Source organism: Malania oleifera, chromosome 6 (genome assembly GCF_029873635.1).
Source record: "Malania oleifera isolate guangnan ecotype guangnan chromosome 6, ASM2987363v1, whole genome shotgun sequence".
Lineage (NCBI taxonomy): Eukaryota > Viridiplantae > Streptophyta > Magnoliopsida > Santalales > Ximeniaceae > Malania > Malania oleifera.
In genome coordinates, this window is record NC_080422.1 from 44846982 (window position 1) to 44919070 (window position 72089).

The window sequence follows — 72089 nt, forward strand, 5'->3', positions numbered from 1 at the left end:
TGAGCATACGGTGCATTAGAAAAGGGAGAAGTACAACATATTAGCAGGCATGAATGCTACTCTAGCAATTTCACAGCCTGTTATTTAACCTCTAGAGACAAATCCCCCACTAGGACCACCCAACCTTCCCTCTGCATCAAATAAGAATTTCCTGTTTTTCCAATATCATACAAGGAAAGTGATTCCGGAACCTCCCAAGTATGGACCAATGTACAAATTTGAACATATAAAGCATAGGTGATGTTTAGTTCTATTTTGAAATCTTAAGAAAGGATTATGTCAGCTAAATGATTATTAATAACTGAGACTAAACTATCTTGGAGGTACTGTTGCATCTTTGGAGCACATTTTCCTGTAGTTAAGAACAGTCTCACCCACATACATTTCGATTGGACCACATGACTTTCACTGCCCAACCTAAATTCCACATATCATGCATCAAGTGAAATTCAGATTAAAGAAATATTGAACACAAAACGCTTTAATCCTATTGAACACAAAAATCTCTTTCCAATTGCCCATAATCAATGCTTGTGATGACGTAGCTTATTGATCCATGCAAAGCTTAACAAAACTCCCGTCAACAAGAGCCCCTTCATGGAAGGAAATGCTCAAGGAGCAGATCGTACAGGGAAGAAAAAAAAAAGATAAAAACAAAAGGAGGAGATTTACATTTTCATATTTAACTATCATGACAAGTACGAAAGAAAATAATAATAAAAAAATTAAATCAATAAATAAATATTTGATTTATAAATCTTTTATAAATCCATGTACTGTCTTTATACGCCGCTGCATCAGTAGCCAAGTTGGGGAGGTGGGAGGAGAGAACAAGAAAAGTCTGCAGGGGCAGAGATAGTTAAGTTGAGGAATTCAGTATGAAGAAGATGACTAGTAGTGGGAAGGATAGGAAAGACTTGAGAACTCGAGCCATTGCAAAGGACGCAAATATAAAAATGTCTGCACTGAATAAACTTGATTAAATGGCGAAACCAAGCAATGACTTTCACTAGACTCCAGTTCAATATGAAGACCAAGCTGTTTAGAGGCCAATCAGCCCAAACAAACAATCCCTTAGTCATTTGTTTAGACCAACTAACCAAAGGGATAGGTCGTCGCCCCGAAGCGACGCGCCGTGTCGGCGCCCGGGTACAGTATCAAATATCCGAGGTTTCTGCATTATTCTGGACATGGACAGGTAAAGACATTAGTTCAAGAAACTAGAATTAGATTAGCAACTTGAAATATAGAGACACTTACAAGTAAAAATATGGAAATTGTGGATACAATGATTAGAAGAAGAATTAATATAATTTGCCTTCAAAAAACTAAGTGGGTGAGAGAGAAAGCTAGAGAAATCAATAAATCAGGATTTAAACTTTGGTACAGTGGAAATGAAAAACATAAGAATGGAGTAGACATTATTATAGATAAAAACTTAAAAGATAGCGTTGTGGATGTAACTAGAGTAAGGGATAAAATTATAAAAATCAAGATGGAATTAAGACGAGATAATAAATATTATTAGTGCTTATGCTCCTTAAGTTGACTTAGTAGAAAATCTTAATAGATAATTTTGGGAAGATATAGATAGTATTATATAAGGCATATCAGGGACTGAGAAAATATTTATAGGAAGAGATCTGAATGGACACGTTGGAAGAGATAATAAAAATTATAAGAAGATACATAAATGATATGGATATGGAGACAAAAATGAGTCGGGGGTGATGATTTTAGACTTTGCTATATCATGATTTTAGTATAATGAATACTTGTTTTAAGAAGAGAGAAGAACACTTAATAACCTTCAAAAGTGGACAAAATAGAAGTCAAATAAATTTTTTTTTTACTAGGAGGGTAGATCGTTTATCATGCAAGAATTGTAAAGTTATTCCAGATGAAAGTCTAACCACACAACATAAAGTCTTAGTGTTAGATATATGTATTAAAAAATGGAAGAAAATGGATAAAATAAACTAGTGTAAGAGAATTAGATGGTGAAACCTAAAAAGAGAAAATATAATAAAATTTAAAGATAAAATGACCAAAAATGGGAATTGGACCTTAGAGGATGAGATAAATATAAATACTCTTTGGAATAGATTAACTAGTTCTATTAAAAAGAGAGCAAAAGAGATTTTAAGTGAATCAAGGGAAAGATTCTCGAATAGTAAAGAAAGTTGGTGGTGGGATAAAGATGTACAAAAAATCATAAAAATAGAATTTGATATAAAACGTGGCAAAAATGTAGAAATAGAGATAACTTTGAAAAATATAAGGAGGCAAGAAAAGATGCAAAAAAGACTGTTAGTAAAGTTAAATATAGATCATTTAATAGTTTGTATGATAGATTAGGTACAAAAACAGGGGAAAGAGTTATATTTAAACTTGCTAAACCTAGAGAAAGGAAGAGTAAAGACTTACGAAATGTAAAATGTATAAAAAGTGAGGATGATATTGTCTTGGTTAAGGACGAAAATATTAAAGAAAGATGACGAAGTTACTTTGGTAAGTTGTTTAACGAAAACCAAATAGAAGGCTTGAACTTAGAGTTGTCAAGTGAGGAAAAGACTAAAAATATAAGATTTATTCGCAAAATTAGAGTTAACGAAATTAAGTTTGCACTAAAAAAGATGAAAAATGGGAAAGCAATGAGACTAGATAACATCTCAATTGAAGTTTGAAAATGCTTGGGTGATAATGGAATTATATGGTTAACTAATTTATTTAATACAATTGTAAAAACTAAGAAAATGTCAGATGAATGGAGAAAAATCACTTTAATACCTATATATAAAAATAAAGGAGATATTCAAAATTGTAATAACTATCGCGGAATTAAACTTATGAGTCATACGATGAAACTATGAAAAAGAGTTGTTGAACAAAGATTAAGGTTAGAAACGAATATCTCAGAAAATCAATTTGGTTTTATGCCTAAGAGATCTACCACAAAAGTTATTTATCTTTTAAGAAGATTAATGGAAAAGTTTAGGAAAAAGAAGGGGGACTTGCATATGATATTTATTGACCTTGGGAAAGCATATGATAGAATACCTAGGGAAGTTCTATGGTGGGTTTTAGAAAAAAAGGGTATATATTGTAAGTATACCGATGTTATTAAGGATATGTACGATGAAGTAATGACTAGTGTTAGGACAATAGATAGAGAAACAAGAGAATTTCCAATTATCATAGGTGTACATCAAGGATCTGCTTTGAGTCCTTATCTTTTTGCTTTAGTGATAAACCAATTGACTAAGAGTATTCAAAAGGAGGTTCCATGGTGCATGTTTTTTGCAGATAATATTGTATTAATTGATGAAACTAGGAATGGAATAGAGACTGAGTTAGAATTATGAAGAGAAACTTTGGAATCTAGAGCCTTTAGGATAAGTAGAAATAAAACAGAATATATGATATATAATTTTTGTAATGATAGGAGGAATATTGGAGACAGTTAAACTTGATGATGAAGAAATAAATAGCACTTGTAGATTTCGATACCTTGGATCTATTATGCAAGCTGAAGGAAAAATTGAAGATGATGTAATGCATAGAGTTAAAGCAGGTTGGGTAAAATGGAGAAGTACTTCAAGTGTGCTATGTGATCGTAGAATACCGTTAAAATTGAAACGAAAGTTTTATAGGACAGCTATAAGACCAGCTATGCTATGTGGATCGAAACGTTGGGCGACGAAGAAACATAATATCCAAAAAGTAAAAGTTGGTAAAATAAAGATGCTTAGATGGATGAGTAGTATAACATTGAAAGATAAATTAAGGAATGAACATATTCGTAGTAAGTTGGGTATAACTCCTATAGAAGATAAAATATGGGAGGGACGACTCAAATGGTATGGACACTTGCAACGTAGGCCTTATAGTGCACCTATGAGGAAAAGTAACTTAGTTACTGTAGGAAGCAATAGAAGGGGTAGAGATAGACCTAAAATAACTTAGGAGAAGATAGTGAGTAAGGATTTAATATCCTTAAATCTATCAAAAGAAATGGTCCATAATCGCTTAAATTGACAGAAAGGATTCATATAACCGACCCCACTTAGTGGGACTAAGGCTTGGTTTTGTTGTAGTTGTAACTAACCAAAGGGAAAAACTTACTCATTCCACACCTTCCATTTATGTTTCCATATAACAACTTGCATGTTGAAGTTCAACAAAATAAATAAATAAGAAAAAAAGGAACCATGACATAGCAAAATGCAATGATAATTATAGCAAAGTATTAAACTAAAAAGCACCTTCTTCGTTCTGGCTCAAAATATTTTCTATATTTTCTTTTCTCGCTTCATATTGTGTCAAGAATGCTACCATTTCATGCCGCTTACCCATCCCCGACCAAAGCTCCCTTTAAAGTGACATAATATCTACACACAATAAGCACGTGCAAAAGACACGAGACTATTCACTGATGAAAAGGTTAAGCAGGTGGAACAAGCATCCTTCCAACACCCATAAATTCAGCAGCAAATTCCTCATCATTTTTACTCAGCATTTCTTTTAAACTACAATCAATATTCCTTCCTTTTAGCACCCAGAATCTGGGCATGATCTTCTTTTCCAATGAGTAGCTGAAATACCTAGGATAGTCCACCAGCTCCCTCACCGGCTTCTCCATGGTATTCACAAGGAATTCCAGCTTTGGTCTAAAAACCTCGTCAATGCTGTACCCTAGTAAAGGAGAAAATCTACGAACCATGAATGCAATATCCCTCTTTGAAAGACCAGCCTCCAGTAAATAGTTCATTCTGCCACCACAACACTAGATCAAGTTACAATAAAGGTCACATAAATTGCTCTATGATTGTACATTTTGACAATAACTTAGTCAGGGGAAGCAAGCAATAAATTTAATCTTAAAATAAAGATTAAAACCAGCAACAGCAGTCACTCATTTGAGTTTTTGTATTCTCAAGGCCCATTATACGTGCACAAATGCATGAGAAAGTCAACCATCACTAAATATTCAAAACATCTTTTCATAATGAACAGAGGAAATTTTGCTACATAGAAAAAAGAACCAAGTTCGTGACTTCAGTGGCAAGGCCACATTTAGTGACAAACAGTTTACAGTGGAGCAAATCCTCAGACAAGTGTAGAAACACCCGAATTATCATAAAACTGATTTTCAAGATTATCTAGAATTCTAATAATTTTCAACACTGCACAAGGCACCAAACAACTAGATTTACATAGTTAAGAAACTCAAATTGTAAAGATCACATGATTTTGTGCTATCAATAAAAGTGAGGCTGTTTGGTGTGACCTTCGGATAATTAGATAAGACTAGTTAAGGTTAGAATATCTGAGAATTAATATATTACCGAGGATGTAAGCTCCTGTCAACATCAGAAACAAAAAGTTCCGGATACTTTCTAATAACCCGAGGAAAGTGATCTTCAGACACACCAATACGAGTAAGAAATTCAAGTTTCTTCCTGAGGGTTTTCTCAATGTTGGTAGCAAAAATTTCGGGACAGCGACCAAGTATCCTCCCCACAGTTTCTCTATCAAGTCCAAGGTCTTCCATAAATGAAACTACCTGCAGAGCACAACAGCATGCTTTAGAAGATTCTGAAAAGTACTGAAGAATGTAGATAATAAATAAGAGCTTCAAAGCATGGTTCTAAGATCCAGAGCTGACAGGCCAGTTGGACCAGGTTAGAGTGGAACCAGTTCCTATGCTGGTCCAGTTAGCACCCACAAGCTGGAATTGAGAACCACTTGAAGCCTAGATGACCCAGTCAGGGGAACCAGCCTGAACCGGACTGAACCAGGGTCACTAGCCAGGTCAAACCAGTGCCCTGCACAAAATTATTCATGTGCTACTGCTGGGGGAGCTTGAACCTAGGACCTCAAGTAGTAGAATTTGACTAACCACTAAACCAAATATGACTATTTACTAAATTACTAAGCTGAATAGGATTGTCACACATGATATGCTTCAGATTTGAAGGCGTACATGTCTTCAGTCCTGATGTGTAATGTGCTGTGAGTTCAGTGAAACAAATGCTCACCACTTTCAGCACTGTAAGGTGGCATCACACCTTTGGTGTGCTCTCTTCTATTATAAAGGTAATGCTTCATGGCACCTGGGAATGTGGGAGACTTCTTGCCCTTGAAACATAGTGGCTTTCGCTCCAGTAGAAAGAAAGGTGCTCTATGAAGCAGAGCCTGCTTCACTACCTTATGGACCTTTAGGATTAAGAGGAACACCAAAATCTTTTAAGAACCACACATCTTGTCCGAACCTATTATGGGATAAGTGGTGTTTTTGGCTTCATTATGGACCCATTCTTCTGGGGTCCTTCGGGTTTCAACGCTGTCCTATCTTCAAAGGGATTAGACGGCAGCTCTTTTGTGATTCTTCTGGTTGTAGTTTTTGTATCTTGAGGATATCTTGTACTCTTCTATTGTACATTATTTTGGTTCTTAATACAATTTTCTCTCGTCAAAAAAAAAAAAAAAACGTCAATTACTATGCAAATAATAAACATACACAAAAAACAAGCACATAAAACTGACTTAAAATAAATTTTTGATTGAATCAAAGCATCACACCTCTCTCTGCCTACCAATATTTGTTCAACTCATACTAATGACAACAATAATATTATAATTATTTTAGAAAAATAGAAAAAATACAAATTTTATTTAGATTGTTGCGAGTATTTCTGTTGTAATGCTAATAGAGGATTATCACCAGCGTCTATGTAATATTCTCATAGATCATTATAATTTTATTAGTGTAGCACGTGCACACACATTCACACATTTATGTCATGTTGACCTCACTGATTCGACCCACCAATTCAACTGGTCCAGTAGCTTCACTGGGTTGGTCACGGGTCCAGGTTTTAAAACCATGTTTCAAGAGTATTGAGTTTTGCACAGCAACCTATCTTGCTTCGTCAACCAAAAACTGAAAACCTGATTGAGTGCATGTTAATTTTTCATTCTAAGATCAAATAACAAGTAGTTATCATACCACTCTTAAATGACCATAAATCTTTTCATCCACAAATCCTAAAAAATTAAAGGTATCATTATTAAACCTTATAAATATAGTTTTGAGAAATATATTTAAACCCTTGATCACTTCAAATGTGATTAGAAAATAAAAAACTCAGAAAAATCCCAATTTATAAATTACTTAATAATTATACATTTAAATGCAGAATTGGAACACGGCTTAAATTTTTTTTTTTTAAACTTAATGATACTCCTCTTAAGTCCTTTTTGCCTTTCAATATTTGTTTGACTCGTAATAATAATAATAATAATAATAATAATAATAATAATAATAATTGTTAGATTACCACTTTACCTAAAAGCTCTATTAGGTTGTGGGCCAGATAAGTATATCAAGCTTTAACACTCCCCTGCACATGCAACCTGACAGCATGTGGAGAGATAAACACACGATAAATAACACCTATGATAGGGAACACAACAGTTTTTTTTTTTTTTCAAATACTACACAATAAACATGGGCAACAAGACTAGAACCCAGGACCTCCTGGGAACCAGCTCTGCTCTTACCATGTTAGATTACCACTTTACCTAAAAGCTTAAGTTGTTAGGTTGTGGGCCAACAATGTATATCAAGCTTTAATAATAATAATAATAATAATAATAATAATAATAAATGTAGAAATTTTATCTAAATTTTTAATAGAAATTATTTTTTTTATTGTGATTAGCTAATAGATGATTTTTTTTTTTGGATACAAAAAGGAAATTGGTTAGATAAAGCTAGAATTTACAAGCAGGATAGAGGACATCTCCTTAACAAAGTCTGATAATCCTCAGGAAAACCAAAAAGAAAATTGCAAAAATAAACAATGACAAAAACTCAAGACACCCTTAGAAGAGACTTCCAATTGTGCTAAACTTCTGAAACACACATTCCCTTGAAATTTCCATAGCCTAAACACCAGAAAGAAGCCATAAACAGAATATTTTCCCACACCACTGCAAATATAGCACAATTCCATACAGCAATTCCTTCCTTCTTCCTCCCAAACCCCACAAAAGAAATTACCAAGAACCCCACCACTGTTCTAGGACAAACCCAGCTTTATTCAAAGTAATTGAATAACTTGTTGCAGACCTTCCATGCATAATTGCAATGAAAAGAAGGTGTGAAACAGAATCTAAACAATTAAAGCACAGCATACAAATATCAGGAAGGAGAGCCTTTAAAGGTCTCCTTATCTGCAACAAGTTATCAGTATTTATCCTATTATACACAACCAACCAAAGAAATGCTTTGATTTTAGGGGGATTTTTGACCTTCAATATAACCTTGTAAAGAGGAATATAGGAATTTGCCCGAACCAAGAATTCAATGAAAGATTTACAAGAAGAGACTCCCAAAGAATCCTACAACCAATATCAGCTATCATTTTAGGAGGATACCCTACAATTATTCAACCAAATCAATAAAGAAGATAACTTAATAGTTTCCCTATCATTCAAGGCTCTCCTGAAATGGAAATCTCAAGAGGGTAAAAGACTGTCCGAGTCTACTCTAAATGAAGAAATGAAATCATTTTGCCCTAAGCTCAATCAAAAAAGGTGAGGAAAAGAGGTGGAAAAAACAAAATTCCCTATTCATAGGTCTTTCCAAAAATGGATATTACAACCCTTACCCAAAACAAATTTAGTATAGGGAATAAACAGAGGGTAAATATGACACATAGTTTCCTTGGATTTTCCAAAGAGCATCTAAAACCCAAATTAGTATCCCATCCATTCCCATCAAGTCCAAATTTACTTTTGATAACTCTATGCCACAATGAAGAAAGCTCTAGCAGGAACTACCTCATCCGCTTTAGCCAAAAGAGTCTGTTTCTATACACCAAATTTCCAAGACCCAAAACACCCTCCCTCTTAATCCTACAAACCACCTCCCAACCCACCAAATGATCCCTAGAACTTGCTACCCCTAACCAAAGAAAACCTCTCATAATTCTCTCAATCCTACTGGCGACTCCCATTGGATTTTTTAAAAAAGAAAGAAAATACAACAAAATACTAGAAAGAAAAGCCTGAATTAGAGCAATCCTCCATCCCAAAGAAAAAAAAAAAGCTCCCTTCCACCCATCTAAATGCATGGGCACTCTCTTTACCACAGGATCCCAAAAACTAGATGATTTAGGATTACCTCCCAAAGGAATCCCTGGATAGGACAATGGCCAACCTAGCTTGGAGCACCCAACTTCCATGGCTAAATCCCCAACAAACTCTGCAGGCACGTTAATAGCTACAATGTCACTCTTACCCAAAATAATCTTAAGCCCGAAACCTTTTCAAAGATTTTAAGGAGCCCTAAAATATTAATGAAAGGAGGCTTATGATCCTTTAGAAAAAAAGATAGTATCATTTGCAAATTGAAGGTGCGACATCAGGATCAAAGATAGTGTCATTCGCAAACTGAAGGTGTGACACCACGATCTCCTCCCTACCCACTTTAAGGCCTTTCACTAAACATCTATCCACAACCCTTTCTACCATTCTACTCAAAACAACAGCCATTAGCACAAACAAGAATGGAGAAAGAGGATCTCCTTGTCTAATCCCCAACGTGAACTTGAACCAAGATTTGGACTCACCATTCACTATCACCACAAAATTCACATTAGACATACAACCTTTCATCAATCTAAACCATCTCTCTCCAAAACCCTTCCTCACAAAAATCTTATCCAATCATAACCTTTTTTAAGTCCAACTTAAAAACAAGCCCCTTCTTCTTTCTCCTCCTCATATCCTCAACGGTTTCATTCGCAATTAGGATTGCATCCACAATCTGTCTACCCCTCGCCCCAACAAAGCAGTCTGGGCTTTAGAAATAGCCACACTTAACCTCTTAGCTAGCACTTAGGTGATTATTGTACGAACACTCGAAACTAGACTAATTGGTCTATAGTCAAAGATCTTGATAGACCTACTTTTCTTAGGCAGCGAAGTTATAAACATAGAATTAATACTCTTACTTAAAACCCCATTCCAATAGAATTCATTGAAAGCTTCATCAAGTCATTCTTCACCACCGCCCAACAATTTTGTTAAAAAGCTAAATTAATACTGTCTGACCCAGGAGCTTTGTCCCTCTCCATCCCAAAAATTGTAGCCCTAACTTCCTCTTCCTCAAAAGGTCTTTTTAACCAAGCTATCTTATCAACAAGCGATGGATCCCATTCTAATCCTTCCAGCATGCTCTCATCCTCTTCAGTATACAGACTATAATAAAAATCAATGATCTTGGAAATTAGATTAGGATCTGAGACAATAAACCCCCCCCCCCCTCTCTACTTAACCAACATCTTTGCAATATCACCTCTGATCAGGGTTATCATTGTAATGCATATATGTGTTTGTGTGTATATATATAATGTCATGATGACATTAGTTGTCCAACCGACTTGGTGGCTTCACAAGGTCGATTTCAGCCTGGGTTTTAAAACTACGTATTAAATGAGAAAGAAAGGACAGAAAGCACCCACTAATGAAGAACTGAAATGACATTTATGGGGAATAGTGAAGCCAACAAAAATAGTTTAGCAACACCCCCCTCCTCGAGCCAAGAAGCTTGTGGGAAAGGGACACTGATTGGAACTTCGAATCTCTCTCAAACATTCATGTTTGATAGCTTGATGGCAATTTTGATTGACTACCAACGAGCTTCAGCTTTTAAGTCAAGTGGTGACAAGTATCAGATCAATGGTTCTAGGAGGCCCTGGTTTCAAGTACAGCTATTTGTGTTTTTCCCGTTACATGCATTATAATACACAGTTCTATTGTTTAGTGCACCCATTCAAGTTTGATGTCTGTCTCTTACATGCAAGATGGTTATGCATGTTGAGTACTGAGTAATTTGATATACATTGCTGTGTCACCATGTAACAACCTAAGCTTTTAGGTCAAGTGGTGACAATAGATGGTCTCAACCTTAGACACACAATTCATCAACCTGGGATGATGAAATCAAACTAAAACACGGGCAGACATTTTGAGATTGGATTCAGGACCAAACTGCTGACATACATTTAAAGATTCATGAATTGAAGTCTTGATTTGCATATTCCCGCTACACCCTTTAAGCCCCAAATTATACTTTTAGATTTAGAGATTTTCCACAATCTAAAATGTAAAAATCTTTAGTTTTATTTGCCCCATGAGATTGGATCTGTAGAGATATGCACATTGTGAAGATAGATGAATTACTGGGAAATTTTTTTAGCTGTGCTTGTGACAGTGGTGCCTGACAGAGATAGCAGAAAAAGCAGCAGCAGCAGCTGACAGCATGCTTAGCAGCCACATGAGCAGTGGCATGGGAGTTTTCCCCCTTTGAGTTCTGCCTTTTGTTTGGATGGAGTGAAGGATAATTGAACAAAAATTACAACTCCTTTTATCCCTTGTTGTTCATTGATTCCCTTAGTATTATACTATTCTTCAATCTATTGAAATTGTAAGTGCAACCATCTCATTCATATTCATTTATATTTTGCCTCACACTATTCATATGGATGCACACATGCTCACATACATATAATATTATATATGAGCGCCTGCTTGTGAAATTATTTATTTTTGCTTGTCTCATGCAACCACTCCTGCTCCTGGTCCTGATCACTCTTGCGCTCTGGGCTAGACATGTCCAAGGCTCCAAGCAAATTGTACATCTAAAATCCATCAAGAGCGGAGTCCCCTGACTCCGCTTGCCATTGTGAGAGTTTATGTTCTGCCTCATTTCAAGCTGTATACAAGTGTTTCTATTATTTCTTAGTTGAAGTTATATTTTCTATTTATGGGTAGTTTAAGTTACATAGTTTAAACATCGCATACTTTATTTTGATCATTCTTTTGATATTACCATAATAAACAGCAGCAGTCTTGCTTTCTGCATTGTAACATGTCATTAAAGAACAATTCCATTTTCCTCTAGCCATTGGAGAGTTAGCAAACATTCTCCTGCCAATTCCCTCATTGCATCGCAGCATCACATCCAACTGTCAAATATTTAGTTGCAGTCACTAGTCAAAAGCTGCTGTAACTTCCTTCTTCCATCTGTTCAAGCTCTTTCCAGCTCCACTGCCACTTGCTAGATTCCATTCTTGGCCCTTCTTCCCTCGTCTTTTTTTCCCCCTTCTTCCAGATAACACAGGCTATCTGCAAACCCTTTGTCTTCTTCTCCCTATTTTTCTTTGCAAATTCACAGCTTCAGCCAGCATAGGTGGTGATCTCCAGTGCAATGCAAATCTGTCATAACATCTTTCTTGTTGCCTTCCACAATAATATAGTTGAAACAACAGTTGTATCGCTCTTAGGTGACAAGATTCAAATTTCAAACAATCACTGTTTGGTTGAATGCAGAAAAATTACTCTAAATGGTCTAGTGCAATGAAAATTTTCATACTTTAAGGGAAGATCGGGTTATATTACAGCCTTTACAGGCTTGGAAGTTAAACCAGCTTACACAAGACCCAGGATTTTGAGTAATCTATTGTGACATGGATGAGGGAGAAGGCTGAAGCTCTTGGTTGCATAATCAGTAGAGCTTACTATCAGTAAGAATTTTTCCAAGTTTGGTGCAACAAAGGTGGTATGAACTTATTTGCAAGGAATGTATCTTAATTTCCAAACTAATTTCACAAAAAAATAAATAAATAAATAAAAAATATAGATTGGTTGGAGATTTAAATTTGAGATGCAAAACAGGTGGGGACAAGACTTCTCAAAAATTTTATAACGAGATGACAATTTACTGGGATCAATTAGCTCTTTTAGAACCACAGGATCTACAACAACATGATAGTTACGTGAATTATCCAGTGTCTCATGGCACCTAGAGGGTAGAGACCAACATAAACCTATTGGTCATGACATTCTCCATCCTACACCTCTACTTAGTGTTTTACTGATAATTTAAGATAATCTCATCGAGACTGACCCACGCGCACTCCAAAAGGCACCAACTTCTGGAGGAATATGCAGATGCTTTAAGGGCTATATGAAAAATGTTCACTCTCAATGTGGGCACCTGTACCTAGAGTTGACAAAGTAGTCTGAGATCTTGTTCTTAAGGAAACATGCTTTAAGGTAGCCAATATAGCTTCCCCCTCCTTGCCAATGTTTTCTGCTCCTACCGCACAGTGACTATTATTGCCTACTGAATAAAAGATATGGATTACTGGGAAGCCAAATCCATGTGTTGGTATTGAGGGTGTAGCTTTTTTGGCAGAAAGGCCATTGGAAAGTTTCTTGTCCAAGGGCCCAGTCTCAGACATAATATTGGTCTGGACAGGACCTTTTTTGTTGCCGAAACAAGACAAAGAGGTTAGATGGGTGGAAGGGGGGCTCTCTTCTCTTTCAGGGGAAGAATTAATCTGATTCAGGCTTGTCTTTCTAGCATCCAACTTCATCTTTTGTCTGTTTTTAAGATTCCGACAGGGATTGCTAGTAAACTTGAGAAAATTATGAAAGACTTCCCATGGTCTGGGGTGGGGGGGGGGGGGGGTCATAGAGATCAGTTAGTTAGATGGGATGAGGTTTGTAAGCCAAAGGAGGGAGGACTGGGTCTAGGTAAGTTGGCGTCTAAAAACACCGCACTTTTGGCTAAATGGTTATGACACTTCCCTCTAGAAGAATCTTTCCTTTGGCATAGAGTTATAAGAAGTAAGCTTGGGTTGGAAGAGAATGGGTGGGATACCAATAGTAATTTCAGACATTCTTTAGGGAATCCATGGAGGCCTATTTCTCATATTTATCCTTCCTTTATTCGTCATACTAAACTTGCAGTGGGGAGGGGGTCATGTATCCACTTCTGGATAGACCCTTGGCAGGGTGATGTAGTTTTGTACATTTCTTTTCCTCATCTCTTTCAATTGAGTACTGAGCAAAATAGAGCCATATCTTTTTTTGTTGGGGATTTGAGTTGCCCTTTGGTTTCCTAGAATCTTCATTTTAGGAGAGACCTCATAATGATGAGGAGATGGAGGAGTTTCTTCTTTGAACGGAAGTAATCTTTTGTAGGGAATGGATGTTCACTTTTGGTCCTTGGATCAGTCAGGAGAGTATTCTTGCAAATCCTTTTCTTGAATTCTTGATCCATTCTAATTCTTCATTTCCACTCTTTTCTATAATATGGAAGGCCAAGGCTCCCTCAAAAATCAAGGCTTTCACTTGGTTGGTTGTGCTTAGTAAAATAAATACTAAAAACTTGTTGCAAGTCAGAAGATCTTTGAAGGCTCTTTCTCCTGATGTTTGTGTGCTCTGTTTCAAGGACTTTGAGACAGCTTCTCATCTCCTTTTACACTGATTTTTCTTAGAGGATTTGAAATAAGATGTTTGGTATTATGGGGGAGAGTTGGGCATGCCCTATGCAAGTGGAAGACTTACTAGCTATTTCTTTTACAGGATTAGGTAAAGGATAGGGCAACCTAATGGAGGTGCTGGTTTATTTGCAGTTTTATGGGGGATATGGATAGAATGTAATGCATGGATATTCTCTGGGAAAAATTAATTTGGGAGCTGGTCTAGGATAATATCCAGTATTTAGCATCACAGTGATGCATTGGACTTAGGTTTTTCAGAGGAAATAGTTTCCAGGAGATTCAAACAGATTGGAGGAATATGCTGGTTCGTTGATTTTCTCCTTTTTCTGTAGCTTTTAGTTGTTTTTTCGGATTTGTTCCAGACTTTATTAGGAAGATGTCTCATTCTACCTCTTGAAAATTCTTCCCTCATAAATATAATTTTCTTTTACCATCCGAAAAAAGAAAAAAAAAAACAGTTGTCTGATTGTGTTGAAAAATATATCTAAGTGTCTGAAATGTTTTTCTGTTGTTTCTGAAAAAATTAATCCATCATCAGTGTAAACATTTGTAAAGGCTGTGTAAGAGCTAAATATATCATTCATTGTATTTCGGAATTCACTGGGTGCTTTTTTTAATCCAAAGGGCATGACTGTCCATTTGTACTGTCCAAAGAAACAGTAAAAGCTATTCTGTATCTGTCCTGCTCAGCTATTTGAATTTGCCAAAAGCCAGATTCCATATCAAGCTTGGAGAAAATTTTTGCATTTTATAATTTTTTTAAATAAGTCAGATTTATTCAATATCATATATCTTATCCAAGTGTTTTAGTTAGTGGCCTGTAATTAATTACTAACCTTGGTGTTCCTCTTTCTATTTCAGAAACACTTAGAACGCTGAGCAGCTACATGGTGACTGATTTTTTTTTTTTATTAACCCTAGCAGGTTTTGGATTTCTTGCAATGCTCGAGGAGTTCTAGGGACATTTGAATTGGTCTAGCCCTTCTTTTTATATCAGAAAAAGAAAATCTATTATTAATCTAAGGCATCAAGGGGATGCCAACCTGTGGTAGAAAACATCAACCACACTGTAGAGTGTCGCAAACATCAAGGATTACAAAATGATAATTAACAATGTTCCCACTAAGCCAGTTGGAGGCAGTAATCCATTGAGCTTTGCAATTGCAGGTCTGAAGCAGAATAGATGAATCTTTGAAGGCTCTCTTATTTCTTTCTTTCCAAGCCCACCAAAAGATGGCAAGAGGGGTGAGGTTCAAAGCCTTTCGCTTCTCCTTTGTGGCTCTGATGCCTTTCCAAGCCCAAATCTCCCCTCAACTGAATTTTCCGTAACCCACTGCCGCCCAGTCAAGGAAAGAGCCAAATTACACATGTTCCTTGACCAGGAGAAGTGAAGGAGAATATGGTTGACTGATTCTGCGTCAACCATACAGTGTAAACACCGATTCGTGACTGTAAGCCCTCTTTTCTGCCTATTGTTGAGGGTTAAAATATTTCCATGTATAAGGCAACCTATAAAGGGGCTGCTGTCCTCCAAATGTGAATACAAGGGGAATTACTGCAATTTGTTCCCAACGGTGAGAGCTTCTTATAAAAAGATTTAACAGAGAGCGCCATTTTTGTCCAAAGCTAGCTCATTGGGGATCTTTTGGAGACAGAAATTGCATAGAAAATTTGTAGAATTCAGAGTGTGTGTGAAGTTCCCAATCTGCCATGTTCCTTGTAAAAGGAAAGTCCCAAAAAATTCCCTGATTAGTGATTTGGAGATGATGACTGATAAGGGCATTTCTGTCACAAGCCAAGTTGTAGATGGAAGGAAATGCAGCTCTAAGATTACAGGTTTAACACCACAAATCATGCCAAAAGTAAACATTGGCCCCATTCCCCACTTGAAATGTCACAAATTGAAAAAATCATCCCACCCTTTCCTAATGAATTTCCAAAACACATGCTCCATAGGGACCTCTTCCATTGTGTGTTGTCCAATCATTGTGCTCTAGACCATATTTAGAAACAATAACATTCCACCAAAGGTGGTCTTTCCCCTTCATGAACCTCCATAACCACTTGCCAAGGAGGGCTTTATTGAAAGTGAGAAGGGATTTCAACCCTAGACCTCTTGAACAAATGAGTTGTTTGACCACTCCCCATCTAACAAGGTGGTATTTAAACTCCTCCCCTAAGCTTCTCCAAATAAATCTTCTCTGAATTCCCTCCAATCTCCTAACAATTGAGGACGGTAAAGGAAGCAGAGACATATAAGTAAATTGGAAGATTTGTGAAAGTGCTTTTGACAAGAGCATGGTCTTAAATTTCCGTGAAATTGTCGAAATTTCTGATTTCCATCACCCTTGAAATCGAAATGGGAGTCGATTTCCATCTTGCACAATTTCCATTGAAATCTCAACGAGTCATCCGAATTTTATCAAATTCTCAAAACTTTAGCAAAACTTGGCGAAATTTTAACTATACGATGAAATTTCATCAGAACTCAAATGAGAAATTTAGGAGTGAAGTGAAATTTCTATCTTAACAAGTGCTTTTGAAATTATATGAAAAAATAAACTTACAGTAACATTTTATTTAACCATTCATGTCTAAATTATCATTATTTGTATAATAAATAATATTTAAATGATTTATGAATTTCATTTGTATTAACTGAATATGTTTAATGTACATTATCTTACAAATATGTCTGATACACATACTATTTTACAACTTTTCCACATACAAAACATAGATGTATTTAATTTGTAATTATATTAGTCCTAAAACTTATATTATTATGTTTGTTAACCATTTCTAAAGTTTCACAGAGAATTCCATGCTCTATTACTAATTTTTGTTATTTTTTCAAATCGAAATCGAAATTGACATCAGAATCAAAATTTCATACTTTTGGAGCTTCAAAATTTGTGTCAAAATCGAAATTTAAGACCTTGGATAAGAGTGAGTCTGCATCCTTTTAATAAGAAATTTCTTACCCATCTTGCCAATCTCCTTTCAAACTTTTCAATAATAGGGTCCCAAACTCTTATTTTGAATTTGGCTTTGAGAGGGAGACCAAGATAATTAATGGAAGAGGTTCCCTTCTTACAACCCCAGAGACAAGCAAGGAAAGTCCCCTACCCCACCCCCCCCCCCTGGGGGGTCGTGTTCTCCCAATTGGAATAAGCTCACTTTTGCCAAGGTTCACTTTTAGGCCTAAGACGACCTCAAACCCTAACAAAATACATCAAAGGTTGAGGATATGGAGGGGATCATCTTCACAAAAAATAATAGTATCATCTACAAAAAGAAGATGAGAAACTTTAGTAATCTGCCCACCTTTAGAACTCTAAAGATCCTTCCTTCAGTAGCTTTCATCGGCATAAGGCTAAGAACCTCCACGACCAAAATAAACAGGAAGGGGGACAAGGGATCTTCATGTCTCAAGCCTATTGAGGAACAAAAGAAATCAGAAGGACAACCGTTAATAAGCACTAAGAAGCTTGGGGTTTTAATACATTGAGCAAATCCAACTACACCAATGCGTGCCAAAGGCCATTTTCTTGAGGAGGTAAAGAAGGAAATTCTAGTTGACATGATCAAATGCTTTCTCCATATCCAGTTTGCACACTATTCCCCCTTTTCCCTCCTTCAAATAAGCATCCAACATTTCATTAGCAATAAGGGCAGCATCCATAATCTGTCTTCCAACCACAAAAACATGCTGATACTAACCAATGACTTCCAATATTGCTTTTTTGAACCTTTCAAGAAGTACTTTGGCAATGATTTTATAAATGCTTCCCACCAAGCTAATGGGGCCGAAATATTTGATGCTAGAAGCCCCAACTTTCTTTAGAATAAGAGTTACAAAGGTGTTATTTATGCAACTGACGAATTTTCGTAAACTATATAACTCCTCGAACATGCTTAACAAGTCATGTTTAAGGAGGCTCTAATTAGCCTAAAAGAAAGCCAAGGAGAAACCATTAAGCCCAAGCGCCTTATCCCCATTGCAATTTTTAATAGCTTGGAGTACTTTTGTTTCTTCAAATGGTCTCTCAAGCCACTCTACAATGGAGGAGCTAAGGGATCTGAAATTGATGCCATCCACTGTAGGTCTCCAAGACTCGGAATCGGTGTAGAAGTATTTATAAAAATCACAAATACCTTTTCTAAAATCCTCTTCCTTGGTTAAGGTGACTTCCCCAATTTCAATGCTAAAAAGGTTGTTACTTCTACGGTGAGCATTTGTTGTCTGATGAAAGAATTTTGTATTACGGTCCCCCCTCTAAACCATAAAGCTCTAGGTTTCTACCTCCAAGATATTTCTTCAAGATTAATAACCTCATACAATTCATTTCTTTTGGCTCTCTGATCATCATTAAGACACTAGATTAATTCTTGCTCATCAATCTCTTTGATGCCATTAAGGATAACAATCTTCTTTGCTTGAACATTCCCAAAGGTATTTATGTTCCAAATTTTAAGATTTTATTTTATTCTTTTTAGCTTTGAGGTAAGCACAAAACTACCCTTCCCCGTGAGTAGAAGAAAATACCACCAAGTTTTCACTAACTCCCCGAAACCATCATGCTTTAACCACATATTCTCAAAGCAAAAGGGGGTTGGCCCCCATTTAACTACCCTAATGTCAAAGGAAATGGGGAAATGATCTAAGATGGGCCTAAGAAGAATACTCTAAATCACGCAAGGAAAATGAAGTTCCAATTCAATTGAAATTAGGAACCTATTGATCCTTGAAAAGGAAGGCGGCTCCATGGAGTTGGACCAAGTGAAGTTGTCACTTGCCACCAATGAAAGGGAGATCAATAAGGGCATTCACATTGATTAAGTCAAAGAATTCTCTCATGCTACTAGTTTCAAGGCTACCCCTAATTCTTTCATGAGGATATACAATCATATTGAAATTGCCTCCAATAACCCAAGGAGCATCCCATCCACTCCTTATCCCAAAGAACTCATTCCGAAAAAAAAGACCTACGGGGTCCTTCACCTAGGCCATACACCCTTGTGAAAATCCATTGAAAGTTACCGCTCGTGCTTTTGAACAAACAAGAGACTGAGAAGGAGTTTAAGGAGTGGTCCAACAATTCCACAACACTAGGCTTCCACAAGACTAGAATTCCCCCTACCTACTGCTCCAAGGGATATCCAATCACAAGCTTCTTGGCCCCAAAGTTCATTGATAAAAAATTACTCCATCATCTCCATCTTAGTTTCTTGCAAGTACACCACGTCACCCCTCCAATCCTTAAGAAAGGACTTGATCATGCTCCTTTTAACTTTGTCATTAAGACCCCTCATGATCTAGGAAATGATTTTTCTTAACATGATTAACACAAAGGCTCTGACTGCTGCATGCCTCTTCCATTTCTGAACATCCTCCTGCTTTTCCATATTTCATTGTGCATTCCAAGCACTTTAATTCCTTATTGGTATCCAACTGTTTGATACTTCCCACAGGTTTTTTGCGATTGCTTCCCAATTCCTCTCTTCTCTTCTTTCAATATCCTCAAACAACAGTAAGGCTCTGTCCTCAAACCCTTCGAAGGACATGCCTATGGTTTTGCTTACCTATTTCACCTTCTGAAGGACCCAAACAGATACCTATTTATGAGCGCCGTCTAAGTCCAAGTCATTCAAAGTTCAAAATTGGGCCTATCAACCGAATCCTTGGAATTGGGATTGACACCCAAAGTGTCATAGCCATTCCTGGAGGCTGGGACAAGGACTAGTCTTCCATTATCATTTGAAGAATTAGGAGGTTCCCTTTCCAAAACCATCTCCTCATAAGTTACAGCTCCCTATGAGGGGAAGTCCTGTAGGGGGATAGCTTTCCCAAAGTGGACTAACTTTTTGACAACTTCCAAAGAATCATCATGAAGCTTAAAGGGAGAAAAAGAGTTGGGATCGGACTTTGAGCAATCAAGTGGGATTGCAAGGCTGAAAAAAGTCCCCTTATCTATAGCTCCAAGGCTTGAGTTAAGGCCCACACCAACAACTTCAAACAAGACAAAGGTTTTGGGACTGCCTTTATCAAGCTTGAGGAAATCCAATGAGTCACCTGCAGCATGGCTCTTCTCCCTCACAACACTCGTAAAGGTTCATAAGCACTTACTCGTCTTCCCCTCCACCTATGGGTTAGGTGTCAAGCCACCATTCAGTAAAAGAGTAAAAGGCTTGCCACAATGAGAGCAAAGGTACATGGGACCTGTACTATTGAGAAATGGGTTCAAATCCATAGGGGAGGTCATCGGTTTCTTCTCCTCTTGCTGGAAAACTGGAGATGTTGGGCCTTTCTTTGTGGGCGAAAAAACAGGGCGTCCCAACTCAGCTATCAAGGAGGAGATCTTCATCCACTCTTTGATTCAAACCCCTTCGAAAATGCAAGGGTTATCCAATCACTGCTATTGGTCTCCATAAGGGCTAGGTAGTTCCCATACTTGTTTGAGTTCAACTTTAAAGTGAAGGTTCTATCCTTGTTCTTTGTTCGACGAAACCAATATTTCACTTGGGGTACAGATCTTTTCCAAGCCTAGAATTCTTCCCAAGATTCAAGAAACCATTTGAATTCAGCCAATTCTAGGAAGATAGAGATCCTTACTCCCCTACAGTATTTTGTGATTCTAAGAAAATTGGAACTTCCCCTTCTAAGACTAGGTCGAAAGACTTCCCTTCGACCATCACAATGCACTTCCCATCCCTCGGCACCATGACAAGGGAGGCAGCAAACAGAAACCAATCCAGAGAAGCTAGAGGACCAGGAGAGAGCTTGCAACATTAAGGAACGGCGAGAGAAAGGTCAAAGAGGAGGGCCCAGGACTTGACAAACAGAGGACTGCTCGACTAGGGCCTGTGGGAGTGAGAAGCCCACTCAAGTGTGAGGGAGTCAAGGTAGAACAAGTATGAGGAGAGGACAAGGGCTTGCGGTGGCAGGAGGAAATGTAGAGGTCTACTCGAGCAAGAGGTGAGTCGAGGACGAGCGGGAAGAGAGAGGGGAGTCCAAGTCATGCAGGAGAGGGAGCGAAGTCAAGCAAAAGAGCATCAAAGGAGCTGAGGTAGAGTGAGAGGAGAGTTGAGATCAAGCAAGAGAGGAGTTGAGGTCGTACATTCGGGAAGTCGAGGTCAAAAGGAATCTCCAATTCAGGCTAAGGCACAAGTAGAGGCCCTCCATTTTGACGGCGAAAGGAGACAACGAAGGGAAGCAGCAAGGGTAGTCAGTGAGGGAGATTAGCTTCGAGCATCATCACATTAATTTTTCTTTAGGTGCTTACAATGTCCGACAGCTGCTGGATTGGTCTAGCCCTTGGAGGGTATTTTTCAGAAAAGTCGTTTTCATAGGATAGATTCACAATGTGTCTTTTTCTACCTCCCAAAGCAATGGGAATGTTCGAGCGAATTTTTGTTTGTAACTTTTCTTGCAATTTTTCTCTTTGTTTGGGAAAAGAAAAACCTTGGCTGGAACATAAGCATGACCGCTTTTATGATACTTAGCCCAATAAACACTACTGCAAGGAACAAGGTAAAGGCTAAGCTAATTTCTAAAAGTATTAACCAAAATTTCACTGTTTTCCAGCATCACTTTTTTAATCTTAAATTGAATGCCCTTTTTATACTTACTTCACTCCAGAAAATAGATCACTCATTTTCAGTAAGATATTTGTCTCTTTTGGTAAAGTATCCATCTTTTTAAATATATTCTTGAATTTGTTTCCACATCTTACAATACTCCACCTGTAATGTTGTATATTGCTTATATCAATAACTACTATCAAGACTTCTTATTCTTCATTTAAATTAGGAAATTTTGTAGAGTGAATAAACTGTGAAGCACCACAGAGGCTTCAATATACTAGCTAAAGTACAAAAGAATTACCAGCAAATTGCTATGCTCTTTTGAGAAGATATAGAAACAAATGCTGCTGTACTGAACATTATCATGTTTATGCAAAGAACTTGCCTTGAGAAATTCATGTGGTTTCCGTAGCAGTAGCTGAGGACTAGTAGCGATGACCTGACCCATCTTGTTTCGAATGCCTAATTCAGCAAACTGTTCCAACATCAAGTTCAGCTTGCTAGTTGAAGAACCTAAAAAGAGCGGCCAGCTTTTAATTGCACGACTCACACTGACTTTTGGTACCTAACATTTTAAAAAAGTATTCTTTAGATCATTTTCCAATGCAAAGTAACTAACCCCCCTATATTTCATACTATTATGAATTTATGAGTATTGGAAACATAGAGCCAGATTACCAACTGCAAAGGTAAGCTTGCAGGGAAGCAGAAAGAAACATTTGAGCAGAATGGTTCACACACTCCCCCCCCCCCCCCCCCTCCCAAACAAAAAAAAAACTATAACTGCAGTGATAAAAATTCAAATGCTTAGGTAGAGTAGAAGGTGCTTGAGCCTGGACTCGAGCCTCCAGACCCACTGCTTTAGCAGGATGGAGTTCTGAGAGAAATATACAGTTAAATAGGGGAGACATATAGGAATAAATGACCAATCAATCTCATCGTTTTAAAGGACATGGAGTTACAAGCATATTAGTAAATACATCAGGCATTCTCTTGAAAAAAATAAAACAACCTTGCTACGCATAAACCAGCCAGTGAAATCATGCCATGCTCATTCTTTTCTTTTTTCTTACTTTTCTTTTTTTCATGCTATGCTCATTCAGTTTTGACACTATAAGTTCATAAAATCAAGGATATTTTTTATAACCTTCCTTCACAATTTAGACATGAGGAGATCCTTGAGGACCACAAGAGTATGCATGTAATACAAACAATATGGGCAAACTGCAGGCCAAAATCATTGAAGTGATGGTGGTCAAACATGCATGCAGAAAAAACATTTATTAGCAAGAACTTGGCCAAGCACAACATGGCCCAACAGAAACTCTACCTTCTGAACATCAAAGAAAGCAAGGATCTCCTCATAGTTTTCTTGAATACTTGTTGAAATAATCCAGGGGTACTTTACTAGCATCCTGCCAAGATCTTTATTCACAGCACCAACCTAAAGACAAGAAACGGAAAGATACTCAAATCATAAGAAAGACAGGTAATAACATGGCATCTCATCATCCATTCTACACCCAATATACAAAAAGAACATAATTATAGCCAATAATTATAGAGATGCTGCATATTAGTGTAGTAGTTTTGTAAATGAACTTATGGGAAAAGATCTATAAAAATTAAAATGAATTAATTCAGAATAAAACTCAAAAATAGTAGAAAAAAATTCATAGATAATAAGTATGTTTTGCTTTATCAGGCAAAATAACTATTAATGAGCATACACGATACATTAATAGGAGACAATATTCAACAAATATGACAAGAACTTACTAAAGTGGCCACAGCATTAACATAAACAATTAAACATCGTGACAAATGCTTCAAAATTCCAATTGTAGATGGAATTGTAAAATGGTTTTCCCACAACATTGTTCTTCATTGTAACTTGTGCACAGGCAAATTTATCCTAACTGTTATTTCTTCAGATTAATCATGACTTCATGCCAATTGCTGCAATTACTAGTCAACCATTATAGTGCATAGTCATTGGCTAAATGTGGACAGGATGAATTTGGGAGATTTGGCTCGATGTGCTTAATTGAGGGTCCCCTAAAATAAGCCTTTCACTTTAGCCTTTTCTCAAAAAGCTCAAATGTCCTCCATGTGTCACACGCTGTTTCTTAGTTCTTCCTAAAATGCCACGTCCCCGTGCCTATGTACAAGTAAATATCCCTTTCCTGTTGGTCAAAATATTACATGGAACACTATTGGAGGCTGGCAATCTTCCCATCCCTCACACACCCCACCCCCCCCCCCCCCCCAAAAAAAAAAAAACAGAACAAAAATGGAAAAAAAAAAAAAAAAAACACTGCGAATACCATCTCTTCTCCCAACAAACTCTTTAGCCCCTTAAACTTTTGTTAGAGAGTTGAAGTGCCCTACATGTGTCATCATACATATTGTTTTTTTCTTCCTCCTAAAATGCCACATCTACATTCTAGTGGACTAGTAAATACCCATCTTTATAAAGGTCATTTGATTATCCTGTCTTGGCATTCTCCATTTCTTATAACACTTCAATGTCAAGCATCTTAAAGGTGTCAAAAGGTCAAGTTGCACGCCTAGGGCTAACCTTGCAATGCAAGAGGATCCAGGATTTCAATTGAGCCAATGGCCTCAGAACCATAGATGAGAGAGAAAGGAGTCCTCATAGTACATGCTCAACAATGCAATATGCTCAAAGGGGGAAAGGGGGTTGTGAAGCTACGCTTCAGGATCATCATGAACCATACAACTTACCATGCTGTGGAGTATCCTATTAGTGGCTTTGGCTTGTCCATTTGCTTTCAGATAATAGGGAGTAGACTTGACATGTTCAAAATCATAAAAGGCTAAAACTTTTCTTGCTAAATGATTGGTCATGGCCAAGATCCATGTGTCTCCCATGAGATGGAAATTGATTGAACTGATTAAGATAAAATGCCCAAGCACGGAAGAGCCATGAACTCGTCAAGTTTTGAGGTTCCCCAGCAGATGCATAAATTTTATTGCCAGGGAGTTGATGAGCGAGGCAATTTTTAGAACAACTAAGAGAGTTATTCTCCAAGGTTGGCTAATAGTGCTTCATATGAATAAACTATTGGTCTCTGCCTTGGCTTGAGAGAGCCATTCTATGGGTTTGCTACAGTATGATATCTTATAAAGTTAACCTTCTTGCAAGTATCCCCTAACTTTCCCCTTGACAAGCTCAATGCCCTTGTAGTTGGTGAGAAGTATTGTGGTCTGCAGAAAGTCTATGTACAAGCACACCAATTCATCGAACCTCCTATAAAGCTGTATCTAAGGTTTTTTCCCCTTTTTTTTTTCCTACTAGTAAGTTGCATTCTAGATAATAGATGGCTCAACATGTTAGCAGAAGAATTCTAGAGTCAAGGTGTTTCTTGCCATGGAAGGCAGGAAGTATCCTGCCCTTTAAAAGCCATGATAAAGAAGGCAGCACCGGGGAGTTTGCCTTCTTTCTGGCAGGGAACAAGAACAAACACCATCAATCATTTTATTTCTTTCATTTTAATGGAGGAGGCTAAGAGTACTATTGGTAAAAAAAACCTTTCTATTTGCATGGAGAGGTGATTTTTTAAAAATAACGAAGAAGAATGATCACATTTTCTTTCCATATTGTGCTTGCAAAGGAGGAAAGTTACATTCTTTTCTATTCACAAAAACTGCAAATCCATGGGTCAAAATGTTCAGAGTCGCTAGTCATTTCCTTATGGTGAGATTGAAGGTGAATAGCTATGGGAGATTTATATCCTTAGAGAAGATCCCAAAAACAGGTTCTATGCAGATGATTTGTCCTGAAAGGCAAGAAGCATGGGGTTGGAAGGAGTTTTGGGAGGAATTGAAGAGCAGCGCAGAGGGTAACAGAGCTATTTTTGATGATCGACATGCCAATGCTACAATGTGTGGAAAGGCTAAAAATATCTATTCTAGGGTAATATTCAAATAAATAAATATTCATATTTTTTCAGGAAGCAAAAAATATTTTTATATGATTTATTATATTTTTCTCCATTTTTTGGAAAACTAAATGAACTTTTTGTAGTGTGTGTGTGTGTGTGTGTGTGTGTGTGTGTGTGTGTGTGTGTGTGTGTGTCTGTATCATGACATTTTTGGAGTCATTCTTAAATCAAAAGTGAGGATATGTTTAATGACTTATTTTATTTAAGGAATATTTTTTACATTTTTTTTATTTCTATTATAATTTTAAGTAATTAAAGAGGCAAGAATGAAAATATTAAAGAAAATTTTAAAAATTGAGAAAAAAAAAAGGTCAAAAAATACATAAATTATTTCATGCTTTCAAAGTCAAGCATTTCCTCTTTTGTTTGAAGGCAATCAGATAATCTAAGGAACCAAAAAAACAAAAAAGAAGAGAAGAAAAAATGAAAAAAATCAAAGGAGAGTGAAGCCCACTCTCACCATCAAGAGAGTGGGCCCCATCCCAGCCTTTTGTGTAATTTTTATTTTTATTTTTTGAATTTGTGATATTTTTTTCAAATTCTTCATTGAATTACCTTGCAACCCCCACTAGTTTGAGTTGTTTACCTTTTTTTCTAAAATTTGTGGGTATAGGGACAAAGGGTTGTCCTAAATTGTTGATAAGGATTGAAAGATTCGACCAAAAATGAAAAAAATTCTAAACCAGTGCCCTGTGCTGCCATTTCCTGGCTAATGAACCTTAAGGTCTCAGATTTTTTGTTGTTTAAGAAGAAAAAGATAACTGGAAATTGCCCATTGGAGAAGGATTTTCAAATAGAGGCTAGGAATCATTTGAAAATTTTGGTTACTAGGATGTTGTATTTAGGTGGCCTACTGTTCCACTTTGCTCAAAATGCAGATTATGCAAAACCTTTATGTATGCAACCAATAATCTTTTAATTGAATATGTTCCTCATGACTATAGTGCACTAAGAACCGCTCCTTTACAACAACAACAACAACAAAATGTTGGGAGGATGTTGCAGGCAATCAAGGTGTCTTGGAGAGAGAAAAGTGTGTATTGTATCAAATGGGTGGGGTGATCCACAAAGAAGGCAATTGATGGTAGAAAATGATATAAGGACAAGCATTACATTGTTCAATTGGTGTTCAACAACATTGCAAAAGTTTGACCACAATATACAACAACAACAAACCATGCCTTAAGTCCCACTACGTGGGATCAGCTACATGAATCATTTTTCGCCAATTTATGCAATCATGGGAATGTCTTGGCGAGAGAAACGTGTGCATTGTATCAAATGGGTGGGGTGATCCACAAAGAAGGCAATTGATGACAGAAAAGGATATAAGGACAAGCATTACATAGTTCAAATGATGTTCAACATTATTGCAAAAGTTGGACCACAATATATAACAACAACAACAAACCAAGCCTTAAGTCTCACCGGGTTGGGTTGGCTACATGAATCCTTTTCTGCCAATTTATGTGATATTGGAAATTTACTTCAACAGATTCAAAACTATTAAATCATAACTATCTCATTCCAAGTTACTTTAGGCCTTACCCTACCGTTTCTACTACCCCTCATAGTACTAATTCACTCTTCTTCACTGGCACACTATTTGGCCTATGTTGCAAGTGCCCAAACCACCTGAGTCGTCCCTCTCTTATCTTATCTTCTATAGAAGCTACGCCTAATTTACCGCGAATGTGTTCATTCCTTAATTTATTTTTTAATGTTATACCACTCATCCATCTTAGCATTCTCATCTCAACAACCTTTACTCTTTGGATATCTTGTTTCTTAGTCACTCAGCATTTTGATCCATATAGCATAGCTGGTCTTACAGCCGTTCTATAGAATTTTCCTTTTAATTTTAAGGGTATTCAACAATCACACGGCACACTTGAAGCACTTCTCCATATTACCCAACCTACTTTAACTCTATGCAATCATCTTCAATTTCTCTTTCAGCTTGCATAATCCAAGGTATCAAAATCTACTAGTGCTATTTATTTCTTCGTCATCAAGTTTAACTTTATCTCCTATATTCCTCCTACTATGACTAAAATTACATTGCATACGTTCTTTCTTATTTCTACTTATCCTAAAGCCTCTAGATTCCAAAATTTTTCTCCACAATTCTAACTTAGATTCTACTCCACTCCTAGCTTCATCAATCAAGACAATATCATAAACAAACAACATATACAATGGAACCTCATTTTGGATTCCTCATTTTGGATTACTCCTAGTAAGTTCATCCATCACTAATGCAAAAAGATAAAGGCTTACATAAGATCCTTGATGTACACCTATTGTGTTTGGAAATTCCATATCCTCTCCACCTATAGTCCTAATGCTAGTCATTACTCCATCGTACAAATCTTTAATGACATCAGTATACCTACTACAAACACCATTTTTTTCTAAAACCCACCATAGAACTTCCTTGAGTACCCTATCACACGCTTTCTCTAAGTCAATGAATACCATATACAAGTCTCTCTTCTTTTTCCTAAACTTTTCCATTAATCTTCTTAAAAGATATATAGTTTCTGTAGTAGATCTCCCAAGCATAAAACCAAATTGATTTTTTGAGACCTTTGTTTCTAACCTTAATCTTTGTTCAACTACCCTTTCCCACAATTTCATTGTATGACTCACAAGTTTAATTCCACGATAGTTATTACAATTTTTTAATATCTCCTTTATTTTTGTACATACGTATTAAAGGGCTTTTCATCCATTTGTTTGGCATTTTCTTAGTTTTTATAATTGTATTAAATAAATTAGTTAATGAAATAATTCCGTTATCACCTAAGTATTTATAAACTTCAATTGAAATGTTATTCGGTCCTATAGCTTTTACGTTTTTCATCTTTTTTAATACAAGCTTAGCTTCGTTAACTCTAGTTTTGCGAATAAATCTCATATTTTTAACCTTTTTCTCATTTGTCAATTCTAAGTTTAAGCCTTCTACTTGGTTTTCATTAAATAGCGCACTAAAGTAATTTCCTCATTTTTTAAAGTCTTCTTCCATAACCAAGGCAATATCAATCTCACTTTTTATACATTTTATATTACCTAAGCCCTTACTCTTTCTTTCTCTCACTCTAGCAAGTAGCAAGTTTAAATATGTTTCTTTCCCATTCTTTTGTATCTAATCTAGCATATAGATTATTAAATGATATATGTTCAGCTTCACTAATGGCCTTTTTTGCATCTTTTTCTCGCCACTTTATACTTTTCAAAGTTTTCCATGCTCTGCCCAGAGTGAAGGTCATTTGTCTGGTCTATATGGAATTTCGTTTATATGGAACCATTGAATTAGCCAAAACAGGAGTTTATAGCCTTTCTTTAATGGGTAGGGGTACTATCTTGACACATGTGACCACTCAGAATCCACCGATTTTCTATCATGAAATTGAGCCATGTCACATATCAAGGCATTAACTGCTCTAAGCTAACAGCATGACCTGGATTCAAGTACTGAGACTGAGAGACAAAGAAGTCTTGAGATCTTATCCCACCACCAACTTTCTTTACTATCAAAGAATCTTCCTCTTGATTCACCTAAAATCTCTTCTACAATCTTTTTAATAGAGCCAGCTATCCTACTCCAAAGAGTGTTTGTGTCTACAACATCCTCCATTGTCTAATCACTATCTTTGATCATTTTATCTTCAAATTTTATTATATTTTCTTTTTTTAGGTTCCACCATCTAGTTTTCTTGCACAGATTTATTTTATCCCTTCTCTTTCATGTTTTAATGCATATATCTAGCATTAAAACTCTATGTTGTCAGTTAAGCTTTCACCTAGGATAACTTTACAATCCTTACATGATATACAATCTATCCTCCTAGTTAAGAAAAAAATTATTTGAATTTTATTTTGACTACTTTTGAAGGATATTAGGAGTTCTCTCTTCTTAAAGCAATTATTTATTGTAATAAAATCATATGACTTGGCGAAGTCTAAGATCATATCCAACGACTCATTTTTATCTCCATATCCATATCCTCCATTGATCATCTCATAACTTTTATTATCCCTTCCAATGTGTCCATTCAAAAATGCTCCTATGAATATTTTCTCAATTCCTAATTTCCCTTGTATAATACTATCCATATTTTCCCAAAATTGTCTCTTAAGGATTTTTGCTAAGTCTACTTAAGGAGCAAAAGCTCTAATGACATTTATTATCTCTTGGCCTAAACCATCTTGATTTTTATGATTCTATCCCCTACTCTTTCGACATTTACAACGCTATCTTTTAAGTTTTCGTCTACAATAATTTGCACTCCATTCTTATATTTTTCTTTTCTAGTGTACCAAAGTTTGAATCCTGATTTTTCAATTTCTCTAGCTTTCTCCCCTACTTGCTTAGTTTCTTTAAGGCATATTGAATTAATTTCTCTTCTAATCATTGAGTCCACAATCTCCATGCTTTTACCCATAAGTATCCCAGCGTTCCAAGTTGTTAATCTAATCCTAGCCTCCTGAACTAACTTCTTTGCCTACCCACGTCCAAAATGATGCAGGAACCCTCGCATATCTAACATCATACCCAAGCACTGGCATAGCGCGTGGCTTCAAGGTGATGACTTAGCCCACCCTCACCCACTTTTCGCTACACCAAGTGTGGCGTAAGTGCAATGCATCACTCGTAGGGGACACCCTAGCAAATATTCGATAGGGATTCATCATAGTGATCTAACAAGTTTAATGTTGGCTGTCAGCTACCTAATGCAACCCTCCTTTACCTAGGCTTGGGACTAACTGTGTGGAAAGATTAGGACATTAAGTACATCATAGGCGGAGTTTCGGACCAGAAAATGTGGTCCAAAATTCTTACAGATAATGTACATGACATGAAGACTACAAGATCAACTATAAGGCCACATTATCCACATATTTCTTGGACTCCATGTGTGATGCACACTATTACCTTGCCATGAAGAATAGATGTGTAGCCAAGAACATTTAATATGATGAGATTTCATATGGGGAACGTTGTTGGACAAACTATGTTGCAGATTATGCTTCATTATATGCAATTTCATAGTGAATTACTCAATGAGTTTAGCAACTTTCAAATGACTAAGAGACACTAAAATTGCTTGGTTGCCATAGTTCATTGATAGTCATGCTCAAGAGATTAAAGCTGATAAAAAGAAGTGTCCAAGCCATGATCACTAGTGCTGCATGAGCTTATTATAAACAAGATGATATTAGGAAAGCTATGCACGTGAAAGATATTATTCTAAATGATGTTTAAGGGGAAGATCCATTTTTCATATTTATCCTTCTTTCATCCCTCACAGTAAATTTGAGGTGGTACGGGGCTCTCGAATCCATTTTTGGAAAGACCCTTGGTTGGATAATGCACCTTATCCAATTCATTCCCTCGTCTTTATTGACTGAGCTTTGAGCAAAATAAAGCTATATCTTTCTTTGTTGCGGATTTGTGTAGCCCGCTAGTTTCCTAGAATCTCCATTTTAGGAAACCTCTTAATGATAGGAAGCTGGTAGAGCTATCTCTTTTGTATCTTTATTAAATGGGAGTAATCTTTCATCAGGGAGGGATGTTCAACCTTGGTCTTTGGATCTAGGAGTGCTTTCTAATAAATCTTTTTTGTAATTTTGATTCACTCCAATTCTTCTTTCCTACTCTATCATTTCATCTGGAAGGTTAAGGCTCCTCCAAAAATTAGGGCTTTCACTTGGATGGTTGTGCTCAATAAAATTAATACTACTAACTTGTTGCAAATTAGGACACCTTTGAAAGCTCTCTGTCCCAATGTATGTGTGCTCTGTTACAAAAATTCTGAGATGGCTTCTCATCTTCTTTTGCACTATGAATTTTCTTGAATGATTTAGAATAAGCCTTTTCGTATTTCTGGAGAGAGCTGGGTTTGCCCTTCTTCGTTTGGTGAATTGTTAGCTATTTCTTTCATAGGCGCTGGCAGGAGAAAGGATAAGGCAATCCCATGGAAGTGGGGAATACTCGCAGTTCTATGGGGGGTTATGGTTGGAGTGTAATGCAAGGATATTCAATGGGAAGAAATTAAATTGGGTGCTGGTTTAAGAAAAAATTCAGTATTTGGTCTTACTGCGGTTGCTGGTTTGAGTTTTTTCAGAGGAATTAGTTCCCATGAGTAACATAGAGATTGAAGGACCATTTTGGAATACTGATTTTTTATTTTTTGGTACCTTTTAGTTGTTTTTCTCTGCATTGTTCCAGGCCTTTTTTTGGGAGATGTCTCATTCTCCCTCATGTAAATTCTCTTCCCATTAATGAAATATTCTTTTGCTATCAAAAAAAAAAAAAAGTTGATCACCTTTATCTTTTACTCGTCTTATCTATGAAATGCTTCAAGCTGATAAACCTATTTATCACTTGGTTTCAGAGATGTGCTACAACATGATAGAAGATGTATGAAAGAAATATATTGACACGAAGACTGGGTAGAAGGAGATAGATCATCTTTTTATGAGGTAGCATATGACTATAAATTGTAGACCATTTCATTGCATGGCCCTCATTGAATTTTGGGCAATTGCTCTAATTCTTTTCATAACCCTTTAAACACTTGATGCACACGCCCCATTCTCTAACAAGCCTATATAAATGGTCACTACTTAAATATTGTAGCGAGCAATGGATTGAGGGAGGCACAAATTGTGTTGCTCCACATGTAGAAAAGGAAATTTTGAAGGCAACAAATAAACGTATAAGAAGATTTTTCTCAACCCTATGGATGAAAAGATTGCAAATCTGGAATTTGCAAGATTTTTCAATTTCATGGATGTGTTTGGTGCAGTAACTCTATACAAGATAGATGGACTTTGAATCCATGGTCCATTGGTACCTACAAACGAATCCAACATGGAGGATTTTTTTTTTCTAGTTTCCTTTTTTATATTAATGGCATTTTTACTAGGATTATAACTTCAAGGTTTCAAGTTATCATCATTTGGGAAACTGATATTTTGGCTTAATTGGGTTTCTTAATTTAATTTCCTTATCATCCAAAGCATCGTAAGCCTATAAAAGCCCCCTATGTATTAGTTTTCACTCTGACTCAAGTTGAGAATTAAAGTTGTTGGATGTGGTCTCGCATTATGTGATATAAGAGCAGAATTTAATGGAAAATGGCTTCCAGCGCTTTGACAGGCTTCACAATTTCAACTCAACTTGCCACGGTTGTCAATGTTTGACAGGGTTTTCTCTGAGTTTTCGCTTAAATTCATAGGTTCATGACTTAATCTTAAATCACCTAGCACTGCCGCCACAGCCATCTGCACTTGATCCTGTTTGATGGAATCGCCAGAAAAAAGTAAAAAATACACAATCAAAATAAGCGTGACCAAAAGATTCATTGGGGATAAGAGAATCAAACCATCGCTAGAATCTATCCTACCTTGTTGAATCAAAGATTTTCCATCTTCTTTGTCGATTAACATAGTTAATCGTTGTTGCTGCATCAAGAGTTTCAGTTACTGTCTTTGGCAACTACACCAGAATTTCTGTCTCCCAAATTGAACCACACCCATCATCAACCTTCATCTTTGCAACCAACAAGCCTCACTCACTGGATTGGAGCTTTGTTGGTTAGTCAAAATACATCTCAACATTTTTGTCACCATCACGCCATGCCATTGCCTCTGAAGCATCGTAGCCAACTGAATTGAAGCACAACAGTCTCACTGTCATTGAGTTCATCCCACAGCCTCACCGAGTTATTCTTAAAAATTATTTGTCTGTTGACAAGCCTTGTTGAAGCAGTATCATCATTGTCGTCACTGTTCATTGAGGCTACCTAGTTACTCTTTGCTCATCAGCCCCATCATCAACTTGGGACAACTTAAAGAATAGCCCTTCAACGAAGAAGTTCTAGAGGATCCATACAAGCCGGTTCATTCAAGTCAAGCCAGAACCCGTCCATTTAGAAAAAACTAAAAAGATTCAGTGTGAACCCAAAAAAATGGTGACAATGGACCATTTTGACTCAATTGCTCACAAAAGTGTATTGGAAAGAACAAGCATAAAAGCAAATCCAAGAATCTTCTCTCAATTGTCAAGTCATTACTTTCCAAACTTCTCTCAAGTCAGATTTCTACTCTCTTGACCTTTATTTTTTTTTTCTTTTTATAAAGAAACTATATTGAAAAAACATCAAGGGGATGCCAGGCCGTGATCAGTATATCAAGCACCCTGAAGGGTGTCACACAAATCAAAGATTACATCATAGTCATTAACAACAGTCCCACTATGCCACCTATTGACCGAAGTAAACCAGTGTTCTTCGCTGTTCCAGTTTGAGGTTGAATTTTTAAACACTCGCCTATTCCTCTCTTTCCGAATGTCTATTCCTCTCTTGTCCTTTATTGAAAAAGGGGGTTACTGAACCAGATAGCAGCCAAAAGTTGTCTGTGCCCATAATACTTTGCCTACATCAGCACAAGCTTCTATAAGCTAGAGTATGGAATCAAGGATGCTTTGTTTGAGTTCACATGCACTGGTTCGACCATATTCTAAATTCATCTTTTTCTATAAAAACATCTTTACTTATCTTAATGCACACCCAGAAGAAAAGGATGCCATGGTTGTTCTTTGGCTCAAGCCCTTGTGGGCCTAGCCTGCACTTGGGGACATAGTCTTGTTCATCACCGTAGATTTTGAAGGCAAGCCCCTGACCAAGTGAACCTTATGCAGCATAGAAGGTGAAATTCATTCCGAGCAATTATAAGCAAGAGATGTAAATCAGGTTTGCGCTTTGACACAACGTGATCAAATGTCACACTTGAGTTTCGGAAATTAGTTGCCAAATGTTTTTTTGACGAAGATGAACATCAACGCATAATACCAAAAGAGAATTTGTTACAGATTACAGATTGAGTTGCAAGCCTACAACTTTCATTCCATTAATCAAGCTGCTGCCTTTGCTCGAAATGTTGAGAAAAAGAGTAAATATTGGAAGGATACTTGTAAGAAGAAAAAAAACCTGCTCCACATGAGTCTTTCCCTGCCAAGCGATGCCGCCTGATTCTAAGCAAGTCAGGTGTTTCCCAATGATTGCTATAATGTGGGCAATCACCATTTTCCTACAAAGATTCATGTTTCTGTAGTAGAGAATACTAAAGACTCAGACACCAAGCCTGCGCCTGGCAAGAAATCCACCAGTAATTAAATTTTGAATGCACTTGAGTATTCAAAGGATGAAGATGAGGAGGATAATGTTAGGTAGAGCACAAGTCTGATCCCAACTTGAGGTTGAGTTCTTTTTGCCACTAGGGAAGATTGATGCAGCTAGCATGGTGGATTTTATTCCTATTTTTCTTTTTCTAATTTATGGTATTTTTATTAGGATCATATCTTCAAGATTTTACATCATTATTATTAAGGAAACTGGTATTTTGGCTTAATTAAGTTTCTTACCTTAGTTTCCTTATCTTCCAAGCATTGAAGCCTAAAGGCCCCTATGGATTAGTTTTTTATTATAATTGGATTTGAGAACTAAAGTACTTAGACGTGATCCTGCATCACCTATGCTTCAAATGATTGCTTCAAGCTTCTAATACAAGTCTTGCTTGTCCTCTTGTTGTGAGAGGACTCAGCGTACATTCTTATTTATCCAAAAATTAATCAAGAATAAGATGGCTATTAAACATGCTGAAGATTTGGTAAAAAGTGTGCAGGGTAATCTTGTAGCACAGATAAAAATGGAACAAAGCCACACATTGGTGGCGAATTGCAAATTGCATCAAATTCCATAGCAACTATAACTTTATACATACATCAACCTAGGGAGCAAGACAAGGTCTTAAATTTCGATTTCGACTCAAATTTCGAAGCTCCAAAAGTACGGAAATTTCGATTTCGATGTCGATTTCGATTTCAATTTGAAAAAATAACGGAAACTAGTAGTAAAACATGGAATTCTTTGTGAAACTTTAGAAATGGTTAACGAACATAAAAATATAAGTTTTAAGACTAATATATTACAAATTAAATACATCTATTTTGTATGAGGTGGAAAAGTTGTAAAATAGTATCAAACATGTTTGTAAGATAATGTACATTAAACATATTCAGTTAATGCAAATGAAATTTATAAATCATTTAAATATTATTTATTATACAAATATTGATAATTTAGACATGAATGGTTAAATAAAATATTACTACAACTTTATTTTTTCATATAATTTCAAAAGCACTTATGATAACCTTTCGTTTCAATAAAATAAATAAAATAAGTTCAAAGAGAAATTTCACTTCACTCTCGAGGTTTTGATAAATTTTGACCAATTTCGCTAAAATTTTGAGGTTCCGATAAATTTCAGATGATTCGTTGAGATTTCGACGGAAATTATTCAAGACGGAAATCGACTACCATTTCGATTTCGAAGGTGACGGAAATCGGAAATTTCGACGGAAATTTTGACAATTTCGTGGAAATTTAAGACCATGGGAGCAACCTTATTAACTCGGTCATCAAGAGCTTGGCTGAAATCTAGAATTTCCAGAAGTCTGGGGCAATTTAAAGTTTGTGAAATAGGGCACACACAACCGCTTAGGAGCAAGGATATGAAAATTGGGAATGGCTGGGACAAAGGGAATGGCTGGGTTGCTTTGTCCACTTTATTCTTTCCCCTTCAGTTTACTTTCCTATTCTTGCACAAAGAACAACTTGCAAACCAACAGCATGTGCTCTCCCCAAAAAGATCTTAGTGGCTGGAGCCTGGAAGGCAATTGAAACTTAATGGATTCTGATTTGGAGACAAATTGATAGGTTAAAACTTCAGTTAGGGTTCAAGAGGATTTTCGGGGCCTGATTTGGGGGATTTAGGGCTTCCTTGGGTGTTGCTTGCAGCTAGGATATGATTTAAATAGGGCTAGGGTTCAAATTGTAAACTGAGGGGCTCAATTGAACGCTTAGAGTTTGACTAGACAAAATTGGAGTTTCAAACAAAATGTTGTGTGGTTCGAACTAGAGCAAAGGACCTTACAATTTGTTAGGTAGGGCTTGAGCTGGTTAGGGTGAGGTCGTGAATGGGTTAGGATGGGGTAGTCCAAACAGTGTTAAGGGGAGAACTAGTTATAAGCAATGTTGGTAACACATGGTGCTGATGCCGGCATGCTAACCTTGATCTTACCAACTGTTGCAGGACCAAAAATCCTCAAGCAGAGAGGATAAAACCCTAATTCTCAAAGTCTTAATTCCCAAAAGCTATTGTCTCAATTACAACCTAACAGTATCAATACTGCCACTTGCTAATAAAAAGTCCAATCTGTATTAGGAAACAAATTTCTCTCTTCAGATACTTCCTAAAATAAAATAAAATAAAAAATTCTAATGAAAAATAAATGTGAAAATAAATTAATTTAAGAAGTGTAACCAAATACACCCCTCACAATGTCAGACTCAAGCAATGCCATATAGCAAACAGTGTAAGAACGGGCTGTTTGACTTCATTATCACAAGATTATGAATTTCAAACATTACGCACAATTGAATATCCAGAGTATTTAAATTAAAAGATATGTGGATGACAATGGGAATGTGTTCAAATCTAAATATGCAAGAATAAAAGCATATACCAAATAACTTACATACTTTAATGTACCTTTCCAAATGCATGCAATCTCAGTTTAATGCCTGCTTCTATATCATAGAAAAATATTGGTGGGAATAATAAAAGTACATTTCTCATGCTTCCTCTACAGACTCCAATATTTTCAAGAAACTCCACCATAGGTTTCATATGGGATTCCAGCGATAGCTTAAGAAGACGTGGAAATGATTCAATCAAATATCTGAAAGTGGCATCCTCAGAAACCAACATATCCAAACCTCCACGTCTTGCTTCCATCTACAGCATAAAATTAAAAGTCCATCTTATTATTATTTAAAAAAGAACAAAAATTGGTAATCTATATATATATGTGTGTGTGTGTGTGTGTGTATAATGAAAAATAAAAGTAGCAGAATAAACAAAATGGAGAGAGGGGGGGGGGGACAAAAAGACAAAACTCCTAAGCTTGATAAGCAGGATGCAACCAAAAAAGATTATGAGAAGCATACTCCACCTTTTCAAAGAATGATAAAGTTTGCTGCACATCCTCATCAATAGGGATAGACAGGTGCATCATCATACAACGAGCATTGCGCCCAATGAAACCTCCGTCATCACTGCCAGAAAAGAAGATTTCCTTCATATAATTAACCTAAAAGCCAAATGCAAAAGAAGCAATGACTATGGATACTGAACAGAAAGAATAAAGCCAATTACACAATATAACACAAATAAGATATTAACTTTGAAAGTGAAAAATTAAAAACAATTATTTAGTCCTTGATGATAATATTCAATTATCAAAAAACAATAGACAAGTTCTTCCTATTTTTGTTAAATAAAAAAAAAACACAGAATTGAAAGCATAATCAGCCTCAAGAGCATAAATGTTAACCAAAAGCAACATCAAAAAGAGATCAAGTTATAATAAAGAAACATTGTTTCAAATTTTCGCAAAATTTTAAAAAGACAAAAAACCAAAAACAAAAAAACAAAACAAACACTAAACTCCCTCTGGTTTTGGGAAAACAACACTAAATCCTCTAAAAGATTAAAGGGTTCAAAAGAGCAGCCCAAACCCACCCCTACCACCCCAAAAAAATTAAAACCAATGCAAAGAACAGCTTGCTAAGACACTTGATACTTTTGGAACTTGGAATACTCCTCCTCTGACATAGATATAGTACATTGCCCCCACTTGGCCCCAAAGATGTGGTGTTGGTGAAGGCTGCATTGGCAACACGTGAAGGTTTACCATGGAGATCCCAACACTGCTCAATAGTATGAAGAATGATTACCTCATCCACAATGAGAGCACTTGGGAGGAGTGTGTATACCTCATCCATCTCTACCACCACAACCACTCAAACCACCTCAATAACTTTTGTGGTTGCTTGGTTGAAAACTAGAATCACCATGTGTGGCAAAGGATGTCCTCTTTGAGTTAGATGCAAGACTAGGAGAATCACGAAGGACGTGAGAATAAATATCGGTAAATGATGGCAACTTTGCACTACTAAGAATCTAGGGCCGGATTGCCTCAAACTCGAGTTTCCCACTAGAACCCAAAGAACTGTCATCTATTCCCTCTACTTCTGCATCGCACAAACATCGGCAGTTACAGGTTGCACAGTGTTAAGCTCCTCATGAACACATTTTCATCTCTGTTGAGAATTCCACTTGTGAATTTGTCCTACATTGGAAAAATAGAGTGGACGATGGGTGCTTATAAACATGGTTCAGCCCAAGACCCAAAAAGCTTAAGCTTTTGGATCAAGTTGGTGTTAGCTCATGTACATCAAGCCCACCCATGGACCCCTCACGTGGTTACAATTGGTATCAGAGCCTGCGATCTGAGATGGCAAGGATTCAATCAACGATCCCACAGTTCGCCGATAAATTGAATTTTGAGTATTGGCGGATTCAGACGCTGCTGTTCTTTGAGTTCCAGAATATCTTGAACATTGTGTATCAAGGTTATGAAAAACCAAAAGACAAAGCAGCTTTACCGGTAGCAGAGAAAGCGAAGTTAGTTACTTCTAGACAAAAGAAAATCAAGGCCCAACACTATATTTTTCAGGCCATCAATCCAGTGATTTTTGAGAAGGTTGCGCACACCAAAATGACAAAGCAAGCATGGGATGCTTTGTTGAGATCGTATTAGGGTGTTGAGAGAACGAAGAAGGTGCGTCTACAAACCTTGCGGAGACAGTTCGAGCTTCTTCAGATGGAGAAATCAGAAACAATTTCCAATTATTTTTTGCAGACATTAGCTATCATAAATAGATGAAAACTAATGGTGAAGTGATGACAGATGTGCAAATTATGGAGAAAATTCTTCAAGCCCTGACAATTAGGTACGAGTACATAGTTACCTCAATTAAAGAGTCCAAGGATTTGACTGTGATGACGCTAGAAGAATTGTTGGCATCCTTGCAGGCACATGAGCAATGATTAAATGAGAAATCGCAGTTTGACGTTGAAGAAGCATTGCGAAGTCGGTTAAATATTAGTAATAAAAGGGGCGAACCTCGGAAGCAAGCTGGATTAAATCAGGGAAGCCAAAATTCATGTAATAGGGGTAAGAAAATTTTCAAATCAAGTTCTAGAAGAGGACAATGGAGGCGGGATAAATCCAAGGTCCAGTGATTCAATTGTCAAAAATTTGGGCATTATAGAAGTCAGGGTCGGTTCCCCCGACAAAATAACAGGACTGATTATTGAGCGAAAATTGTTGAAAATTATGAAAAAAAATCCCAAACTACTTTAGTGGCATGGTTGGGGACCGAGCATTATCACATTGATCATTCGTATCTTGATACAAGCTGCAGTAATCACATGTGCGGTGAGAAGGAAATTTTTTTGGACTTGGATGAGTCATTTCGTTCTGAGGTGAAATTCGGCAATAACTCCACAATACCAATTACTAGTAAAGGAAAAATTTCTATTATTTTGAAAGATTGATCACGCAATTTCATTTATGATGTATTTTATGTCCCGAGCCTGCATAAAAATTTATTGAGTGTGGAACAATTGTCAGAAAAAGGATATGACATGCGGATCCATAATGGAGTTTGCCCTATTAATGATGATCAAAAAGAGTTGTAATTGCAAAGGTAAATATGACTCCCAACCACCTATTTCCTTTGAAAATTAATCATGGATGTGCTCCCTACTATAGTTCTGTGACTATTAAGGATGACTGGTTATGGCACATGCGTCTTGGGCATGAGAATTTTGGAAGCCTACGATCTCTTGTTCGCAAGAATATGGTCTCTAGGTTGCCACAGATTGATTTTCCTAAGAGGTTATGCGAGACCTGTGTTACTGGGATGAAATTCAAAGAACCATTTCTCAAAGGAAAATTATGGAGGACGAGGCGACCATTGGAGTTGATTCATTTAGATTTATGTGGTTCAATTGAAGTAGCATCAATGGGTAATAATAGGTATTTTATTACTTTCATTGATGATTTTAGTTAGAAAACCTGAGTTTATTTTTTAAAAGCAAAAATCTGAAGCCTGTGATATTTTTTAAGTCTTTTAAGACTTATGTTAAGAAGCAAACAGAAAATAAAATAAAAATTTTGAGAACTAATAATGGCCCAGAATATATTGTTTGTGATGATTTTTTGAAAAATCATGGAATTAAGCATCAGTTAACTGCTAGATACACTCCCCAATAGAATGGTGTAGCGGAGAGGAAAAATAGAACTATTATGGATATGGTTCGATACATGTTGAAATCTAAAAATTTGCCTAAAAATTTTTGGGCAGAAGTCGTTCCTTGTGTTGTTTATATTTTGAATAAAGGTGCGACAACAAGTGTTTATGGAAAGACACCACAGGAAGCCTGGAGTGGATACAAACTAAATATTCATCATTTACAAATATTTGGTTGTGTAGCCGATGCACATGTTCTGGATGCTATTGAGAAGAAGCTGAATGATAGAGGTGAAAAATGTATTTTTTTTTAGCCATAGTACAGAAACAAAAGGTTACAAGTTGTCAATCCTAAGACGGGGAAGACAGTTGTGAGTCGTGATGTCACTTTTGATGAGCAGGCTACATGGGATTGGTCTTGGAAGAAGGCAGAACCACTAGTTACTGTTCCTAAGGAACCCGCGGATCAATCTGAGCAGCCTCTTATTGATTCATCTTCATTAGTTTGGTCTCCTATACATGCAGAGTCATCTCAGCAACTTCATAGATAGGGCGCCTGCAAGATTATGTTGTTAATGATGATATTAATTTATCAGAAGAATATATTGTTAATTTTGCCTTGCATATTGCAACCCTGTTTCATATGGTGAGGTGTCCTAGGAGGATCACTGGATCCGAGCAATGGATGAAGAAACTCATGCCATTGAAAAAAATCATACTTGGGAGCTTACCACACTTCCCAGAGGAGAAACCCATCAGAGTCAAGCGGGTTTTTAAGATGAAGTACAAGTCGAATGGTGAGGTGGATCGCTACAAGGCGAGAATGGTAGCAAAGGGATATAAGCAGAAACTAGGTATTGATTATTTTGAGGATTTTGCGCCTATTGCTCGGCTTGATATTGGTCATATGATTATTTCATTGGCTGCACAAAAATCATGGAAAATTTTTCAAATAGATGTTAAATCTGCTTTTCTGAATGGTTATTTGGAGGAAGAGGTTTATGTTGATCAGCCTAAAGGTTATGTTAAAAAAGGTGAAGAAAATAAGGTTTATAAATTGAGAAGAGCACTATATGGGTTAAAGCAAGCTCCTAGAGCTTGGTATACCCGGAGTGATTCATATTTTCTTTCACATGGATTTCAGAGGTGTCCACATGAACACACTTTATATGTAAAAATTAATTCCCAAGGTGGTGTGATGAGTGTGTGTTTATATGCGGATGATTTGATTTTTATTGGGAACTGTTTTGAGATAATTTCAAGCTTTAGGGAGGCTATGATAAAAGATTTCGAAATGACTGATATGGGTTTAAGGTCATATTTTTTGGGCATTGAAGTTACTCAAACAGATGATGCGACATTTATTTCTCAAAAAACTATGCTGGTGATATTTTGAAAAAATTTAAGATGGATAATTGCAAGCCAATATTGACTTCGGTTGAAGAAAAATTGGGAGTGGTAACTGTGTGAATAGTACATATTTTAAGCAGATTGTTGGTAGCCTAAGATATTTAACTGCAACTAGACTAGACATTGAGTTTGGTGTTAGCATGATTAGCAAGTTTGTGGAGTTTCCTTCTCAGTCTCACTTGCAGGCTGCTAATCGTATCCTTCGTTACATTAAAGGTACGCAGTTTGATGGTATTTTTTATTCTTGGGCTGATAGTTTGAATCTTGTTGGATACACAGACAGTGACTGGGCTAGTGATGCAGAAACACAAAAGAGTACTTCAGGCTATGTGTTCTCTTTAGATACTAGAATTTTTTTCTTGATCGTCTAAAAAGCAACAGGTGGTTGCTTTATCTATCACAAAGGCAGAATATATTGCAGCGGCAAGAACTGCAACACAAGCAGTTTGGTTGAGATGGATGCTTGATTTTTTGCAGCATAGGCAGGAAGAACCAAAAAAGATTTTTTGTGATAATCAGTCAGCGATTGCTTTATCTAAAAACCCAATTTTTCAAAGAAGAAGCAAACACATTGATATCAAGTTTCACTACATCAGAGAGCTAGTGAAGAACAAGGAGATTGTCCTTGAATTTTGCAGATCTGAAGATCATGTGGCAGATTTGCTCATGAAACCATTTAAGTCAGAATTATTCTTAAGGATGAAGAAGATGCTAGGCATGGTGTCCATGAACAAGTTTGGTTTAAGGGAGGCAATGTTGGCCATAAACCAAGCCTAGAATTGGCTTTATTTGTTAGCTTAATTTCTTCTTGGCTGATTGTAATTGGGTAATATGGGACTTCCTACACTGGATAACTGCCCTAGGTTAAAACCTAGGTATATATACATTGATATATGGCTGCCACAATTTTGTTTTGCGAGAATAGAAAAGCTGTTGAGCTTGTGTCTTCTTCTTGTACTTCTTGTTCTTTGTTTTCTTCATTGATCTTGATTAAATAATATTTCATTGAGTTTTGTTTTTCTACAATCTCTCCAAATATTCTATAATGCTCCTATCTCCCTGATGTAACTAAAAGTGTACTCCTAGGATAGATTATACATATGTGTAATGTTACCCGAGTATAGAAGCTTGGCATATTCCCAAATCTCCGTGCATGTATCCACATGCATGCACATACGTGCAATCTAGGGCTCCATCAAGTTCCACAAGAGGGAAACAATCAAGGCATCTTCCTAAATCCACACTTCTTTTCTCTTCTCATCAGAAGGACCCTAAGAGCCCTAGACCACTAAACATAATTCTTTTCATCCAACATTTCAATTGTTATCTATGGCAACGATGAAGGAAACATGTTTTTGTGATTCATAAGACTCCATCCCAACTCTCACAAACCAGCAGCCACACCATTGTCAAACAACTCAAACAAAAGGAACAATCAAAACAAACCAGGACAACCATAAATGAGGTGAACCATAGAAACAACCACAGACGAGGTGAACCACCAAGAAACTGATAAAACATTGTCATAGCCTCACAAATCAACTTATGAACACCACCACTACTCCAAGAGACTCACAAATAGCCTTTACTAACACCCAAACAACAACTAATGGTTTACCATGAGTGCATGATCGAAAAAGGTTGGATCATTGAGCAAAATGCATGCCCAATAGCTTGATAATATGGTCTAGGGAAGAAATCATAACATGCTAGAGGGAAAAATCAGTAAAAGTGGCGTGAAACACTCTCGGGCACTAACACATGCAGCCGGGACTACTAGTAGTCGACCATTTGTGAAATATTGAAGGGTTGTAGTGGTTCTAACAAGGGCAGCAACGCGAGGGTGTTTTCCCGTGGCAATTGAGTTTGGTTTAGTGATAGGGTTTAGGTTGGGTCTTGCTCTAATACCATGTTGAGAATTTTTATAAAATGAATTACATAACTCTAAGAGAAGTCCCTCCCTCTATTTATAATACATATCAAATACATTCTAATGGCCATAGTAGTTAAAAGAGTGCTTAAGGCACGACACAGAGGGGCGATGAGGCTAGCGCCTCACCAAGGTTGAGGCGAAGCGACCTTTAAGAGGCATAGCAAGGTACAGTGAAGCACAATGAGGCTCAAAGCGCAACAAATCGCCCCTTGAGATATATGACCTTTTAACTTCAATTTTTTTTTTTTTAACTTTTAAGAAAGAAAACGCAAGGCTTCAAAAGACAGACAAAATATCGATCCAAAGCCAAAGCCTTCGAACCAGCCCTCACCCTAGCTAGAGGTTTCAACTCGAACCAACAGGTCCAGGCTTCATCTTCGAGCCTTTGAACCAGCACAAAACACCTTCTTCTTCACATCTTCGAGTTTTTGCTAGAAAAAGAGCCTTCCCAAGAGCCCTTCGTCTTCAAGCCTTCAAACCAGCACGAAACACCATAGTCTTCAAGTCTTTGAGTCTTCAAGCCTTCGCCAACAAGAAAGCCTTTGCAAAGGCCCTTCATCTTCGAGGTTCAAGCCTTCAAACCAGCACAACCTTCGTCTTCGAGTCTTCGAGTCTTCTACCAGCAAAAGAGCCTTCGCCAAAGCTTTCGAACAAGCAAGAGGCTTCAAACTAATGAGTCGTTATCGCCAATCTTCATGAGTCATCAAGCTACTTCAAGCGAGTAAGTTGTCTTCTTCTTCTTCACCCGCAAGAGGGCATTTTCCAGAGCCTTCGAATAAGGAAGAGGCTTCGAACTAATGAGTCATCATCACCAGTCTTCGTGAGTTGTCAAGATGCTTCAAGCAAGCAAGTCGTCTTCTTCTTCTTCTTTCTAGAGCCTTCGAAACAAGGAAGAGGCTTCAAACCAATTAATATATAACATTTTTTACTGAATTTACCCACAATTTTGTTTGGAAATACTGCATACAAACTATGCATTTTTCTAAATTTAATTTGTTTATCAATTTAAGTTTATTTCTGAAATATAATATACATTGCTTTTGCATTTAGGATAACAAGGCTTAATCTTAAATGGACTCCGAAAACTTTGGTTCCTGCAAAGAAAGATACTACATGGAAGTATGCACATTTGGATGATAAAAAAAATAGATATAATTTGACTTGCAATTTTTGTGGCAAAGTAAAAAAGGGAGGAATATTCCAAGCAAAACAACGTATAGTTGGAGGATTTCAAAATGATAAAGAATGCTCTGACTATACTGCTCATGTTCATGAGGAGAAGGAGGAAAATGAGTTATTGCCTGACTCTGATGACATAGATCATTATTGTGCAAATGAAAAGGATGAAGTTTAGGAAATTGACCCTCATGGCAAAAGAGTGCTTAGCAATGGAAGTGGAAGTCGAAGTTCATACAAATACACCATGAAGAAGCCAAAACAAAAAGGAGCAGTCTATAGACTTGTTTTTTACTCCTGATCGAAAGAAAGTGGTTCAAGCTAGGAAAGAAGGGATGACGAAGCAAACATCAATAAATGAGGCATGCAAGAAAGAATTAAGACACACGGCAATTGCAAATTTTGCTAGGTGGATGTATGATGCTGGAATAGTATTTAATGTTGTCATTTGGACTGCTTTGTAGTGGCACTTGAGTCGATTGGGCAATATAGTCCTCGAATAAAGCTGCTCAGCTATCATGAAGTGAGAGTTCCTTTCCTAAAGAAGGAAGTTAGTCGAACGAAAGAGTTAATGAAGGTCCATAAGAAGGAATGAGCAAAATATGGATGCTTGATTATGCCCAAGGGTTGGAGAGGTTCGGCTGCTAATAAGGACATAATAAACTTCTTAGTGAACTCTCCAAGGGGATCAGTGTTCATCAAGTCTATTGATGCTTCTAATATTGTCAAGAATGCAACTAGAATGTATAAATTACTTGATGAGATGGTGGAGGAAATTGGAGAATCAAATGTGATTCAAGTAATAATTGATAATGCTTCAAACAATATTGCAGCAGGTAAGAACTTATTTCTAGAAATACATTCTATAATGTATATATTATTTATTTTTAATATTTTAATTACTTCACTCCTTAATTTTTGAATATGGAGATTGTTGGAAGCAAAGAGCCCACATTTATATTGGACATTGTGTGTTGCCCATTGCCTCGATTTAATATTGGAGGATATAGGGAAGATGCCTACAATTCATACATTTTTAAAAGGGCAATATTTTTGAATGGTTATATTTATAACCGTGTTGGAATGGTGAACTTGATGGGAAAATTCACTAGAGGAAAGGAATTACTAAGGCCTACAGTTACAAGATTTGCAATTGTCTTCATCACTCTTCATTTGATACACCTTCAAAAGAACAACTTAAGGAACATGTTACTTTTGAAGCTGGGAAAACTACTAAATGGGCAAAGGAAGCAGCTAGCAAAAGAGCAGTCAGTATTGTTTTGATGCCTACCTTTTGCAATACCATTGTCTATGCTCTTAAATTGACAAGCCCACTTGTCCGAGTACTCCATTTGGTTGATGGGGAAAGGAAACCTACAATGGGATATATTTATGTAGCAATGGATAGGGCTAACTGGCTAAGGAAGCCATAGCTAAGGCTTTCGGTGAGAGAGAGGATAAATTCAAAAAGGTGTTTGAAATTATTGATACGAAATGGGGATGCCAACACCATCAACCTTTGCATGCAGCTGCACACTACTTGAACCCGAAATTTTACTATTCAAACCCCCACATTTCGCAAGACGAAGAAATCACGGTGAGTTCATACAAATGCATTACAAGGTTGATGCCAACCCCTGAACTGCAGGATAAAGTTTTACATGAGTTGGAAAATTACACTAGTGCTTGTGGCTTCTTTGGAATTGATTCGGCAGTAAGACAAAGGAAGATAAAAGCACCATATAAAGTGGCATTTTTTTACTACCTCTTTCTATCTAAAATTATTTTTGTTACTTAGCAAGTAGGTATTCATTTAAAATTTATTTAATAACAGCGCAAAGGTGGATATCATTTGCATCATTGGCTCCAAATTTGCAAAAGTTTGCTGTCAAAATCCTCAGCCTCACATGTAGTGCTACCAGCTGCAAAATAAATTGGAGCATATTCCAACATGTAAGTCATTTGGATATCATGGATTAAAGAACATGAACTACCAATCTACTACTTTTCAAAATCATTATTTACTATATTACTTTAAACTCCTTACAGCTCCATAGAAAAAGGAGATATAGACTTGCCCAGCAACACTTGAATGATTAGGTATTTGTGAAATATAACCGAACTTTGAGGCGTCGATACAACATGCGTGACACCATTGATCCCATCCTTCTAAAGGACATTGATTATGGTAATGAGTGGTTGATTGGTAGGATGGATGGTGATTCCGATGAGGACAATGAACTTGTGTTTGAAGATTTTGAGTTGGGGTTCTGTTGCCAGAGCTGCTGGAGTAAATAATCCCCCGCATCGCACAAGATCAAGAATAAGTGCCAATATGTCATCATCTTCTAGAGGAAGAGGTCCATCTAGCACTACTAGGGGCCAGACTATAGTGTTGAAACTTGTAGATGAGGATGAGATCCAAGTGGGTAGTGCAGAGGAGACAAAAGAGGAAGAAGATGTTTGAGAAGAAAATTCTGATGATGAATAGGAACTAGGAATATAATGATATCTTGGCAAACTTCGTTGATGATAAGTGATGATTGAGGAGGATTTATAGATTTTATACTTTGAAATCTTTTCTTACACTCTTTTCTTTTGATATTGAACTATTTTGATGCTTTTGGACCTTCGGCTTGGCAATTTCATTTCCTTTGTAATTTGAAGCTTGAACTCTTGCATGCTTAATTACTTATGTCAAACTATGTTTGTTTCACTTGGAACTTGGTACTTGGTGGTCATAATTAGTATGCATTTATGTTTTGGTAATGAATATTTTTGGCATTTAAATCTAATATTACTATTGATGTGTTCATACATCAATTACCCATCAAATAGGCATTGTACACAATTTTAATAATTGTGCACCTCACGCCTCAGCTCCAAGTACCCTTTGTGCCTCGGTGCGCCTTGCGCCTTTGAGTACTATGCTAATGACGATAATACCCTTACTAACTCTCACTAATTAACATAACACTAATACAATAATAAAAGAAGACTAAAATAACCATTAACAAGGACTTTGGCCTTCCAAATGAATCTTTAGAGAGGAAAAATAAATTAGACCTATTCAAAAAATCATAAAAAGATTTGCAACAATAAACCCCCAAAGGATCCAATGACCAAGACCAACTATCCTCTTCTAAAGAAAACGACAGTTATTCAACAAGACTAACAAAAGAGGATGGCTCTACCATCTTCTTATTGTTTAATGCTCTACAAAAGTGGAAATCCCAAGAAGGCAAAGGACCACCTAGATCAACAACAAAATAAGATATGGAACCATCCTTCCCTAAGCTCAAGAAAAAAAGGTGTGGAAAATAGGTGGCGAAAATTGCATTCCCCAACCAAGGATCTTTCCAAAAACGGATATTACCACCTCATCCCACCAGGAGTTTAATATCAGGAATGAAGAGGGGATAACTTTGAGAGATAGCTTTCCACAAACTCTCCAAAGAACATCTAAACCTCAAATTAGTATCCCACCCATTCTCGTTTAATTCATACTTACTTTTAACTTATCCCACCCATTCTCGTCTAATCCATACTTATTTTTAACAACTAAATTTCATAGGGAAGAATTCTCTAGCGAAAACCACCAAAGCCATTTAGCCCAAAACAAAAAAAAGTTGTGTTTTTAAACACCAAATTTCCAATACCCAAACCACCCTCCTGTTTAGGCCTACCCATCACTTCCCAACTTACCAAATGATCCTTAAAACCCCCTACCCCTAACCACAAGAAGTACCTAGTTATCTTCTCAATCTTTTGCTAGCAACCCCTCACCAAAATCTTAAAAATTGAAAGAAAGTATAAAGGGATACTAGAAAGACAAGCCTAGATGAGCGTGATTCTACCACAAAAAGAAAAAAGAGCACCTTCCACCCATCCAGTCTCTTAGAAACCCTTTCCACAACAGGATCCCAAAAGGTGACAAATCTAAGATTACCTCCCAAAGGAATCCCCAAATAGGATAGTGGTCAATCCAAAACAATACAATTCACCTCCACATGCAACTTCCTAACACTCTTAACAGGCATATTGATAGCCAAAATACCACTCTCTTCCCCATATTAATCTTAAACCCAAAAACCTTCTCAAAAATTTATCACATTATTTAATCTATTCATCAATTTATTCCACACGATTAATCATTGATCATTATATTTATGGTCATAAAGTAATGACCAAAAAAATAAAAAATAATAATAATACTTTTTTTTTTTTTTTTAAAAAAAAAACTTCACTTCGTGTCACTTTAAAACAACATAATAAATTGTTACCATTGGTAAATAGAATTAGTAGGTTGAAGTGTTTTAGGGTAAAAAATGAACTCAAGGTTTTAATAGGAAAGGCTAAAGGCTTAAAATATGCAAATCTACCCATATTCAGAAGGTTGTGCATGCTTAAACATTCAAAAATAAGCTAAAATTAATGTGGAAATCCACCAATGTACACAATGTTGTTCATGCTTAGAAAAAAATCACAACCACTTGCCACTACAAAACTTTTACACCTATTACAATTATGTTAAACTACTGGCTACCCCTATTTAAAACCATGCTCTCTTTCCTTATATTATGATCATTTCATTTGCTTTCACATTTGAATTTGGTCTTTGCACAATTAAATTTTTTAAATGCCCAATCAACTCCTCCTCTTGGGTGCCACCAGGGTCAACATAAAGCACAAGAACTTGAATTGGGAGACCATAAAATAAAGTATAAAAAAGGAATGATCATGTGGAATCGGCTCACCTTACAGATAAGACTCGGCAGTGTCTCCGAGGAAATATACCGTGCAACATGCATGGATGAAGATAAACTCAATCCAATGCTCTCCAAGTAAGGAAGCACACCCTTATCACCCTTTTCCTTCGCCATGTAATACACCTTCTTCCTAAAAGAGAGGAGACCATCAGATTCCTCTTCTTCTTTTGTTTCGCCCTTACTCCTCCATGGACTCCACAGAGAAAGTTCGTCCAAATCGTGAACACTGTCCATCAACATCTTCACATATTTTGGGCATTTGGAAGCGATTTCAATCGATGCCTGCTTTGAAAGCCCAGACTCTTGAAGAATCATTGAAACAGCATCTAGGGCTTCCTCGATGTGGGAATCGTCATCGTCGGGGGATGAAGTGGTAGCATTATGAACAGTGGAAGAATGCAAACGAGGTGGGTTCTTGGGAAATATAATCCTGCGGAGAAAAATAGGGCAGCTGACAGGTGGGGGAAATAGTTTCCTCCGAAATGGAAGATCGGAGGGAAAGTAGAGGCATTGAATGGGATTGGCGGAGGAAAAGACCGTTGAGTTTGACGTAGAAGTTGGCAAAATGGAGGTCATGCTCCTAGAAAATCCTGAATCGCTCAGGACTGGGAACTGATTAATGAAAATCGAAACGAGAAGTCTGCTACAATGTGGGGAGAGACGGACGCTGCCGCCATCACTGAGCTAGTTGCAAAAGCAGCAAAACCCAAAACCTCAGAATAAGAACTTGAAATCCGAATTGAAATTATTTTGAGAACACTACGGTCTACAGTGCCTCTAAACCCTGTCCAGTCGGCCCACAAGGGTTCTGAGTTAGCTGACTCGATTTAAAATTAAATAAATAAATTACAAAGAAAGGGGGGAATACTATTATAAAAAAATGCAGATAATTAATAATAAAATAAATGAAGACGAGAACAAGATTTTACATGGTTCGGTTATACCTATTCCACGAATAGATGGGATCAAAACTTCACTATTTGGGAAGAGAATTACAATATAATTTGTAATCCACTCAACTCAACCTAATATAATACACTTGCTATTATTCTTTTTTCTTCTGCTTCTCTTCCTTCCTTTTTTCTATGTCTTACTCCGCACAATTCTATTTTCTTTCTTATACATGTGCTTGTACATGTACAAATCACTTTGTTCAATTTGTACGCATACACTCTTCCTTTTATAGTTGAATGAAAGGGAACAGGTAGGACATTATTTGTTAATTTATTGCTTTTGCAAGTGGGCTTGTCTGGTGATTGACAGCCACCACATTTCATAACACTTCCATTTGGCTATCACTCATATAACTCATTTTACTAAGATCTTTAAGATGTTTCATTCCGATAAAATGAATCAATTTCTTAAATGTAGTAGTAGGCAAAACTTTGGTGAACAAAACTGTTAGATTGTCACTTAATTTGATCTACTGAATATCTATCTCACCATTCTTTTAGAGTTTATGTGTATTGAAGAATTTTGGAGAGATTGTAGTAATCTAGAAAATTAAAAATGATTAAAATAATTATAAAAAAAGATAATAATAATTAAAATAATAAATAAACAAATAAAAAGAATAGTATGAAAAAAATAATAAAATGAAATGAAATTAGATTATTAGTTAATTAATTAAATATTATTTTATTGAATTAATAAATTAATTAAACGTTATTTAAATGAATTAATTAAGTAAATTATATGATGGATATATATATAAGGTTAAGGTATATATATGATTAAAGTAATAATTATATATATAGTTAATATAAAATAATAAAGTATGTTTTGTTTTAATGTTATTAAGTGGATTGGAAGTTGCTTTGAATTGGAAATGGAATCCTCCCACCTCACCGTGCGTCTTCCAAAAAGTTATCTTTGTCTCTCTTAGTTTCTCTCACTCCTCCGTCCTCCTCCTCTCTCTCCTCGATTTCGTTAACCTAACGAGCATTAATCGGAAAATGGAAGGTGTCGTTGGATTCCTAACTCCGTCATCGACATTTCTATTGGAGCAGATTTGTCGTGGAAGCGGTATAGACACCACTCCTAGAGAATGGTATATTTCTTTTAAATCTTTAATTTCTCCTTTGATCTTCAGTCAAAATGATGATCAGGCACCACCATGGGGTCCTAGTCGTAATCGTCGTCATTTTGGTTGAAGTGAATTTTCAATTGAGGTTTTCAAAATCTCACTCCAAAGCGAGAGTAGGATTTGGGAAATTTGGTAAATTGATTATATTTGAGGGTATAATTATTTATTTAGAACTTATGACCCTAAGAAATATTAAAATAATATTTTATTTATGGTTAATTTAATGGAACTAGGGTTTTTGAACCAGCATCTGGGTGAGCACCACAGGCATCTGTGTGGGATTCTTGTCGGTGTAGTTCAAGGATTCAAATAAGGGGAAATTGTATATTAAATCAGATTTTATGAAATTAAATGTAATAAATTATGTTATATTTATGTATATGTTTTGGTGTGGATTATTAAAATGTCAACCATATAAACTATGTTTTCTGCGCTTAGGACCATTTATTTAGCTATGTATATGTGGAAATGAACTAATGAAAGTGAAAGGAATTTTCTGAGAAATTATGTAAGAAATGGAAATTATATTTTCAATAGTTAAATGCTAAATGTGGGTTGGCTTATTTTTCAAGTAATATGTATGAATTTTATTGTTAAATTGTGTGGCATAAGTAAATGTAAGTTTTGTGCAAATATACGTTCTATGTGTGAGATGCAGGTTAAGTAAGTAAAGCATTAAGAATGAAATATGATATGAACCATGCTGCTTGTGTATGTTAAATGTAATCGTGTAAATGTATGACAGTTGAAAGCCGTGTTAGCAGATTCTAACGTATTTTTATGTGGACTAACTGATGACAGCTAAAGAGCAGCTGTAGTACGAATGAATGAAATGAAAATATAATGAAATGGCAATGAAATGAGAATAGAATGAAATGTGAAATGTGAATGATATAAACGGGAAATAGTCACTTAAAGTGAAATGCAATGCAATGTTTAAGTTATAAACATGAATAGATGTGAATGGTTGAATACTGACAGAAAGAATAATGTATTATGATATTAGAAGTATCTATACTTGTAGAACATGTTACGATTGGGCGAGACGTATTTTTCGTCTGAGGGCTTGCTGAAAAAGGCGAGTGTGCTAGTAACTTCATATGTGGCAGTGACTGCATAACATACTAGGGCAGAGGGAACCTACTTGTATGGGTGGGTAGATTTCCCTATCTTTGGGGCCTTCACTGGTAAACCTTTGTTTGAATTGTGTGAGTACGAGATCAATCTAATACTTGAGGGTTTACTGAGTAAGGTGAATGCCCTGATATGCTTCAGTAGCAACCCTAGGGTTGCCTAAGTATCAAAGCAGAGGGGTGCTACTTGTATGGGCGGGTAATCACCCCTATCCTTAGATAATCTCGTGGGTTAAATCTTTTGCATATGTTTGGTTAGGCTTAGAGAATGATTTCACTGTTTATGATAATGTTTTACAAATGTTATTAAAATAATATTTATAAATCTCATGTTAGCCACACGCTATTTTTAATATATTATTTATTCCTTTACTGAGATGTGTCTCACCCGAATATGAATATTTCTTTTTCAGAATATGCTCGAGGTCAGGTTTAGAGAGCTTGAGGGTTTATAGCATTTTTGAGAACTATAAAGACAAAGGGTATACTTTGATAATACTGTTGGATTGTATAAAGTTCACTTTATGTTTTTATGTTTTAAGTTTGTTAAGAAAGGAATGATTGTGAATACTGAAATGTTTTAGAGATATGTGTATATATGGAAATGCAGGTGATGAGTAGATAATATGGAGTATAGATAGAAATAGTAAACTCTGGTATTATATTTATGGAGATTATGTTTATGTTTTCCGCTACGTATATTATGAATTATGGATTATCAGGATTTTATTAGGTATAACGCACCGGACTCAGGTTTAAGGGTTTGGGGCATTACAGATATGCTTCGTTCTGTTACCCTTTATGTATCCTCCTCATAGTTGAGCTATACATGCAACATTGTCTTCATATAAAACTGTTGGAATATCTTTAATTAATTGAAGACCACAATTTTCTTGAATATGAGAAATAATTGATCTAAGCCATACACATTCTCTACTAACTTCAAGGATAGCTATTATTTCAGAATGATTGGAGAATGTTACTGTAATCGTCTGCTTCACTGATTTCCAAGATATAGTAGTTTTTCCATAAAGAACTACATACCCAGTTTGAGATTTAGTATTGTGAGGATCAGATAAATATCCAGCATCTACATATCCTATTAGTTAAGATTTGGAGTCAAATGAGTAAAATAGACTCAAATCAAATATACCTCTCAAATAGCATAGAATGTATTTAATTCCATTCTAGTGTCGTTGAGTAGGAGCAGAGCTATATCTTGCTAGCAGATTCATAACCAATGCAATGTCGGGTCTTGTACAATTGGCTAGATACATCAAAGAGCCGATAGCACTTAAATATGGTACTTCAAAATTAAGTAATTCCTCCCCCTCATCATGAGGTCGAAATGGATCTTTCTTAACATCAAGTGATCGCACCATCATTGGAGATCCCAAAGGATGAACTTTATCTATATAGAATTGCCTTAATACCTTTTCGGTATATTTAGATTGATGAACAAGAATTCCACCATTTACATATTCAATTTGTAGGCCAAGGCAATATTTTGTCTTTCCTAAATCTTTCATTTCAAATTCTGTCATTAAATAATTAGCAGCTTTAGTGAGCTCTTCAAGAGTCCTGACTAAATTCAAATCATCAATATAAGCAACAATTATAGCAAATCTGGATTCTGATCTTTTAATAAAGATGCATGGACATATTGGATCATTTATAAATCCTTCTTTCACAAGATACTCACTTAATCAATTATACCACATGCGTTCAGATTACTTTAATCCATATAAGGAACGTTGGAGTTTGACTGAATATAAATTTTTGGGTTTTGCTTCAGGCAATTCAAATCCTTCAGGGATTTTCATATAAATTTCACTATCCAACGATCCATATAGGTGTGCTGTTGCTACATCCATAAGATGCATGTTCAGTCGTTCAACGACTGTTAGCCCAATTAGGAATCTAAAAGTGATTTCATTCATTACTGGAGAATATGTCTCCTCATAATCAATTCCTTTCTGCGAGAAACCTTGTGCCACAAGCCTTACTTTATATCGAGTAATTTCATTATTGTTATTTCGCTTGCGCACAAATACACATTTGTATCCAACAAGTTGGACATCTTTCGGTGTTTGGACTACAAGTCCAAAAACTTTTCTTTTTAATAGAGAGGTTATTTTAGTTGTGATAGTCTCTTTCCATTTTGGCCAATCACTTCTATATCGACATTCATTAATAGATTTGGATTCAGGATCCTCATTACTTCTGATAATGTCAGTTGCTATTGTATATGCAAATCTATTGTTGACAACAACATTATCCTGTGTAATGTATTGAGATCTCATTATTACTTTCAGGTACCTATCCCTTTTCAAGGGATGTCTCTTCAAGAGTTTTCTCTTAAGGAGATTTCTCTTCAAGAGATTCTATAATAGGAATTGAAATTAGAATAGCTTTCCCAAGAGGGGGGGGGGGTGAATTGGATTATTTAACAAAATTTACCCTCTTTTTAACTTGTTACTTATATTGATGCAACAACAAGAAAGTAACTTAATCAGCTTATAATCACAACCAAATCACACCACAAGGTACTGAAAAATAAAACACACAATCCAACCAACCAAAATATGAAAGTCAAACAATCATTTAAGATTTTTTATGCTTTTTGTCAGCTGCCCGATAGTTGTTTGCAAACCTGCTTTGAATGAAAATTTTATTACGCTTCTCTTGATAAAGATTTACGCAAATTAACCAACATACTCCCTTGTGGGTTTCCGCAAATGGTTAATTAAAACGTACTTTCTAAAATCAAGAGTCTTCTTTAAATATGGATTTTAAGCCCTGCAACCTGCACTTAGCATACACAAGGATATATTGTGCAGAAAGTAAAAAGTAAGAAAAAGATAGAGACACAGAGATTTTACGAGGTTCGGCTTGTCCACAACCTACGTCCTCGCCTTTGTCAAACCACCAAAGGATTCCACTAACTTAGTTCCTTTGCGGGGTGGAACAACACCTTTACAGCCACTCCTTTATGTTAGGCTAGAGTCTGCCTCTCCAAACAACTTTCCCTTGTTTAATCAATGATCCAACAAGCCTGAAATCGTCCAATAACTACAAGAAAAATTGTAAGGAGATGTGTACAAAGAGTGCTCACACACAGAGCTGATTAGTACAATTCAAATCTATATACTTCAAAATTTAAATATCAGATATGAAATACAATTCGAAGCTCAAGATTAGAATTCACCAAGTCCCCTTTTCTCCAAATGAGAAATTAGTATGTAAAACTCAGGGATTGATGATCAATACATTCAAAATGTCAGCACTTTCAGATTGCAAGTAGTTGAACAAGTAGAAACTTTGAATGCAAGAGAGCTTAGAGCAGATTTTTCAATTCTTGATATGTTTTGATTTGCAAAACCATGTATTTATAGCCTTTCAAAAGTTTTTTCATGTTGCTTAAGTTTACTTGGAGTATTTCTCAAGTTTTTAGAAATTTTGGGGCACAAGCAACTGATATTTAAAATTTAAAACATTTTAAAAAAATTTGCTCGTTAACAGTGTTCGATCGTCTGAAGTATAGGGGTCAGACGATTGAAGCCCCTTAACACTTTGAAAATATTGAACTGGACACAGGGTCGGATATCTAATCTCAGGGCTCAGACTTTTGAAGTTTCGAGTTCAGACGACTGAAGTCAAAGTTCAGTCTTCTAATGTGCTTCTGCCAGCTTCTATTTTTCATCAAAAAATCTTCAAACAACTGAACTTAATCTTCGGTCTTCTGAAGTAATTCTTTAGACGATTGAGCTTAAAGTTCAGTCTTCTAAAGTTGACACTTCAGTCTTATGAGCAGAAACTTCTGTCTTCTGAGCAGTATATTTTCTATTTTTTTTTATTTTCGTTTCATAAATATGTTTTGCTCTCTTTCTATGTTCTTTTATAAAACATTTTTTGGGATTTTAAAATAGGTTTCTAGGTCCATATATTTCCTTCAAGAGCTTCAAATGATATTTCAATAGATATTCAATTTTGAAGTATTTACATTACTCATCCTAAAACTTTATACTCTAAGCTTGAAATCTTCTATTTCTTGGTCACTTTGAAATCCCTTGGACTTTAGCTTGAGCTGGTTTTAGTTTCCCCATGCATTGATCAATTTAGTGTTGCTTTGAGCTTCTCTTGGATCTATTGTAGCTTGATAGTCCATAATGATCCTTGTACTAATTGTCAAACCTGAAACATCAATACTCAACTATTCCAAATTAGATTGTCCTTTGTTTGTTATCACCAAAACTGATTGAAAAGCCCATTTAGGCCAACAGGAATTTTATTTTCAGGAGAAATGGGTTTGTGAATGTTGATTAGATTATTTACCTCTGTAACCTCTTCTAGAGTGTTTACAAATTTCAATTTCTACTTCTGGGAGTTTTATCTTTTGCACTAACAAGCCTTCCATGTTTAACTTGCGCCTTAGATTTACTAGCCGAATGTCGTCCTTTAGGGACATCAATACGTGCTAGAATATTTGCAACAAGTATATGATATTTTAGTATTGCCTCGGTATTTGCAAAAGAATCTAGTAACTGATTTGCAATCTCTTGCAAATGTACAATCTTTTGAACTTCAAGCTCACTTTGATTTGTGCGGGTATCTAAATGAGATAAACTCATGGTATTCCATGTGACTTCATGTGTTGCTTCAGGCACTGATTTTGCTTCCCCTAATGTAGGGAACATTGTTTCATCAAAATCAAAATCTTGAAACCGTGCTTTAAACAAATCACCCGTTAAAGGTTCAAGATATCTAATAATAGAAGGGGAATCAAAACCAACACAGATACCGAGCTTATGTTGAGGACCCATTCTAGTTCTTTGAGGAGGGGCAATAGGAACTATATTGTACAACCAAAAGTTCTTAAATAAGAAATATCAAGTTGTTGCCTGAAAACTAATTGTATGGGTGAAAGATTATTGTAAGCAGTTGGCCTTATACGGACTAAACATGCAGCATGAAGAATAACATGCCCTCAAATAGATAGGGGCAATTTGGTTCTCATAATCATAGGTCTAGCAATGAGTTGAAACCTCTTAATAAAATATTCACCTAAACCATTTTGTGTATGGGTATAAGCAACAGTATGTTCAACATCTTTTCCAAGTGACATGCAATAGTTATCACATGTTTGGGATGTAAATTTACCAGCATTATCCAAATGAATTGATTTAATTTTATAATCAGGAAAATGAGCTTGTAATATGATGAGTTGAGATAAAAGTCTAGCAAAAGCAATATTACGAGCAGAAAGCAAAGAAACATATGACCATCTAGTAGATGCATCAATTAAAACCATGAAATATCTAAATGGTCCAGATAATGGATGTATTGGTCCGCATATATCACCATGAATTCTCTATAAGAAACTGGGAGATTCAAGACTTATTTTTGAAATAGACAGTTTGACAATTAGTTTCCTTTGAGAGCAGATAGTACACATGAAATCACTTGACAAAAGAATCTTTTGGTTTTTTAGTGGATGTCCATGTGAATTCTCAATGATTCTTCGCATGATTACATCTCCAGGATGTCCAAGATGATCATGCCAAAGTGTAAATAACTTTGGGTCATTGCACTTCTAGTGTAAGACATTATATGATTCTACTACTTTAATCTTTGTATAATATAATCTAGAAGATAGATTTGGTAGTTTTTCTAAAATTTGTTTCTTCTAAAAAACAATAGAAATAATATAAAGAAATTCTTTATTGCATTCATTTGTGGTTTCAATATGTTATCTATTGAGTCTTGAATTTTTAAAGCTTAACAAATTTCTTCTAGATCTACTGGAATATAAAATTTCATCAATTTTTAATAAAGTACCATTGGGTAACTTTATATTAGCTCTTCTAGAACCTTCAATCAAATTTGTAGACCCAAATATTGTATTTTCATTCTTGAAGATATATTCAAATGGTGGAAACATTTTCTTTCTCGAAAAATTGTGTGTGTTGTAGCCCTATCAGCTAAACAAACTTCTTCCATAGACATCTTAGATTCGCTTAAAGCTTTAGGACAATCACAACAATACATATTTTAAAAAACTCATTATTATAATTGATCATAGCAACAATGAATTTAAAACCAAATATAATATATTGTTCACTTTAAACTATTACATCATTATTTTCATCTTGATTTATAGGAAAATCAGCAACATCAAGATATACAGAGTTGGAAGGTCCAATATTAAGGTCCATTGGAACAACAAAATTAGTTTCCATTTCTCTACTATTTTTCTTTATAGAAGCTTGGTATAGATCTACCAAGTGCCTAGGCGTACGATAGGTACGCAACCAGTGACCTTTTCCTCCGCATCTATAACATCCAGTTTCATGATGCCTGGATCGTTGATTCTGATCATTAACCCACCTCTGAGGGCCATCTCTCTTTTAGGGGTTATCCCTCTTTTGGGGGATTGTTGCCTCATGTCAATGTCAGTGATTAGTTCGACCACTTCCATGACCATACCCACGACCATACCAACGACCTCGTCCTCAACCACGAGATGTGTTCATATTCACTTCAGGGAATGGGGTCGAACTAATTGGATGAAATTGGTGATTTCTCATCAAAAGCTCGCTATTTTGCTCAGCGACAAGAAGAAATGATATAAATTCAAAAAATTTAGTAAATTTTCTTTCCCTATATAGTTGCTACAATAGCACATTAATGGGATGAAAAGTAGTAAAAGTTTTTTCTAACATGTCTTCATCAATAATATTTTCTCCACATAATTTTAGTTTTGAGCTAATCTTATATAAAGATGAATTATATTCGCTGACTTTTTTAAAATCCTGCAACCTTAGGGGCAACCATTCATATCGAGCTTTTGGTAAAAACACAGTTTTTTGGTGGTCAAATATATCCTTTAAATTATTCCATAGGATAAGTGGGTCTTTAACAGTGAGGTATTCTATTTTTAGCTCTTCCTCTAAATGATGTCGGATAAATATCATAACTTTTGCACGTTCCTACAGGGATGCAGTATTTCTATCTAAAACAGCATTCCCCAAGTTCATTGCATTTAAATGGATTTCAACATCAAGAATCCATGATAGATAATTGTTGCCTTTGATGTTAAGGGGAACAAAATCAACTTTGCTAAGATTCGACATCTGAATAAATTAATGATAATAAAGTGATTTAGAAAAACGAAATGTAAAAACTGAAATAATATTGAGATAACAATATAATATTTTCACCCTTCGAGGGTTACTTGAATATGTTTTTTTACGAACATTATTATATTTTTCTCAATTTGTACTCTTCAGGAGTATTATTTAAATTTACAATATTAAATTGGACAATAATTCATCATCTCTTTTAGAGATTAAATATATGGACAGAAAATATAAATATATAGTATCTCTTCTGGAGATTAGATATATAGCCTTTCAGGAGGACTATTTTACCATCTCTTCTAAAAATTGATACTCTTTAAACTTTAAATATATATATATATATATATATATGTGTGTGTGTGTGTGTGTGTGTGTGTGTGTGTGTGTGTCAGTTGGTTAGAGATCAAAATTTCACTATTTGGGAAGATAATTACAATATAATTTGTAACCCACTCAACTCAACCCAATACAATATACTTGCTATTATTCTTTTTCTCCAGCTTCTCTTCCTTCCTTTTTTCTCTGTCTTCTTCTTCCGCACAATTCTATCTTTCTGTTTTTTTCTTATTTCTGTGCTTGTATGTGTACAAATTACTTTATTCAATCTGTGCGCATACACTCTTCCTTTTATAGTTGAATGAATGGGAGAATGTAGGATATTATTTGTTAATTTATTGCTTTTGCAAGTGGGCATGTCGGGTGATTGACAGCCACCCACATTTCATAACAGAGTTTTATTTTGTATATATATTTCTAATTATTTTGGTTCAAGTCTTTATAATTTTTTTTCTACCAAAAAAGAATTTATTAATGAAAAGAATAATTATAAGGAATAGTTGGAAAAATTAAGAACTGACAAAGAAGCACAATTACATTAAAATTGTCTGACATCACTGTTGACACCCCAATTTTAACCAGGCCTCTCTGATAAGACCTAACATAATAAAGTTTGACCTTGAGTCTTGAATGATTTCAAGCCTTAAAATTAAGACCCCGAGTCCCCATAATTTCAAAACAATTGAGTCCTTTTGATTTTAGTTAGTCGAGCTCCTTAAAAATTCCAAAACATTGATCTCTTTTCTTTTTTCATTCACTAAGTGTTGTAATTTTTTAAATTTTAGCCATTGATTGTCCAAAATAGAGTCTCTCGAATTTTCAAACCAAGTTGTTAGATTTTTGAAATAAGTCTCCTTGATTCTAGTTGTAAACTCAGTTTTTATTATCCTAGTATAAGTTCTTTTAACTGCAAAATTAATCTTCGAGACCCGGTAATTTCAAAGCCAGTTTCCTTTAGGGCTACGTATTGTGGTCTAAATATTGAAAAATCCAAAAATTTGAGTCCTTTTAATTTTATCCTTCAAAATTTAGTCCTTTTACTAAGTTGAGGACTGTGTTTTCCATTTCTTTGATTTTGGTCTAGAAATTTTTAATTGGAGTCCAGCCTTTCAAAATTTTTAAATTAAGCCTTTTAATTTTCAAATTGGGTCTTTTAAATTTTAAAATCAGGTCTTAGGGTTAGCTTTTAAACTGGGTTTGTCCTCTGGTTGCTCAACTATAATCAGAGAATTGTGTCAAAATAAACGAAGCACATGAAGTCACATTTTATTAAAAGGGGGGGGGGGGGGAACATGTCCCAAGTACAAGTTGATGTTTTAAGCTGCTACTACAAGGAAACAAAATGTAAAGAAATATCGGAAATTAAAGTGCCAGCATAACAAGAATATAAAATACATAAGTACAAATAAAATGTAAAAGCTAGTACAAATACGTGTTGTAGGGGGTACATCCACTTCCAAAGAAAAATGCAAAAAGAATTAATTACAAAAATAAATACAAACCCTCCAATCCCTTTTTGCCAGCACTCACTAAGTCAGCTACGCATAAAAAGGAAAATGGGCAAGTCAGTTGAGTAATAAAATTCAATAAAAATAAAAGAAAATAAAAATGAAATCACATGTTCAATCTGTTAAAAAGAAATATTCCCTACCAGCTTAGGGGAATTCTGTTGGAGGGGAAAGGATTTTTGTAATGACCCAAAGAATAATGGTATTTAAATAATAGGAGAAAGGGAAATGGGAAACAGAAGTAGAAGGAGGCAGTAGGCGTTCATCGACGAATTACCTTTTGACCTCGTTGACGAGGTGATGTGGCTCGTCGATGAAGCCCATAGTATAAATAGCCTAAAACTCGGATTTTCACTCAGGAAAAATTAGAAAATCTCTCTCTCTCTCTCTCTCTCTCTCTCTCTCTCCCTCTCTCTCTCTCTCTCGCTCTCCTCCCTACGGTTTCTCTCACCTTTCTCTTCGATTTTGGATCCTCTGTTCGCTAGATCGACAATCTGAGGTCACCACGACGCTCTTGGGAAAGTTCTCTCCAAGTCTACCGGAGCGGATTGTCGGTGGGGTAGAGTTGAAAATCATCCCTGGGTTAAGGTAAGATTTTTTATGTCAAATTAGGTCTTATCGTAGTTGTAGGAAATGTTATTTACGAAAAAAAATACCAAATTTTAGTTTTGAGAATTGTTGGATTCAAGGTGTTGAATGGGGAACCTTGCGGGTGTAGGGCGAGTGGATTTTTAGGGGGTTTTCTTCTCAGTGTCAGGTAAGGGAATAAACTAAAGCAATTATTTTAAATGCAAATTATGTTATTATTATTTATCAGCAAATTTATTTTCAGGAAGCATGTATAATATATATGAAGAGATTTGTAAAAATGCATGTTTGAAAAAACATTGCTATTATATTGAAATGTATATATATAAATTAGTATGATATGCCAGGAAATATGATTTTAAGAATGGAATGTACGGTTAATTCAGCATTGTGTGGCATGAATATTATTTTACCTAAAAAGTATTATGTTATGAAAATTTTACGAATAAAGTATGTTTTTACAGATTATGAGATAATGCAGTACATTATGGTTTCATAATACATGATAAATGAATTATTTATTCAGAATGATATTTATGAAATGTTCGGCGTAAGGTCGTGATTGATAGCCGGCGTAAGGTTGTGTATGATATATGACTTCGGTGCAAGGCTGTGTATGTATGATTTTGGCACAAGGCCACAGATATGAAAGTAAACGACGCAAGGCCGTAAGTTTTTACGTTATTACAGAACATGCTATCAATCTATTTACGTTAAACTGTATATTATCATGTATTATGTATTATTAGAACCCGGATGATAGTTCAGTTCAGTTACAGGAGCACGATATCGTTACTATACAGATCAGATATCTATGTTTAGACTTGTGCTAACCACCCCACAAGGGGGTGAGAGATGGATAATTGATGTGGCTTTTAGTGTAGAGTTGTAGATGTTCACCTGGTAGTTCGGACCAGGGTGTGGTGAGCCCATCGTACTTACAGACATTTTTGACTCGGTAGTGGTTAGCCAGTCATTGTCGGACCCCGCTTTCGGGTTGCACAACCCGTCATGGAGGGTAATATATGACATCACCTAGTTATACATCCTGGGTAGATTTTCAGTATTATCAGTTATATCAGACATTTCATGATGAGTACAAACTATTAGAAATTATGAAAGTTATGTTTATTCAGATATGTTATGATGAACGTTTTCGAGTATATGAAATGTATTGTATATATATAATTGCATTAAATATTCATGTTGCCACACAACTATGTTTAGTTTATTTTCCTTTACTAAGAAGTGTCTCACCCCCGAACTTAATTAATTTTTAGGAAACCCAAAAAGACCGGCGGATTGTGGTCGCTGTTGAGTCTATTGTACTACCCCTTTAGGAGGGTAAGTTTGAACTAGGGTCAGGAGATTTTTGGTGTGGGATCCTAGTGATATTTTTTGTATTTTGGGAGATTGATTATAAAAACAGTGTTTTGGAATATAGTTAACTCTGGTGTTATATATTTTGTGGTTATGAGAATGATGATTTACATTTACTGCTGCCTAGGTTCCGCTATGTATGACAGGTGTCCCCGTTACCCACAAATTTCAGGTTGATTATTTTATTTATTATGTTTTATTATATGATAAGATAAGTAGGTCGTTACAATTTTGGCGCCAAGTAAGACCCCCAACCTCCTTATAAATAGGGAGGCTCTCATTGTAGCAAACACATGATGACAGAGCATTAGAAAAACCCTGTATAAATTGAGAGAAAAAAGAGAGTGGGGAAGAGAGTCGAGTAACATCTTACAAAAATTGAGAGAAATTATAGAGCATTAGGGGAGGTTCTGCCAATTTGAGAGCTCCTGAGAAAGCAAGCTCTGCAAATTGAGAACTATCAGAGAAGGCTTCTTCTCAATTGAAGGAGCATAAAAGGAGAAGGAGAAGCTCAGAAACTCTCTCACCCAGAGAGGAAAGGGTAGAGCTCAGATGCTCACCCAGGATAGATACACTGGAAGTAGAACAACAGACAGCCACTTAGGGAAAAGAAGAAGACTGGGGGGAGGGGTAAGGCTAAGGTAAAATTTCCTGGTCCCTTTTCCATTTTCTTCAAACCATGCAGTGAATTCATGTGTGAAATGTGAATACAAGTACCCCCCCCCTTCTCAGGTTTTGAACCTAAGCTCAGACCCGAACTTGAACTGAGATTTGAATCCCCCGGTCCAAACCTCTAACCAGAATTCGGGTCCATTTCCTTGAAATCCAAACCCAAAAACCAGACCACCAGACCTGAGCTCCCCTGACCTGAACTTAAGTTCGGGTTCAAACTTGATTTAGACCCCCAAACCCATTCATTTGAAACAACCAAGCCCAATTCATTTTAATCACCCGAGCCCAAACTCTTTCTTTAAAAATCAATTCAGCCCATTTGTTTTTGAAACCCCAAGTCCGGTTTAAGTTTTAAAATAAAAGCCCATCTTGAAACCTCCTAAAGCTCATTCATCTTAAAATCAAACCAGGCCCATAACCATTTTTAAAATACCCCGAACTACAACCATTTGTAAAATACCACGACCCATAACTATTTTTAAAATACCCCACATCTTGTTTTAAATTTAACCCCAAGCCCAACTAAAACCCAAAGCCCAGCATGTTAAAAATTTAACCTAGAGCCCAACATGTTAAAAATTAAACCCTAAACCCCACTTCAAACCTGAACCCACACATGTTTGAACTTGGCGCACAGCTCACTCAGGTTGTAACGCCCCGACTCGGGTCTGTTAGGGAGCATTGCATCTCTCATCCTCCACCTAGACTAGACAACAGGGGGGCGAGCCTTATTTGACTAATGACTGGCCTCATAGACCAACACGTGTGTTTTTTAATGTGTTTTGTTTTCACTCATACACTTTTTGAGAAAACTTCCCAGAAGGTCACCCATCCCAAGATTACTCCAAGTTAAGCACGCTTAACCGTGGAGTTTTTATGGGAAGGCTCCTGAAAAGAAAGGTGCACCTTGTTAATATGAGTAGTAACATCTAATCCTTTTAAGTCTTTCTTCCACGGGGTATCACATTCTCCCCTACTTACAGAACGCAACGTCCTCGTTGCGAACCCACATTTTCAAAGTCTGGCTATGTGAACCTCATCACACTTCTGACTGGGTAATTGCTCTAATACCATTTTGTAATGCCCTGACCTGGGTCTACTAGGGAGCACTGCGCCTTTTCTCCTCCACTTGGACTAGACAATAGGGGGTAGACCTTATTGGACTAATGACTAGCCCCACAGACCAACATGTGTCTTTTTCAGATTGTTTTGCCCTCACTCATACACTTTTTGAGACAACTTCCCAAAAGGTCACCCATCCCAATATTACTCTAAGCCAAGCACGCTTAACCATGAAGTTCTTATGAGAAGACTCTAGAAAAAAAAAAAGGTGCACCTTATTGATATGGATAGTAACATCTAATCCTTTTAAGCCTTTCTTCCACAGGGTATCACACGAGTCCACCCAAGTTAGCTCACACGACCCCCGGTTTGACTTGCACGAGTCAACCCGGATACCACTCGCCTGGTCAAAGACGAGTTGACTCGTCTTTATCCTCAGTCTCAAATAGATCCTAAACCTAACCTCAAACCCTAACCCTACTAACGTGAACCCCAACGAATCAAAGGCTCTGATCAGAAATTTTAACAGATCCACGCATCAAGGCAACATTCAAATCACACATTCACAAAACATACAACAGAAACACATTAAATAAAAAGGTTTAGAAAATACTTAACTTCTTTGATTCATCCTCCAGAATGTGGTTGAACCTCTCAGGTCGAAACCACCCCCTCTGAGCCTTGCTTTTGGCTTTGCCCTTTTGTGAACATGTTTAGATGTTCAAGCCACGAACTAAACTTGGCATTGGCCTCACATAGGGAGCACTAGGGTCTTGGAAGTTTGAAATAAGGGGATCTAAGGGTCTTGTTGGCTTGAAACAGGGAAGAAAATGGATTTGAAACCCTAGGGTTTCAGATCACTCGAAAGTGAGTTTCTGAGAAAGAGGAGAACTTGAGGGAGAGAGAATCTTTGCAAGAGTTTTAGAGATAAGGGAATAAAGGTCAGAGTTTCTGATCTTAGAGAGTGAACTCAAAAGGCTACATGGTTTCAGAGAGGTGAGAGCCCTTAGGTAAGAACATAAGCAGAGAGAGGAGATCAAATCAGAGGCTAGGGTTTTGAATCTTAGAATAGAGAGAGAAGAAAGATAGAGAGAGAGCTTTGAGTGAGAAAGGTGAGTTGTAAAGGAAGGGGGAAGAGGTCTTAGAAACCCTAGGGTTTTTGAGTGTGGTTTGCAGAGAAGAGAAGAACAGGGAGAAGAGAGAGGAAAAAGAGAATGCTTGGGAGAAAGAGAGATGCAAAATGAGCGAGAAGAAAACTTTTTTTTGGCTTAAGTATCTTGAGCCTCGTCACTGTAGGATTTGGCCACGTGGCATATTCGTGCTCATCCGATTAGGGAGCTACGTGGGCATCCTCATCATCATGTATCTTGTGTCCGTTGGCAACGACCCAGATCGGCCTACGTAGGTGATCCATGTGCTCTTATGTCCCAACTACACGATCTATGTCTAAAGAAGACGGTTGAGATGCTGCCACATCAGCAATCTTGATGCGTTTGACCATTGCTGTTAGATTTCTACTCCCCAGCAAGGACCAAGATCACCCTATGTCAAGCGTCTCATCATAACCTACTTCATCCATCCGGAGACCAACACATGGAGCCTTGTCATCCTTTCATTCTAGCACCTCATGTGGGTTCTCCTCTGCCATTGGATCTTTGCCCCCAACAACGGCCACGATGGCGCCATACTAGAAGTCCCCTCAGTTCCCATTCGCCACTCAGTCTCCGACACTTGGCTGGCCCTAACCAGGCCTTAACTTGGTTGACCACCCCTATTGACTGGTTCATTCCCTGAACCAGTTTGGTCCTTAGAACTGGTCCAAGAGCGGTTCCTATTTTAAGTTTTGTATTTAATTATTTTTATCATTACAAAAATCATAAAAAATTCATAAAAATCAGGAAAAATACAAAAAATTTAGAAAACTCAAGAGAAAATTCTAAAAATATTTTAGGACTTGATTTTCATTATTTTGCTTTAATTGTCTTTTTGTTATTTCAAAATTCAAAAAAATATTGAAAAATTATAAAAATGTGTTCTTGTACTTAGAAAAATCACGAAAAAAGTTTTAGGAAAATCATAGAAAAATTAAAAATATTTTTCAGGTCAAGAAAATTGTTTTTTGCAAGCTTTTCATCCCAAATGAGTTTCACAACCTCCCAAAATAGTATTTTCATACTTAGAAAAATTTTATAAAATTTCAAAATCTTGGGAGTGTGTTTTTGTACTTTATTTTCTCGATTTTCCTTTCCAATGATTTTAAAGGGAGGCATGAGCTCTTTAGAGTACGGTATGTCCGGGTTCGGAGGGAATACTTATATAGTATTTATTTTGTACATTTTTTTTTTTGCAATTTTTGAAAGGGAGTAATTTCGAAGGCTTATTAAATTTAATTTACGGGATAATTTTCAATTAATTAGGCACTATTCGTAGAATGGGTGTGTAGGGGGTGTTATTACCTTCCTCTCGCGTAACCAAACTCTCGAACCCAACTTTGGTAACGCAGACGAATTCTACCCTTAATTGGGTAGTAATCAAGTGTTCTAAACACACTCCAAAAGGTTAGTGGCGACTTCATCATACCATGCTTTCCTCGAAAAATTCAAATTTAAAATCACCTTTTCCAATTCGCACCACCCCGGGGCAACTTCATTTTTTGCTCTGCGTAGGGACGTCGTGATAGCTTGGCAACTCTGCTGGGTACTTTTGAGAGTCAAGCCAATGATTAATTGATAATTATCCCAAAAATTCAAATTTAATAAATATTTTGATTATTCCCTCCCATTTTGTTTACTTGTGCATTTATTTTATAAATATTAGGGTAAAACATGCAATTGTGTACATAGGTTTGAACACTTTGCTTTAATTGTGAATGCTTGGTTGTTTGAATAAGCATGATATTACTTGTAAATGCTTTGTTTCCTTGGTTATTTGAATAAGCATGTGATTAATTGTAAATAATATGTGATTAATTGTGAATATTGTATTTGAATAAGCATGTGGATGAATGTGGGGTAGAGGGATTAGGCTAAAAGGATAAGCTCACACACTCTTGCATGCTCTATACTCGAGCTTTCCCTATTAGGATTAGACATGAGTATAATAGCATTAGTCCCTTCGTGGCAGAGCTTGATGGTACTCGCGAACCACTCTGCTTAGTGCAGGCTTTGTCTAAACTTCTATAGCGGAGGATTGGAGTTCAATTTGGGGACCTGTCATCAAGGAATAGAGCCTAACTACATATGTTTTATCCCGAATCCTTTGCCTAGGATAGAGCCACGGAGAATCCTGTGTATATACAAACCTACCCCAGGGTTGGGACATAAGCTTCATCCTTCTCTGTATGGCCTTATGCATGTACATTATTGTTTTGAACTGTATGATACTATTACTAACATATTGCATCCACATAGACATCCCATTTACTTTACCAAGGTTTTGGAAGAGATCCGAATCATTCATGGAGAGCACCACAGTTTATCAGGAGATCAAATTCGTGGTATAACTATATTCCGAAAGTCAGCAGAATAAGTGGGGTAACAACCTTAATCGGTGATCTGTCGTCGAATTACTAGCCCAGATTAGCATCAGTAGGAGAACCAATCCACTAGACAAGCTGAAAATCATTTGGAAAGAATGGTCTCCTGCAAGCTGTTTGAAATTCTCCCACGCATATGGACATATCGGTTTCTTGTTGTATGTATCGGTGAACATTCGCCCATACTGCTACTTTACAATGGATGGGGTTGATCTGGTACCAACCACTGAAGAGTAGGGGTGAGCAAATGGTTGGTTCGGTCAAATTCGGTTAATTAACCAAATTAACCAAAATTCTTGGTTAATGACTGCTGTTAACCGAACTGACCGAACCGCTGGGCCTCACCGAACCGAACCCGACCAAATTATCTTTTCGGGTAATTTGATTAACCGAATTTAACCGAATTAATTAATTAATTGAAGTTTGGAATAGCAAATAAGTTGTATTTTTTCAAGTACTTGGAATAGAAAAGAATTCTTAAAATTCATTGTCATATGAATCTTTGTAAGGAAATAGTTCAAGGCAAGAATGCAAAGATGGCATTCATGGCCCTATCCTTTGTTAGATTTTAATAACAAATTTTGCCCCAGGTGAAACGTCAACAAGAAAAATACTACAGCAGCAGAGCTTGAAGTGGGCAAATGAAGTATCAGCAGAAGAGTTTCGGGTTGGAAGAGTAATTTTGTCAAACAATTGCCAGTCAATGTATCGCTGTTATGCGAAAAAGAAAAGAGCTAACAACAAGAAATAGAAGGAAACCAACAACACAAAAACAAGTGCATGAAGATTACAAATTAGGAGGTGGTGGGTAAATGGTTAATAGATTCTGGTTTACCAATAATCTTGGCAACAGCTTTGGAGGCATCTTTGAGAATGTTGGAGGCAACCACAACGTCTACTGGGATGTTGGTGTAAAGATTCAAAGTGGGCATTATCTTCTTTCCGTTATTTTCAACCGCTCCCCTTCGGTAGGCCATTAATGCCATCTCCAGTTTTGAATTTCAATCCGATCCTCTCATGGCCACCCACATCCCTTACTCTTCGTTACCCAATTCAGTTTCAGACTCCAAGTTTGTTTCTCTGTGGCACTTCACTAGCAATCGTAGATCCAAGGAGGAAGGAGATGCCACCTTTAACAAACTAATAGATACTAATTTATATTTAAAATTTAATTAATTATTAAATCAGTTAATCGGTTAACCGAATTAACATTTCCTATTCACCGAATCGAAACTCGATTCACCGAACTTTAATGAAATATAACTGAACTAAACCGACTGAACCGATTTTTTTAACCGAACCGAACTAACCAATTTTATTCGGTTAATTCGGGTTTCCCCAAATTATGCTAACCCCATTGAAGAGTACACCTCACTCTTGCATCTGATTAAGCTGCAAATGCCATAAAAAAACTTATGTGCACGACACTAGTGCCTCCTTCGTGAAGGACTTGTATGATGCTACTGGGGTCAAAATTTAGAAAACACTCTCGGAGGAAGGTGTGAAAATCAGAAAAATCTCTTAGAAGTAGTTTAAAGAAATAATTGAAAAATAAGAAAGAAAGGAGGTTTAGATACATATGATGGCACTGGCTATTTATGTAATGACTCGGGTTTTAAAATAATTAGAAAATATAATAAATGGAATGGATTAATGGATAATAAGGGAAAAGGAAGGATTTTTAGAAGGAACAGTAGGCCTCGTCGACAAATGTCTTGTCCTCGTTGACGAGTGTCCTTTTAAAGCTCGTCAACGAATCCAGTTCCTTGTCAACAAAGGAATCCCGAGAGAGTATATTTTGGAACTCTGAATTTCGTCGATGAAGGTATCTTCTCGTTGACAAATCCACGTGTCTCGTCGACAAAGCCCTACCTTTAAATAGAGAGTGTTGGGCAAACGAGGCTTTTAAATCTTATTTTGATGATAACAAATGACGCTAGTATAACTTGCTTGTTAAGTGATTTTATTTCAGGAATATATATCTCAACACAATAGAAAGAAGCTATGAATTAAAGTATTGTCAAGAGAATAGGATGTGCATTTTTATCCTGTCAAAAGAACAAGTTATGAATATCAAGAGAAAGTTTCAACAAATCTTTTCAAGTAGTAAAGAAGAAGACTTGAAGCCTTAGTACTTAAAAGCTTAAAGGTAAAAAAGGACTTGAAGTCAAGAGGCTTATCAAAGACTTGAAGCATCATGTTTAA

At 36.3% G+C, this 72089-nt stretch overlaps 1 protein-coding gene across 3 annotated transcripts; it reads right to left on the reverse strand.

Moving 5' to 3' along the window:
• Nucleotides 1–4273: 4273 nt before the first annotated feature.
• LOC131158010 (transcription termination factor MTERF2, chloroplastic) lies at nucleotides 4274–51232 on the reverse strand. Of its 3 annotated transcripts, none has more exons than XM_058112556.1 (7): nucleotides 50434–51232; nucleotides 38010–38147; nucleotides 37547–37792; nucleotides 23284–23397; nucleotides 22339–22518; nucleotides 5349–5566; nucleotides 4274–4772 (listed from the first exon to the last, which is right to left on the reverse strand). In XM_058112556.1, the coding sequence occupies exons 1-7, from the start codon at nucleotides 51019–51021 to the stop codon at nucleotides 4445–4447; spliced, it is 1812 nt and encodes a 603-aa protein (XP_057968539.1). In that variant the 5' UTR covers nucleotides 51022–51232; the 3' UTR covers nucleotides 4274–4444. The 3 variants fall into 3 exon arrangements, with proteins under 3 accessions (XP_057968539.1, XP_057968540.1, XP_057968541.1); XM_058112557.1 differs by having other exon boundaries at nucleotides 37625–37792; nucleotides 50434–51198; XM_058112558.1 differs by lacking the exon at nucleotides 22339–22518 and having other exon boundaries at nucleotides 50434–51198.
• Between the last annotated feature and the right edge of the window lie 20857 nt (nucleotides 51233–72089).

Coding starts and splice junctions, on each gene's coding strand:
- LOC131158010 (XM_058112556.1), bottom strand. CDS start 51,021: ATGACCTCCATTTTGCCAACTTCTACGTCAAACTCAACGGTCTTTTCC. Junction 23,398..37,546: donor GATTGCATGCATTTGGAAAG/GTACATTAAAGT, acceptor TCTTGTCTTTAG/GTTGGTGCTGTGAATAAAGA. Junction 5,567..22,338: donor AACCACATGAATTTCTCAAG/GCAAGTTCTTTG, acceptor TGTGCTCTGCAG/GTAGTTTCATTTATGGAAGA.